At 36.5% G+C, this 72089-nt stretch overlaps 5 protein-coding genes and 2 long non-coding RNA genes across 7 annotated transcripts in view; 4 read left to right on the top strand and 3 right to left on the bottom strand.

Annotated features, from left to right (window-relative positions):
- The window catches only part of LOC145610677 (germin-like protein 8-2), a 12256-nt gene extending 4514 nt beyond the window's left edge, over positions 1-7742 (top strand). Inside the window, exon 4 of the mRNA XM_081665979.1 lies at positions 7258-7742. Within this exon, the coding sequence (XP_081522105.1) occupies positions 7258-7742 (485 nt within the window). The remainder of the gene's footprint in view (positions 1-7257) is intronic.
- A 5209-nt stretch (positions 7743-12951) lies between these two features.
- On the top strand, positions 12952-14764 carry LOC145610669 (uncharacterized). Its single transcript, XR_014106303.1, has 2 exons — positions 12952-13567; positions 14576-14764. It is a non-coding gene; the product is annotated as an uncharacterized LOC145610669 (long non-coding RNA).
- Positions 14765-31186: 16422 nt separating this feature from the next.
- Positions 31187-31978, top strand: LOC145610662 (putative germin-like protein 2-1). The gene is made up of 2 exons (XM_081665967.1): positions 31187-31310; positions 31428-31978. Exons 1-2 carry the CDS (start codon positions 31187-31189, stop codon positions 31976-31978), a joined length of 675 nt encoding a protein of 224 aa, XP_081522093.1.
- Positions 31979-42438: 10460 nt separating this feature from the next.
- Positions 42439-46097, top strand: LOC145623730 (uncharacterized). The gene is made up of 3 exons (XM_081676590.1): positions 42439-43318; positions 43918-44025; positions 44455-46097. The coding sequence occupies exons 1-3, from the start codon at positions 42800-42802 to the stop codon at positions 45808-45810; spliced, it is 1983 nt and encodes a 660-aa protein (XP_081532716.1). The 5' UTR covers positions 42439-42799; the 3' UTR covers positions 45811-46097.
- Positions 46098-46924: 827 nt separating this feature from the next.
- LOC145610654 (uncharacterized) lies at positions 46925-47444 on the bottom strand. Its single transcript, XR_014106301.1, has 2 exons — positions 47384-47444; positions 46925-47342 (listed from the first exon to the last, which is right to left on the bottom strand). It is a non-coding gene; the product is annotated as an uncharacterized LOC145610654 (long non-coding RNA).
- Positions 47445-49137: 1693 nt separating this feature from the next.
- LOC145610647 (IAA-amino acid hydrolase ILR1-like) lies at positions 49138-53753 on the bottom strand. The gene is made up of 5 exons (XM_081665955.1): positions 53177-53753; positions 51211-51336; positions 50808-51122; positions 49789-49917; positions 49138-49707 (listed from the first exon to the last, which is right to left on the bottom strand). Exons 1-5 carry the CDS (start codon positions 53675-53677, stop codon positions 49324-49326), a joined length of 1455 nt encoding a protein of 484 aa, XP_081522081.1. The 5' UTR covers positions 53678-53753; the 3' UTR covers positions 49138-49323.
- A 2577-nt stretch (positions 53754-56330) lies between these two features.
- LOC145610645 (IAA-amino acid hydrolase ILR1-like) lies at positions 56331-62463 on the bottom strand. The gene is made up of 5 exons (XM_081665951.1): positions 61947-62463; positions 59127-59252; positions 58720-59034; positions 56994-57122; positions 56331-56903 (listed from the first exon to the last, which is right to left on the bottom strand). Exons 1-5 carry the CDS (start codon positions 62289-62291, stop codon positions 56520-56522), a joined length of 1299 nt encoding a protein of 432 aa, XP_081522077.1. The 5' UTR covers positions 62292-62463; the 3' UTR covers positions 56331-56519.
- Between the last annotated feature and the right edge of the window lie 9626 nt (positions 62464-72089).

The following is a 72089-nucleotide window of genomic DNA, read 5'->3' as shown; positions in this document are numbered from 1 at the left end:
ATTGACGAGAAAAATGTCTATTAGTGAGGTAGAGACAGTAGCTTTCACTGCAGAGTGTAGTGCCGTACTTCAAAATAAGTCTCCACCTAAGTTAAAAGATCCGGGTAGTTTTTCTATCCCCTGTCATATTGGTAATCTCTTGATTGATAATGCATTATGTGATTTGGGTGCTACTGTTAGCGTCATGCCATTATCTGTGTGTTCTAAGTTGAATATGGGTAAGTTAAAAGCTACCAATATAACTCTGCAAATGGCCGACCGTTCTTTCAAATACCCCCTAGGTGTTTTAGAGGATGTCCCCGTTAGAGTAGGTAAATTTTATATACCTGTAGATTTTGTTGTTCTTGATATGGCTGAAGATAGGCAAACCCCAATTATTTTGGGTAGACCATTCCTTAACACCGCAGGAGCAGTCATAGATGTAAGAAGTGGTAAGCTAACACTATCAGTAGGGGACGATAAAGTGGTTTTTAATCTGAATAATGCCCCCAAAAGCTCCATGACTGAGGAGAAATGTTTCAGTGTCAATGTGGTTGTAAATTATTCTAACAAGCCCCAAGCTCTTGAAAAAGATCCCTTGGAGGCGGTATCTTGTGTTGCATCCTTTTCAGATGAGATAGAAAGATGGCAAAAGGAAGTTGATGCAATACAAAGAGCACTCTACAATGTTGGTCTTGGTTTCGAGGATGAACAAGTGGAACCGATCGAGCAAGTTGTGCGAATCGAGCCTACAGTATGTGTTCCGCCAGATCGAGTTGCAAGTGTTGAACGCAATGACAATTTGAAGCAACATTCGATCGAAGAAGGGTTTTTAGTGCGTAGCATTGAAGATCCCCCATTCCAAGTCAAGGAGGATCCACCAGATAAGGCAACTTGGCGTCCCACAGGTTATGTCAGGAAGCCGCATCGCAGCCTAAACATCGCTAGACCGGGTGAGAAACCACCCGATCAAGCGTTAGGCCAAGGGTCCTAGGAATTGTACTTGGTAAGAAGGTCGTGCGGGACCTAGATAAACCAGCGCTTTGCGGGAGGCAACCCGTATTTTTAATGCTTTTTAGACTAGTTTTTCTTTTCGTTTTCTTATGTGAGGAGAGATGAGGGAATTTAATGAGTTTTATGAGTATTTGTACAGGTTCGAAGGAAAAGAGTTAGACAACTTTTTGAGAACAGAAGGAAATTAGCATTCCCCGATTTAGTCTCGGGCCCGACCGGGCGAAGATCGCCCGATCGGGCGCGAGAGCAGGGTTCCAAAAATAAGAAATTTCGCACGACCGGGCGCGAATTTTGACGTTTACGGACTAATTTATCCGCCCGATCGGGCAAGCCTCGCCCGACCGGGCGCGAGAAGTGAAGAAATTCTGGGCGAAATTTCGCCCGATCGGGCGAATGGCGCCCGACCGGGCGCGAGAACAAGGTAGAAAATCATGGTAAGATCGCCCGACCGGGCGCGAACACGAGACAAATTAGATCGCCCGATCGGGCGAAGCCCGCCCGACCGGGCGCGAGAATCAGCCCAACATTTCTCCAGATCGCCCGACCGGGCGACCCACCGCCCGACCGGGCGCGAGCAAGGTTCCGCGTCTTTATTCCGTCTTTTCTTCTTCTTTTTTCATTTCTTCTTTCCTCTATACTTTCTCTCTCTAAAAACTCAAATTTTTTTTTAACTTCTCTCTAAGATTTCTCCTCCATTACCAATCCAAATTCAAAACTTTTTATATATTTGTGATCCTCTCTTCATTCTCTTCACTCTCATACAAAAATTTTTCAGTTTTAATTCAAAATATTTTTGACCCATTTCGTCTACATGGCTTCAAAGAGGGCAAGATCCATTTTTGGTAGGAGCTCCAGCTCGAGGGAGGAGTACGACCCAGACTTGCAGCTCCCGTATTGGCCGACGATCCGGATCGTGAGCCGGGAACAGAAAGAACGATTGGAGCATTTGGTCGGTCGTGAGGTAATCCCTTCTCGGTGGTTACACCGCCCTACCCTAGAATCATATGGTTTGTTTGATTATGTTAAACGATTTTTGAATGATATTGGCATGAGAAAATTTGTTGACATGCATTATCCTACATACCGAGAACTTACCTTTGAATTTTTGTCCACTTTTCATGTTGTTAGTAGTAGGAATGGGCCTAATTTTTTTTTCAGGTTAAATAATAGAAATATTAGTTTAACTTTTGTTGAATTTTGTAAAATTTTTGAACTAAATTCTGAATTATCTCACCAGTGGCATGCAGATTATAAAATGGGTGATTTATATTATTCTTTGACTGGTTTACCTGCCCCCGACCCCTAACATGCTAGTACCAAACCCATTCACCACCCCGTCCCGAAAATCTGGCAAAGATTTGCAGGATTGTGTTTTTTGGGTAGGGCTGAGCCTCATAATGCTCAAACCAACGAACTAGCTATCATTGGACACTATGTATACGGGTTCGGGAAATTGAACATAGGCAGGTTTATAGTTCCCCACCTGAGTCGGCATGCCACAACCAGCACCACTTCCAAGTCCCCTATCCGTTTAGGTGGCCTTATCACTCGATTAGCGGTGAAAAAGGTCGGTTTTGTAGTAGACGGACCCCACCAGCTGACTAACTGTGGACCAGATACCTACATGACTGCTAGGTATTTTGAGGATGTGGGGTGGGTTAGGCCGGATAGCGAGCAGACACCCTTTTGGTGTATTCGGACTGGGAACGAGCAACCTTTGCCCATTTTTCCCCTTCCCAGTCCAGACTTGACCGCCTTTCCCCCAGGGCAACTTTCTTACACCTATGATGCTTTAGTTGCCAACGCTAGGGGACAGGCACCACCACCACCAGTTCCACCACCCCAGCCTCAGCCCGAGGTGGATTTCTCTCCACCTCGTATGTCCCATTCCGTCCCTCATGTTGACTCTGACCCAGTTTGGGATTTTCAGAGTATAGGTCAGGCCCTAGGACGTATTGAGCATTCTCAGACTGACCTTAGGAGGATGGTAGGCTCTATTGACCAGAGGTTAGGGTACCTGGAGAGGAACTAGGGTAGAGCTCTCTACCCTATGTACGATGATTATGCTCGTCGGGGCAACATTCCCGACGACGCTATTCACCCTGACTGGTTTCACCCTCCACCCCAGGGATACGATAGGGATCCCACTGCCCGTGGTATTTACTCTGACTATTCTTCCTTTTTCGGGTACGGGCAGGACATTCCTTTCGGGGGACCGGCGGGGGGGAGTTTTCACGCTGACTATTTTGGTGGTAGCTCTTCTGGTGCAGGTGGTGCAGGTGGCAGTGGAGGTGCGGGCTTCGGCTCGATGGACGAGGATGATGAGGACTAGCTATGCTGGGCTAGTTTCCGAGCCAATGAGGACATTGTCTGATTCTGGCTTGGGGGAGATTTTGGTTTGGTATTTCTATTTTCTCTTTTCTTTTATTTTTGGTGTGTTTTCTTAGGTTAGATTTTTTCGCTTTCTAGGTTAGTTTTATTGCTTTATTTATATATAAAAAAAAATCCAAAAAAATTGAAAAATAAAAAAAAATCCAAAAATACGTTCCAATGAATTATAAATTATGCTTCCCTGTGCCCCTTACTTGAAAAATCTGTTTTTGATTCTTGGTATTTGATGATAGGCATTGTGGATTAGTTGATCATGATTTGATGTTTGATTGCCTTGAAACCTTAACATGCGTCAATTTTGTCCAACTACTTGTGAATATAGTGCTTGACTAGTTGATTTGGTTAGGAAATGTGTGATAGTTCCATAATTCCTGGTATGTCAATGAATTTGAGTATTGGTTTGCAACTACTAGTAATGTTTATATGATTCATTATTATGCACATTGTGGAGGACGAAGACATTTGTTCTTTTAGGTAGCCTCCAGATATTGTAGATACATTTGTTCCCTTCTTGCTACCCATGTTGTTGCCTTGACTTTTTGTTGTTTATTAGCCATATTACAAGCCTATTTTGCCCCATTGGTTACTAGTCCCAAGATTGGCTTGGGGGAGCTATTAGTGAGTGAGGTGAGGGAGTTTGTAGTGTGCTTATTATTTGCACAATTTGGGTGGGGTTTGAGAAGTTGTTTTGTTGTTATTCATGTTTATTTTTGATGAGTTTGAGAGTTATATTTTCTTGAAAAAAATAAAGTATGATATTATGAAAAAAAAAAAAGAGAAGTTCAAAGAAAAAAAATGTGAAAAAATAAGTGAACTTCAAGAGAAAAAAAATGTTCAAATGTTCTAGTTGGAGGGTGATCAAAAGAAAAATAATTTTGAGCCTCAATGAAATATTCAAGTTTGGAAAATAAAGTTTGTTTATTCACTCTACTTCTTCATTATTATATCTTATGAGTGAAATTGTAAGAGTTGGGATTATTTATTATGATTGGAGTATATTTGGTTGATGTTAGAGTCGGTTATGTAGGAGATGTTGATCTTTATTTATTTTTATCATGGGCTTTATTAGGATTTGCTCCCTTAAGCATAGCTTTACTCTCACTTGTTCCCAAAAGATTCCTACCCTTTACCCTAGCCTTACATTACAAGCTTTAAAGACCTTCCGACCTTTGTGCATAGAATTGTATGAATGTGAAAGTGTTGTTTATCAATGCAAGTTATGATTTGACATATTTCGAGTCGACTAGTAGGTTGGGCGTTCATTGTTTTAAACACACGAGAGTGTGAGTTGGGAGGGCATTGTTCACATAAAGGGGTTGGATGGAGAGCGATCGAGTACATCTTTTACTCGCCACAAAAATGAGAGTTGAGTGCGTGAGCACTAGTCTTGAATTCTATATGCTCTTGTGGTTTGCTTTGTTTGACAATTGTTAGGGAAGATTGGTAGTTAGAGGGATTTGATTGGTTGACTCTGAAGCATGTTTATTTGATTTACCCTGGATCGTTTGTGCTTGATTTTTACTTTTTGGGGTGAAGTGTATTTATTGATTCATTGATGAGATCTTTGCTTAGGGACAAGCAAAGGTTTGGCTTGGGGGAGTTTGATGTGTCCGTTTTATATAGTATTTTACCCCCGTCCCTTGGTCATAATTAGTAGTGTTTTTGGCTCTTTAGAGCCACTTTTATTACTAATTGGTGTTTTCCAGTGTTTTCGTAGATTTGGTTGACTTTAGCAGGGATTTATGCTTTTGGAGTATTTTCCCGAGTTATTTTGGAGCAATCACGAGCATTGGAGAAGCACGACCAGAGTTTATAGCCCAGGGCCGGTTAGAGACATCGAACCGATGATTAAGGGCTCGGTATAAGTGATACCGGGGCATTTGGACCGAGTATTCAAGACCCAAAGAGGAAACCCAGATTGGCCCGAAGAATTGGAGCCCAATCGAAGTCCAAATAGTGGCCCAAATGATCTGCCCGGCCAAAAAGGCTGGCGCCCGGAGGCGCGCCCGGCTGGGCGGGAGAAGCGCCCGGTGACGCGCCCGGCCGGGCGCGAGATTGTTATTAGAGATAAAAAGGCGCGCCCGATCGGGCGGTGCCTCGCCCGATCGGGCGCGTGTATTTTTAGGGGACGATTAGCGTCGTTTTAATTTGTTTTAGTTTAGGATTTTTGTACGGAGTATAAATACTCCTCCGTAATACGTTTTTAGGTCGTCTCTTCTCTGGGACCACTTCTTCTTCTCTCAATCTTCTCTCTTAGACTTTCTCTCTCTACTTAGACTTCTCTCTCTAAACCTTTATTCTTAATTATTTATTTAATTCCAGATTTATTTTGGTAACGATTTCTCTTCCCTTAATCTTAGTTATCTATTTTATTCCTCTCACCATGATTTATTTTATTACTTTGATTAGTTTAGTTTTTAATATGTGTGAGTAGTTTAATTTCTAGGGTTTATGGGGATCTAATAAATAATATGAAGGGGTAAATTATTGTTGTTGATTATCAATGCTAGATTAATTTCCTATTGATTGATTTAATGCTCTGTGACTAGATTAGGCCTATCTTTTATGCATGAGTTTGACAATATTGATTCAAGAATCGAGAGATGAGAATTGATGTTTAGGTCTAGTTTCAATAGGCAAGTTAATTTATAAATTGTTAAGTCAAGATTCGAGAGATGAGATTTAATACCGGTAAATTAATTGTGTGATTGTAATAAGTAGCGAGAGCCCTTTACAATCTGGTTAATTGATGCATTGATGATCGATTATTATTGATTATTGGTATTGCATGATAATTTCTTATTGGATTGTTTTAATGTTTTACAATTGCGGCTTGTAAAAGTATAGCAATATTAAATTGATGAATCGAGCAGATGTTAATTTGATATTAAAGGCTATTTTCAATGAGGAATTAGATCTAGTAAATTGCGAGAGCCTGTTAGATCTATGTTGATTAATAAATTGCGAGAGCCTGTTAATCATGTTATTTATGCAATGTCAATGATTGATTACTATGTTTTACCCTGGAGTATTATTTATTGGTGAACCTATACTCTAGATCCCTTTATATATTGTTTTCTCCCTACTCTTATTCTTTGTAGTTTAGTCTCATACTTAATTATAAATATTGGTTACTTAAATAATTTACATTATAATAATTAATTGGAAGTAAAAAGACTTGTTTCCCTGTGGAGATCGACCCTACTTCCCTATCTACCTTAGTTAGTGATTTAGGTATTTTTTTTTTATTAGGGGATACGACTTTACCCTGTCATTCTCCTTGTGCCGTGAGACAAGGTTTGTGACTTGATTCGAGCATGATTTTGCTCCTTTGGATATGAGCGTGGTTTACTCTGAAAAACCAATAAGAAATTTGAGTGTGGTTTACTCTGACAAACCAATATTTGATTGGAGCTCGGTTTTGCTCTGGAAAAACCAAAATTATTATATTTGCAGGTTCGAAAAGAATGACGTTACTGTTTGATTGATTGATGACTGATGAGTTCAAAAAGATGAACGTTCTCATCGTTGAAAAAGAAGAAAAAAAAAATTGAAGGCGACATCACAACAGTGTGCATCTCGGCTTCAACAATTTGAAGTATTTCCAATCGTAACATTCGTGTTATTGCCGTTACGATTGCGGGAGGGTGTTAGAGATAATATCGGAAAATATATGTGTGATACATTTTCTGTATTGATCTTATTAGGAGAATAATATATTTAGGTTATAAGATATTATTAAAGTATATCTTTTAGGAGATTGTTTCCTATCTTATGTTCTTAGGTTTTGTATAAATACTCTACCCATTGATAATAATAATAATAAAGCCATTCTATTCTCTTCTCCCTAATTTGTCAATTTCTTTTTGGAAGGGCTAGACAAGCCAGGAAACACTAACAACATGTTAGGTTTCAGTTTTACACCGGCCTCCGTGTTACAACTTCCAGGGCTCAACACCCTCGGCATAACTTTGGTTAGGTTTGACTACGCGCCCTATGGCCTAAACCCCCCTCACACTAATCCTCGTGCAAGTGAAATCCTTACCGTTTTGGAAGGGACCCTCTACGTTGGTTTCGTAACCTCCAACCTTCCAAATGGCGATAACAAATTGTTCGCGAAGGTGCTTAACAAAGGTGATGTTTTTGTTTTTCCACAAGGTCTCATTCATATTCAATTCAATGCTGGAAAAAAACCTGTTGTTGCTATTGCCGTGTTAAGCAGCCAAAACCCTGACAAGGTCACTATTGCTAACGCCGTGTTCGGGGCTGAGCCACCTATCTCTGTGGATGTTCTAAGCAAGGCCTTCCAGCTAGATGAATACATTGTGAAGAAGCTCCAATCAAAGTTTAGCTCCTAATTCTTCCACGACTTTGGACTATTTGTACAAATTGCTTAATTATGTGGTGTTTCGATTCATACGTAGACACTAGTATATTTATTATTATTATTTGCTTATCTTTTAATTTTTGAATAAAATAACTAAGGCCCTGTTTGGGAGAAAGCTGAAAGCTGAAAGCTGAAGCTGATTGAGTTAGCTGATTTTGACTAGCTGATTTTATTAACTGATTTGACTAACTTATTGTATTAACTGATTATATAAAAGTGTTTGGTAAATAGCTGATAGCTTAAAGGTGAATGAGTATGTAAAATGACCAATAAGCTAATTGTGGGGTAGGTAGTTTAGATAGGATTTTAAATTAAATGAGGTTATAAGTGTAATTTCACAATAATTAATGAATAAGTTAATTGAAAAAGCTCCTAAAATGAGCTTTTTCAAAAAGAGCTTATTTAGTGGAATAAGCTCTTTCAATAAGCTTAGTACCAAACACTTGTATTAGCTTGTTTGACTAGTCAATCAGCTAAAGTTAGTCAAATAAGCTAATATACCCCCAATAAGCTAACTACCAAACAGGGCCTAAGTGTTCGATATGGCCTTGGTTTGTCAACGTGCTTCATAATGTTATAAATATATCCTACTATGCATGGGATATTAATTTAAGAAAATTGTAAAAAAAAGGACCTTTTAAGTGTCCGACTTTTTGAAAAAGGACCTTTTAAGTGAAAACTTGTGAAAAATGACCTTTTAAATTGTATTTTGTTTGTATGGGGTATTTGAGTGAGCTTGCGTGATGGTTAACGCCGGGACTATCACATGTTAGTCACGTGACTTATTTTTTTATAAAAAATTCCCCAAATTTCCCTCATTTCCTGACTTAACCCAAATTGAAGACAGAGCATTCAATGAAAGGGTTCGGTCGAGAAAGGAGGGAAATTTGGGGAAATTTTTTATTTTTAAATAAGTCTTATGACTAACACGTAATAGTCAACCCTAAAACTCCGGTGTTGACCACCACTGACTACCATGCAAGCTCATCTAAGTACTCCATACAAACAAAATACAACTTAAAAGGTCCTTTTTCAAAAAATCAACCGCTTAAAAGGTCTTTTTTCACACTTTTCTCTATTAATTTCCATATTTACTTGTTACAAAATTGAATTATTATATGGAAAAGTATTACTACAATTACTGCGTACTTTGGTCCTAAAATGTGTGATGAATGTATATATGTCAAGATAATCTCAAAGTCTTGTTCTTCTCATTCATCATCAATTAAATATTTATACACATCTCTTAGAAACCTAATCAAAGTAGGAATCTAATTCATATTTATCTTAGGAAATATTTAGTAAATATTATCCTACCTAAATATAACACAATATAAATACAAATATATCAAATATATTCCCTAAGATATTCTTCCTTATCTTAACATCCCTCCTCAAGTTGGAGCATGGAGGTCACGAATGCCCAACTTGGAAAGTAGTGTCTCGAACTGAGCCTTCCCCAAGGCTTTGGTAAAAATGTCTGCTAGCTGCTCCTTCGTAGGTACATACGAAGGTGAAATCAGTCCCTCCTGAATTGCATCTCTTACAAAATGCAAATCAATTTCAATATGTTTCGTCCTTTCATGAAATACTGGATTTTTAGCAATGTACAAAGCTGACTGGCTATCACAAAATAATTTCATACCCTGCGGATGTTGTACACCCAAAGCTTTTAGTAGTTGTTTCAACCACTTTAGTTCACATGTTGTAGCCGCCATTGACCTGTATTCCGCATCCGCAGATGATGTAGCAACTGTGGGTTGTTTCTTGGTCCGCCATGATATTGGGGAAAAACCAAGCAACACAAACCAACCCGTCAAAGACCTCCTAGACAAAGGACAACTAGCCCAATCAAAATCACACCAACCTTCAAGTTGCAATTCACTATCCGAGCAAAGAAGTATTCCTTGCCCTGGATGTTTCTTCAAATAACGCACCACTCTAAGTGCGGCCTCCCAATGTGCTTCCTTTGGATTCTGCATAAACTGAGATAATATGAACAAAATATGCTAGATCCGGCCTAGTTACACATAAATAAATCAGACGACCAACAAGCCGTCTATATTTCTCCACATCCTCCAAAACTCTGCCTTCCGCAAGAGCTAATTTATTATTTTGTTCCATCAGGAAATCTGCAGGCTTAGCTCCCAACAAACCAGTTTCAGAAATAATGTCTAATGCTTATTTCCGTTGACAAATATAGATTCCCTGCTTACTTCTCGCAACCTTAAGTCCTAGGAAGTATTTTAATACTCCCAAGTCCTTCATCTTAAAACAATCTCCTAAGTATGCCTTAAATTTTGACAAAGCTTCTTTATTGTTCCCTGCAACAATCAAGTCATCAACATATATCAACACATTCAACTGCAATTTTCCTTTGGTAAATGTGAACAAAGAATAATCTGAGTAGGATTGCTTACATCCGTACTTCTTCAAAGCTGCAATTAATTTTGCAAACCAACATCTGGGAGCCTGTTTCAAACCATACAATGAATTTTTCATCCTGCACACATAATCAGAGTTATTTTTATTGAAACCTAGAGGAATTTTCATGTAAATTTCCTCCTCCAAATCTCCATGTAAAAAGGCATTGTGCACATCCATCTGATGTACTTCCCAATTCTTCACTGCTGCTACTACTAGGAATGTTCGAACTGTAGTCATCTTTGCAACTGGCGCAAATGTCTCATTGTAATCAAGACCTTCCACTTGATGATTGCCTAATATCACCAATCGTGCTTTCAATCTTAACAAGTTCCAATGCTCATCACGTTTCTCTGTATACACCCACTTACTTCCCAAGGCTTTCTTCCCTGGTGGAAGTTTCTGAAGTACCCAAGTGCCTTGCTCTTCTAGAGCTCTTATCTCTGCAGCCATTGCATCTCGCCAACCTGCATGTTTCATTACCTCTTTGAAAGAACTAGGCTCATTCCCTGCTGTTATAGCTGCAATATACTTTTTATGTTTCTTAGAAAAACGCGAGCAATCAACAAAATATGTGAGAGGATAAGGAGTAACTGAGGAAGATGATATAGGAGTCGATGTACTTGAAGATGAACTGTATTTCCGTATTGTGTGAGTGACAAAATCTTGATATTTAGTGTTTGGTATCTTCAGTCGTTTACCTTTCCCCAAGGCCTCAACATTCCCCTCCACACGCTGCTGCAGAGGCTCGGCATCCCCTTCGACACCCTGCTGCTCACCCCTTGGTTGCTGCCCCGCAAGCGCACACCCCCTGCCAGCGTCCGCTGGGTTTGCTGCGGGCTGGACAGGGAATGTTCGGGGCTGTGCAGCGTCTTCAGCACCACCTGGCTGCTGCTGGGCTACGGGTTGTTGTTGGTGCTGCATCCCGGGCTCCTCATATGCAACACCCCACCCCTCATCATCACTATAAGCTTCATCTACCACCCCCAACCGAGGCTGCTCATGTACCCCCGTATTTGCCTTCACCGATTCTTCAATAAATGGGAAAGTACTCTCAAAAAATCGCACATCACGGGACACAAATAACTCCCCGGTCTCTAAATCAAGAACTCTCCAACCCTTTTTCCCAAACTGATATCCCAAAAAAACACACCTTCTGCTACGACTTGCAAATTTATCCCCCTTGCTCCTTTGATTGTGAGCATAGCACAAACAACCAAACACTCTAATATACTCATAAGACGGTGGTTTATTGAATAATATTTCAAAAGGAGTTTTGTTGTCAAGTAAAGGAGTTGGAGTTCTATTAATGAAATGACATGCTCCTAAAACACACTCACCCTAAAATTTTAATGGCAAAGTCCATTAAAATCTCAAAGCCCGGGCTACATTTAAAATATGTTGATGTTTTCTCTCTACTCTCCCATTTTGTTGAGGGGTTCCCACACATGATGTTTCAAAAATCATGCCATTAGAATGAAAATATTCCTTCAAATTATTAAATTCTATGCCATTGTCACTCCTAACAATTTTAATAACATGATCAAATTGTCTTTTCACCATTGCAACAAAATTCAAAAACATTAATTCAACCACTGTTTTATTTTTCAATAAATAAATCCACACTCCTCTAGAAAAATCATCAACTATTGTTAAAAAATAACGGGCACCACATGAAGAAGGGGTTTTATATGAACCCCATAGATCTATATGCACAAGTTCAAATATACGACTTGCTTTATTCTCACTAATTGGAAAACTACTTCTAGAATGTTTTGCACGAGGACAAACATCACAAACTTTATTATTTTTCCTAAAAGAACTACTCACATTCGGAATCATTCGCAACACTGACTCTGAGGGATGTCCCATCCGTTGATGCCATAATTCAAACGAAGAATCTCCTTCCACTGCTAGAACCTTCACTTGAGGAACACCACGGAATATATACAGTCCATCCTCGCGTTCACCCACACCAATCACCTTCCTCGTCTGTGAGTCCTGCATAACACATATTTTGTTAGTAAATTGCATCATACACTTGGATTCATCATTTAATTGAGTCGCAGAAATTAAATTGCAAGTTAATTGAGGAACATAAAGCACATTCTCGAGTTTTAAACCGCCCGGCAATATTACTGTCCCTAATACATCCGCATTCGCCGACTTTCCGTCTGGAAAACCTACGGGACAATTTTGTATTTTCTTCACGTTTTCAAGCAACGCCAAATCACATGTAACATGATTTGAGGCACTTGTATCCACAATCCAAGGTATATTATTTATCTTACCATGCAACTGCTTATTTTTCAAGATGTCCAAAATTTGTTGGACTTGAGTGACACTCACGCTAACCAAATTAGTTGATGCATTGTCAGTCGAGGAAGCTTGTGATTGTTGCTGTGAGGAGCCGCCAACTTTGTTTGCTCGCACGGGCTGCTGTTGGGACGAGGGTGCTGCTGAGTTGCTGCCATGGGTGCGAGCTCCTCCACGGCCAACCCCTCATCCTCCTCCACCGCGACCCCTGCCTCTTCCGCCACACTAGTAGAAAAATGCTCATTTACGTCGCCTTATTTGCGTCATTCATAGAAACAAATGACGCAAATAAGATATTTTGGCTTCGTTATAAGTAATTTGCGTCGCACATTTGTTATAGAGCGAAACAAAAGTTTGACATATTACAACTTACTTATATTTGCGTCGATTTTATATATAGGAATGACGCATATAATAATGGTATTTGCGTCGCTCGTTCATTGAGAATTGATGCAAATAACTTTGTGAGTCAATTGCGTCATTTCTTTCTTTACTGAGTGACGCAAATGACCATTACAATTTATAATAAATCTCGCTGCCTTCTGCCATTCAAACTTCAAAACTCCAAACCCTAGCAAATTTAACCCCAAAATTCCCAGAAATTCAACATCAAAACCCCAAAAATTCGATCAATAAAACCCCAAAATTCCCCTTTGCTGTTGTTCGACCACCAAAATATCAACGAATTAATAGCAATACCGCCAGAAATTCGACCACTGCTCGAAAATCCAAGATAATGTGAGGAAAAATCCCCTATATTCGAGCAAATCCAAGGCGAAATTCAATATTTTCGAGCAAAAAATCGACCCAAAACCCTCACAAAATACAACTGCAGAATATTGAGCAAAATTACCCTAAATTCCCGAGCATAATTGTGAGAAAATTTAAGTTTGAGTTTCGAATTTAGGGTTCATTTTTTGTTCTACGATTGCAGATTTTACACACAGATCTAAGCAAGAAGGTTAGATTTTCGTTCAAATTAGTGGCAATTTGTTATGATTCATATGGAATTTTTGCTCTATTGTTGGTGAAGTTGCAAAATTGATTTCAAGCAAGGTAAGACCTCTTCATCTCTTTTCTTATTTTTCAACACTTCAATCCACATAGATATTTACTTTGGAGTTAAATTTTAAATTAACTTAGTTTAATCTACTATTTAGTTGCTATTATTTGCACAAATTTTAAATTTACAAGCAAATGTCTAAATAACGGTTTTTTGGGGTTCATATTCGAATTTAGGGTTCATCAGTTGCAATATATATTGCGCACAAATCAAAGAAATCTATAATATATACTCGATTCTACGGAATTTTGATTCTGTTTTGGTAAATTTATGTAGTCAATTTCAACTAAGGTAAGATCTGTTCTGTGTTCTTACTGTTTTCATACTAGATGGAATTTAGAGTTCAATTTTGGATGAACTTAGTTTAATTTCACTATTTTGTTGTATTTTTTGCACGAATTTTAGATTTGCGGATGAATTTTTGGGTTTCATTAAGTTTTGATTTTACTATTTTATTGATTTTTCTTCAATTGACTGTATTTTTTTTTTTTTTTTTTTTTTTTTTTATGTTTTGCTGCTCATTTTACTGTTTTTTAAAGGGGTGAAAATTATTTCTAGTGAACATTGAATATATAAGAGGATGGTCATGTATGCAATTTTTGTAGCTCTTTGTTCCCCTGCTACTACTAAGCCCCTGCTTCTACTAAGAGAAGCTCTTTCCCATCTTTTTTGTAGCTCAAAAATGTTCCATGATATACTTAGTTGTGAATAGATAAACTATGATATAGTGTTTGTATTCAAATAATTTTACCATGTCGTTTTGTTAAAATTAAATGTATATATTTTGTGGTTTTTGTATCGAGAGATTTTGCAAAAGATACCCTTTAATTGAGATGAAGATGAAGACTTAGTTTAATTAGGGGAACAACTATTAGTATTTTTCTTGGAAAGGTAATGTAGTTGTTTAAATAATTGTAGAATTTTATTTTTTTTGCACCTTTGATGCTTAATTCTCATCTCTGATTGTTTATTGTTTATTGATCCATTATATTTGATTTCAGGAGCTGGTGACTTTAAACTGTTTATTTGCAAGAGAAAAATGAATTGGACTTCCATTATGGACTTGTTCGTGTTAGAGAAAATGAAAATTTTGTCCCTAAATTGATTTCTGCTGGCTTCAAATTCCATTTATTTATTGGATTATTTTGTTTTAGTTTCTAGGCTTGAAATGAACGCATTTGGTTTATCAACATTTGGGTTGGTCTGGCTTGTGTTGTTGATGATGAAAATGTCAAAATTGTCGAGTTGTAAACTTATTTGACAGGTTGCTAATACAAGGTGCCATCATTCCCAAATTAATGGGCAGACCAAAATACAAAGGAAATTCTGTCGAAATTAGTACTTGAACTTATTATTTTTATTATGATATTTGTATATTTGTATTATATGAAGAGATACAATTCAAAAAATATAATGTTTTTTTTTAATGTGTGGATTTAAAAAAATATTGTCATTTAAATCACTCTTTAAGAAGCAACGCAAATAGCTCATTTCCTTCCTCAAACCAGTCATTTGCGTCACTCGTTTATTAAAGAAGTGACACAAATAACAGAATATACTTTATGAAAAAAGTCATTTGCGTCACTCATTTAACAAACGAGTGTAGGGAATAATTTCAAGCCTTAATCCCACTAGCTTGAACCCCACTGTGATCATACACTAAAGTACGGTGGCGTCCAAAAGGGAAGAAGATAGAGCAAAAGAGTCGCCAACAAGTTTTTTAGAAACTTGTAAACCGTTCACGAGGTGAAGGTTACACCCCTTAACGATCCAAGAGATCGTCAACTCCATAAGGTCTTGAACCAAATAAGGGTTCGGGGATAAAGGTACAAATCCAACCTAAAAGAGATTGAACCTGCCCTAATAATAGGCCTACCCATAATCATCATAAATTATAACAATTATAACCATAATCATTTTCATGTTAATATTAAAGCATAATAAAAATAGTAAAATCCTAGGCATGATACTAACAAGATTAATAGCAAACCCTAGCATGTCACTAAGCAATAAAAATCAAATATTTAACCCTAACATGATACTAACATGAATAAATATTAGGAAGAACATAGGAAGCATCATACTTTTAATCGTACTTGATATTAAAGTTATCCTAGACATGATACTAGGGAGATCAAAACACCCTAACATAACATTAGGAACCATAATAACAACCTAAGCATGATTTCTACATAATAACATCAATAAAAACCATTAAAGTACTTACTTTGATGCCTCGTACCTCTTTCTAATAACAAAATACACATGTTAGTAACTTCAAGGAAAATAATAAACAAACAATTAAATTAAATAATTGAAATAGAGATTTGGGACCAAACCCTCAGAAATTAAACCTTTCACGTCTAGGGCGAAGGCAACTTCGAATATGGCTAGGTGTTTCTAAGTCTTGCAAATGCGGAATTTTGTATGTGAGAAAAGGCTAGTTTAGAAAAAGAGAGAGAGGGAGAATAATCAAGAAAATCTTGACGAGAGTTGGTGAATTGAAATAAGAATTGATGAAATCTGGTTGTAGGTGAATATTCGTGAGAATTGGTGAATGAAAACGGAGTTTTTAATACGATATTTATAGAGAAAATCAGCCAAAAAGATAAAATAAACAAAACAGAGTCTGACGCACAGAAAACAGAGCTGGCGCCACCCTTGGCTAACTGGCGCCAGGCACCAACACTAGCGCCAGGCGCCAATGGCTAGCGCCAGGCGCCAATGGCTAGCGCTAGGCGCCAGGCCTGGTTCCAGGCGCCAAGGTCTGGGGTTAGGCGCCAAGCCTGATTTTAACGCGTTTTCGAAAATCAGATAAATTTGCCGTAATGGAGGATAAAATCATATGATTTCCTCGAAAATGCTATTTGATTTTGATTAAAACTCTGAAAAGTCAAAAGTCAATTTATCAATGCTAATTGAATTAGGAATGAAAATAACCTTCTAGAAGATTCTAGAAGACCAAAACCATTCCTAATTGCATTAGGAATGATAAATCATATTAGGCCCTCCCCTAGATCATTGGGCCGTATATAAAGCTCATACCGGGCCCAGTTTAGTAAATTGGCCATAACTTCCTCAATATTCATCGGAATTGAGCTTATAATATATCGTTGGGAAGGTCTTTGCAAGCCCCATCCAACTACGCTACTATTGGACCCATATCATGGACCAACCAAATTGGATTGGCTATTTTCTTAAAATAAGTTTTCAAAAACAGAGAGAAGAGAAAAGAATTAAAACTTTCCGCAACACTAGACTTTCCACACTTTCGCTTCATTCGATTATGGTTCGACGTGAAAGGTACTCATCACTGGGTTTGGTTTTGGGGAGACACAAATGGGTGTCTACAGAAGCCCCCACTTTGACTGAGTTTGGAGAAACGTAAGTTTCGAAAACGAAAGTCAAAGTAGCGATAGGGACGGAGAATGATTCAGAACGTTCTGCGATCCTAAATCAATCTTGTAACTCCGATACCTGCAAACTAACGTTAGTTAAACAGATAAAAGAGTTAAGAAACGCGTATCTTGCACCGTCGAGCACACGTCTCTGAAAGTAACCGATTTGCTGCCGGTTTACTGTTTTGATGACCTTCTGCAAGCTAGAGAACGCCATCCCGCTTGAAAACCGCTACGCCTGTAACTGCTTCCAATTTGGAAAATTGCTTCGCCTGAAACGACCCTCCTCCGCATTGACAATATTCCACGTCCAAGGGAATATCATCGAAGATTGCTTCTCTTGAAACAAATCCTCATCTGTATTGATAATATTCCACGTCCAAGGGAATACTATCGAAGATTATTTCTCTTGAAACAATCCTCATCTGCATTGGTAATATTCCACGTCCAAGGGAATACTATCGAAGATTGCTTCTCTTGAAACAATCCTCAGTTGCTTTTTGACAACTTTCCACAATCTATGGAATGCCATCTTGCTGCTTGTTTTAACGATCTTCCGCAATCTAGGGAACGCTGTCGATCAATGTTGCTACATCTTGAGCCTTTTCTTGAGTCATAGTGACAACCTTTCCAATCATAGCAAAAGTCATCGAAGACCGCCTCATCATGAACCGCTCTTCTCATATCAACCTCCACAATCTTATTGAACGCCGTCGAAGACCGCCCATCTCGTGCTATCTTCTCAAATCTTGGGTGACAACCCTCCACAATCTTAGCGAATGCCGTCGAAGACCGCCCATCTCGTGCTATCTCCTCAAATCTTGGGTGACAACTTCCACAATCTTAGCGAACGCTATCGAAGACCGCCCATCTCGTGCTATCTTCTCAAATCTTTAGTGACAACTTCCACAATCTTAGCGAATGTCGTCGAAGACCACCCATCTCGTGCTATCTTCTCAAATCTTTAGTGACAACTTCCACAATCTTAGCGAATGTCGTCGAAAATAACTTTACTTGAAGTCATCCTCAGTTGTTGCGATAATATTCCGAAGAAAATTACAGAAGACCAACACTTGTCGATCTTTAAAGCTCGCTTTGCTTCTGCTAAAACCAGTATGTCGGTGTCGTGATGAGCCAATTCTTAGGCGCTTTAAGCTAAGTGAGACGATCTTTCATCAGGTCGACCACTTATTGTGATTGTAATCAAACTGACTACTTAATCATGTCAAAATTGCTTATAGGGGCTAACTGGCGTACCAAGGAACCCGAAATTGCTGTATGAGGTCGAAATCACCTTTTTGAGAGGCTTCGAGCTCTGTCGCTGCTGGAATATCTCTGGCGCCAAGAATTGACTCTGTCGCCGAACGCTGTGATAGGGTCTTCCCTATTCTGCTGCACCTGTATTTATTTTGACTATAGAACTTTGCCAATCCCTTTAATTATCTTAGGGTTGACCTAAGGTTTAGCATTTCTTGACTCATTGACTTGACACGACTCAAGGCATAAACTTGACTCAATATGATTGACTGACTCGAGGTTGACTCGTCTCAAACTGTTTGACACATGTGTTAGACTCAAATCAAAGTGAAATGACACGTGTGACTCATGACCCGTGTGTGCATAGTGTTGACTCAAAAAAGCAAAAATTTTCCGTTATTTTTGTGGAGGGTACCGACTTTCTCCCGAAAAAGAAAGACGCGAAAAGAAGAATTGAAGTGTGAAGGTGCATGTTGAATGAGCTTAGTCAAATTTTATTTGATACTATCTCTCAAGGTGCAAGGATTAACCCATCCTAGGCTATCTCAATGGTTGACTCAATGATGAAAGCATTTAGGTAACTTAGGCACGGAGGCTAAGCACTTCATACTTTGTGATGCAATGATGATTATGATTGATGAGTGATGTTGATAAGGCATGCTTCAGCGTTGTGTTAAGATTTCATGACAAAGGGTTCCTAAAGGGAAAGTATATGGTCATGTATCTGTGCGGTGTGTGATAGTGACACTAAAGTTAGGCCGCAAGAGCTAAGTGTGTGGAGAAAATGTTAAAAAGAGTCAAATGATGGTGACTCTTAGGCTAGGTAAGCTAATGATGTAGGGATCAAGCCCCCAAGTCTAGCTCTAAGTGAATAGGGATGAGCATTGGAGATCCCTTGATATGATCATGGTGTAAGTGTGTGAATATGAATGCATTTTTATTACGGCCGCACCTCAATGTGAGGTTGCCTACGTATCCGCTAGGAATCAGGCCGAACGTAGCTCTAGCCGAATCTCGCACAAGTGTGTGTATATCTCAATAAGGTATTTTAAGGGTTGTAACGTGGTTAGGCTAAAGGTTTAAAGAAGAAGGGGATAAAGGCTCAAGACCCTCGATAAGCCTCCAAGGTGTGCAACCTTGCTATTGAATATTTGTATTTTCATGCTTGAGGTTTTCCACTCTTTTTTAGCTCTTTCTTTTGCTTTAGCATTTATTTTATTTTAATAAGTGTGGGCAATCCCGATCATGCGGTCTATCACTCACTTGGCATTCATGTTTCTCAGGCACGGTACCGAGCACTCGATAAGAGCCGCAATGTAAGACGTGTTCTTATCAAAGATATTTTCACATCAAAGACATTGGAACACTTGCCCTTTTGTACACTTTTATTATTTTTTGCTTATTTTAATATTTTGAATTCACTCAAGCCTTCTTTAGAATTGCAAAAGTTGCACACCATCCAATCCCAAGGTTAGGTAAATGTAGGTTGAAAAAAGAAAGGTCTATCGTTAGACGAGGCTCAAAGTGGTTTATGAAGAAAGGATGTATAATTGAAGGGTGAAAGGAGAATGATGTAGCTACAAGGGTTGCCTCAAATCATTGGTATACCTTGTGCTTAGTTTGACATGGATTTTTTTTTTTTAATGCAATATAATGAAATGATCATATATAAGGAAATAAATGCTCATTTTTATTAAAGGAAAAGAAAGAATCTACAAAAATTAATCTATGGGAAAAGAAAAGGTGCCTATGCTATACTTATTGGGGAAAGAGTAAATAAAAAAAAAATAGAAAAAAGAGGTCACGAAATCTTGTCGTTGAAGCTCGCCTCTTGTCTTGTGTTGTTTCCTTTATCATCACTCGCTCTTCTTGTTAACTGGAGGCATTGGAAGCTTGTTATCATCAATCAAATGTTGGATAACTGACAGGGTAAAGTCGTATCCCCTAATAAAAAATAATTACCTAAATCACTAACTACAGTAGATAGGGAAGTAGGGTCGATCTCCACAGGGAAACATGTCTTTTTAATTCTAATTAATTATTATAATCTAAATTATTTAAGTAACCAATATTTATAATTAAGTAAGAAACTAAACTACTAAGGTTGAGAATAGGAAGAAAACAATATATGAAAGGATCTAGGGCATAGGTTCACCAATAAATAATACTCCAGGGTAAAACATAGTAACCAATCATTGACATTGCATAAATAACATGATTAACAGGCTCTCGCAATTTATTGATCAACATAGATCTAACAGGCTCTCGCAATTTACTAGATCTAAGTTCTTATTGAAAATAGCCTTTAATATCAAATTAACATCTGCTCGATTCATCAATTTAATATTGCTATACTTTTACAAGCCGCAATTGTAAAACATTAAAACAATCCAATAAGAAATTATCATGCAATACCAATAATCAATAATAGTCAATCATCAATGCATCAATTAACCAGATTGTAAAGGGCTCTCGCTACGTATTACAATCACACAATTAATTTACCGGTATTAAATCTCATCTCTCGAATCTTGACTTAACCATTTATAAATTAACTTGCCTATTGAAACTAGACCTAAACATTAATTCTCATCTCTCGATTCTTAAATCAATATTGTCAAACTCATGCATAAAAGATAGGCCTAATCTAGTCACAGAGCATTAAATCAATCAATAGGAAATTAATCTAACATTGATAATCAACAACAATAATTTACCCCTTCATATTATTTATTAGATCCCCATAAACCTAGAAATTAAACTACTCACACATATTAAAAATTAAACAAATCAAATCAATAAAATAAGACATGATTAAAGGAATAGAATAAATAACTAAGATTAAGAGAAGTGGAATCGTTACCAAAATAAATCCGGAATTAAAGGAAGAATTAAGAACAAAAGTTTAGAGAGAATTTAGGAGAGAGAAAAATACTAAGTAGAGAGAGAAAGTCTAAGAAAGAAGGTCCCCTAAAAATTCCGTACATAATCGTATTTAAACCTTTTCTAAAACAAGAATTAAAACTAAACTTAATCAGGTCCTAAGAAAACACGCGCCCGATCGGGCGAAGGGCCGCCCGATCGGGCCCGCCTTTTTGTCTTGCCCGCTACTGATGTGTCGCGCCCGATCGAGCCTACGCTCACCCGATCGGGCCCGGTCTTCTTCTTCGAGGCTTGGACTTCGATTGGGCTAGATTTCTCGGCCCAATCCGGATTTCCTCTCGGGTCTCGAATACTTGGTCCAAATGCCTCGTGATCCCAATTACCGAGCCCTTAATCACCGGCTCTCACCGATCCTGGGCTCCAAAAGTGGTCGTGTCCTTCTAGCTTCCGTAGTCGATCCAATAAAGCCCGGGAAAATGCTCCAAGAGTGCAATTTCCTGTAAAATACAACTAAAACTACGAAAACACTAGAACACACAAATTAGTAATAAAAGTGGCCCGAAAGAGCCAAAAACACTACTAATAACGACCAAGGGACGGGGGTAAAACATTATATAAAATGGACATATCAATAACCTCCTTTAGCTTCCAACAACTCTCAGTAGTATGACCCCTACCTTGATGGTACTTGCAGTGTTTGTCTGGATTCCAACTAGGCAATCTCTTTTCAGGTGCGGGATCTTGAATAGGTCCAATGGGAGTAATGAGTCCTTTGGCATGGAGTCGATCGAAGGCAGTATCGTAGCTCATCCCAATGGGGGTGAAGTCTTTCCTTAGTTGCTTCTTAGATCCTTGGTTATCTATGGCTAAAACTTCACTGAGATCAAAGGTACTAACATTGTTACTAGAGTGGGCGTTTTCGGAAGAAGAAGGATTGTCGTTCTTCTTTCCTTTCCAGCCACCGTGGTTACTATTGTTAGTAGCTTTTTGCTTTGCGAGGTCGTCTTCGATTTCAATTCCGATGTCATAAACGGCCTTGAAAGTATTCAGATTGTGTTGATATTTTAAATGCTTCGAATACTTCTCTTGAAGATTCTTGATAAACATCCTCACAGACTCCTTTTCGGTGGGGACCTCAATCATCTTGGCGGAAGTTTCCCTCCATTTATTAAAGAAACAAGTAAAGCCTTCATTCTCTTTTTGTCTTAGAATCTCAAGTTGTCTATGGTCGGTTTCAACTTGAATATTGCACTTGTACCTATCAACGAAAGCGTTTACTATCGATTCCCAGGTAGAGGTTTTCTTCTTGTCAAGGGAGAAGTACCATTGTTGGCAAACGGTTTCAAGAGATAGTGAGAACAGAGAGGGGAAAACCTTCTTATCGATACCCTTAATGTTCATTATAGTTTCGAAAGCTCTTAGATGAAAATAAGGATTATCTGTTGCCTTGAATTTAGGGATTTCAGTGGCGTTGAACTTATGTGGAAGAAGTTTCTTGTCCAGCGAGACCCCTTGTGAACTCATGCCCTGAAATTTATAGTCACTAGATAGCTTCCTCAAACTTTCTTGCATGAGGTTCATTTGTTGTTGCTTCACCGGATCATCGACCTTGAGGGTGAGGAGCTTCAGTGTTTCAGTCATGGTAACTAGTTGGTTCCTAAGCTCATTGACTTCTTCTTGAGTTGCCATTATCCTTTTAGCCTTCCTCTTTTGACAAATCGGTTTATCGAAAAGTGAGACTTGAATAAAGAGGTTGTCCTTGATTAATCGCCCTTCTCTCCTCGACCAAGTATTATGGAAAAGGAAATTGGGGATATTTATTGTTAATTATTTGACTCAAACTTTATTCAACATGCAATGGATGGAGGAAGTGAAGAAATATTAGAATAGAATGTGAAAAAAGAAAAAGATAATGGAGGTGGAGGGATATGAAGAATTAGGAATAGAATGTACCCCCCAACTCAAATGACGGAAAAAGAACCGACTCATGCATGAACCTAAGACATGGTCATGGTGATGTGTACTCAAAGTGTGTGCTAAGACTAGTGAGTGTAGATGGTGCGTTAAGACTCGTGTCATGACCATGTGACTAGACTCGATTAAAGACTAAGTTAAGACCTCGCGTATATGCATTAAACTGGACAGACTGTGGTATTTTAGTCATAACTTTTGATCTGCGACTCTGATTGGGATGAAACCAACGCCAAATTAAAGAAAAAACTCGGGGCTACAGATCCACAGGTTGTAAGATTCGTAACTCTTCCTAGAACTCCGGCTATGACCAAAACAAGTTGACGCTTGTGCAGTATACGGGAATAAAAATCCGAGTTGACTTAAAGGAACTATGACTCGATTTTATGTTTATTTATTAGCTCAAATTAATTAATTAATTAATTAAACAAAGTCCTTTAGTCATTAATTAGTTTATTTAGTCTTAACACAAGTCAAACAAACGGTTAGGAAAAATTACATAGAGTATGCACAACAAATAATGCACAATTAGTCAAGTAGGCACAATATGATGCAATGAGTTTGCAACCTAACCATGGCTCTAGTTCTCTAAAGTTCGGGATATGGTTTAGTCAATAGAGGGTCCATGGTTAATTGTCCGGATGCACCGCGCGGAAGCCTAACCGTGAAGGGTTGGCGCGAGTGGATGGGACACCGCGAGCTTTAGAAAAAAACTCGCTTCCATGGTTTGGTGAATTCAACATTCTCGGATGTACCCTTTGTTGCACAGAGCGTTCAATCGGGTAGATGGAGCATGAATTCCCAGAGGGTTATGTCCATATGTAGAACACATATGGGTTTCAGAAAAGTGAGAAAAAATTCAATCAGGAAGTAGGATCGAGCAAACAATACGAAAAACCGGTCAAAATTAGAACGCATATTTCTAGCTCGGTATTGGGGGAAATTGGCGCCAGCAAACAGAAACTGGCGCCAGCTTTTAATTGTAGCGCCTGGCGCCAATACTGGCGTCTGGCACTACGACTATGGCTAGGAAAATAATAAACAAACAATTAAATTAAATAATTGAAATAGAGATTTGGGACCAAACCCTCAGAAATTAAACCTTTCACGTCTAGGGCGAAGGCAACTTCGAATATGGCTAGGTGTTTCTAAGTCTTGCGAATGTGGAATTTTGTATGTGAGAAAAGGCTAGTTTAGAAAAAGAGAGAGAGGGAGAATAATCAAGAAAATCTTGATGAGAGTTGGTGAATTGAAATAAGAATTGATGAAATCTGGTTGTAGGTGAATATTCGTGAGAATTGGTGAATGAAAACGGAGTTTTTAATACGATATTTATAGAGAAAATCAGCCAAACAGATAAAATAAACAAAACAGAGTCTGACGCACAGAAAACAGAGTTGGCGCCACCCTTGGCTAACTGGCGCCAGGCACCAACACTAGCGCCAGGCGCCAATGGCTAGCGCCAGGCGCCAAGGTCTAGGGTTAGGCGCTAAGCCTGATTTTAACGCGTTTTCGAAAATCAGATAAATTTGCCGTACTGGAGGATAAAATCATATAATTTCCTCGAAAATGCTATTTGATTTTGATTAAAACTCTGAAAAGTCAAAAGTCAATTTATCAATGCTAATTGAATTAGGAATGAAAAGAACCTTCTAGAAGATTCTAGAAGACCAAAACCATTCCTAATTGCATTAGGAATGATAAATCATATTAGGCCCTCCCCTAGATCATTGGGCCGTATATAAAGCTCAAACCGGGCCCAGTTTAGTAAATTGGCCATAACTTCCTCAATATTCATCGGAATTGGGCTTATAATATATCGTTGGAAAGGTCTTTGCAAGCCCCATCCAACTACACTACTATTGGACCCATATCATGGACCAACCAAATTGGATTGGCTATTTTCTTAAAATAAGTTTTCAAAAACAGAGAGAAGAGAAAAGAATTAAAACTTTCCGCAACACTAGACTTTCCACACTTTCGCTTCATTCGATTATGGTTCGACGTGAAAGTTACTCATCACCGGGTTTGGTTTTGGGGAAACACAAATGGGTGTCTACAACGAGTGACACAAATGACTATTATTTGCGTCGCTCCTATGAGCGACGCAAATGACTCAAAAGTTATTTGCGTCGCGAGCAGTTGCGTCGCTCATAGAAGCGACGCAAATACACCCTAAATGAGCGACACAAATGAATGTTTTTTTACTAGTGCCACAACCACGTTCCCCCCACCACTCGGGGTAACCAATGAGCTGAAAACACCCACTCTCGTCATGGCCTACACGATTACAATGGTTGCAAAACTTGTCACTATTATCCTCATACTTCGGTTTTGCCTTTGAATGCACCTTAAATGCTACTGCATTCTCCACCTTCATACTACCTTCCCGCAATCTCTCGGCCATTGCTATATTTTGGTAAGCAACGTCCACACTCGGCAAGGGTAATTGCGCAAGAAGTTGAGTTCGAATCGCTGCATAGTGAGCATCCAAGCCAATTAAAAAATAATGCAGGTAGTCTTCTTCTCTAATACTCTCTACTTGTGTAACAATATTACACTCACACTTCCCACAACCACACTTAGGAACCCGAACATAATTCAAGAGCTCCTTCCATATCTTCGATAATCTGCCAAAATAATCCGCCACGGACTCCGTAGAAGCTTGTTGGCACGCTCCCAAAGCAGTCTTCAATTGACATACTCTTGTGCCACTGACCACACAAAATCTGTTTTTAAGATTAAGCCATAAGACACTAGCATTATCATAATCATCAATGGTCGATCGAACCTTTGGGTCAAGCGTATTTGTGATCCATGAAACTAACATGGATTGTACAACACTATAAGAAAACAGGTAAATAGTGACGGACTAGTTGGGACGGACACTTTATATATTCCGTCGGAAAAGTTAAAATTTCCGACGGATTTTTATTCCCTCAGATATTTCCGACGAAGTCAATAATTCCGTCGGAAATCTGTCGGAAATTTCCGACGGAATATAAATCCATCGAAATATTTGTGCTTTCTGACGGATATTTCCGTCGGAACTTACATTTTCGACGGATAATTATTCCGTTGGAAATTTCCGACGGAATATAATAATTTTTTTATTTAAAAAAAAAACCCTTAAGAAAACCCTAAAATCCTACTCTTCCGCCTAGGGGTGTTCAAAAAAACCCGACCTGGTTGTCCCGACCCAATTTTCCGACGACTCGGAAAATATCCGGTGGGAATTTTTGGCAAAAAGTTGTTTTTTCGGGTCGGGTACCCGTCCTGGGAAAATGGACTTCTATCCGGGTCGGGACATGGGGCGGATTTTATTATTATCGGGTACCCGAATACCCGATAATAAATAAATAAAAAAAAATTCGCCCCCATTCCCTCAAAGGCCCAGCCCATACTGATTCCACATTTCCACTCTACCATTTCAGTAGTTGGATTAGGGCTAAAAAAAACATTCGTCTCTCTCTCTCTCTCTCTCTCCGCCGCTCTCTCTTCCCTTCTCTCTCTCTCTTAGATCTGCTTTCCTTCTTCTCCTGTTCACTCGAGTTCACGGAGTTTAAGCCTTCAATCTCAGGTAATTTCTATTCTCATGCAAGTTTAATTTCGTTGTAATTTGTGGTAATCCAATTGATAGTGTATTTCGTGCTAATTGTGCTAATTGTGGAAACAATTTGTCGTGGTATTGCGTTTGTACAAAATTTGTAGTGTATTTCGTGCTCAAATTCATGGTATTGCGTTTGTTCATGGAAAATTGACTGTTGAATGTTGATTTGTGTCTTGAATTTGCTATGTGCGTGAGGATTTGTCACCACTCACCAGGTTATATGTGCGTGAGGATTTGTCTTGAATCTTTATTAAAATGTATGGCTTGAGGATTTGTCTCACTGTCTTTATTTGCTTCTCTTATAATCTTTCTATATGGAGTATATTCCTTGTATATTAACATGTATGGACTGGTAGTATAATCTGTAAGTTTTTTATGTATATCAGCATGTAATGTATGGACTGATTTGTCTCACAGTATATGTCTTGAATTGATGTATATATGTTTGTTTTTTTACCAGAAAATGTAAGTTTTTTTGTTTTTTGATGTATATTTTTTTGCATTAGTTGGTTTTATAGGAATTAAAGACTTGGTTTTGGAGCAACCAACAATTATTATTGATGAGACAATTGAAGTTTCGGATCTCACAAGTGAATGAAACGCGACCTCCAATCCCATTTTAATTTGCATTGTGGCTTTGTTATATTATTGTACTTTGTAATTTGTATGTTTTTAATTATGTAACTAAAGAATTCCCCTAAACTTTAGCTTTTACTAGTACTTTAATATGTTAAAACATGTAGTTTAATATGTTAAAACAGGTTATAAACAACAGGTTTTTACTAAAATATAGCAGGTACTCAAGGGCTACATTTTACAGAATAGTATTTCTGGAAATACTTGAAATAGGTTTTACACTTCACAAGATTTCTAGCAGAACAAGGTTTTTTTTTTTTTTTTTTTTTTTGTAAATATATAGTAAGACAGTCAGTCACTATAAATCTGGAAATCTGGAATTTTTACAAAAAAAAAAATGCAGCAGGTTTTTTTATTAAAATAAATCAAATTACAGCAGGTATTAATACGTAAAATTAAGTAAAAGTTAATAAAAAAAAAAAAAAACCAAAAAAAGATCCGGGTACCCATGTCCCGACCCGAATAATCCGGGTATTGTTCCGGGTGCCCGGATTATTCGGGTCGGGACATGGGACAACTTATAAAGTACCCGAAAACCCGGGTACCCGAATTTGAACACCCCTACTTCCGCCCCTTCTCCCTTTGTATTTCCTCTTTACCCTTCTCTCTCCTCTCTCCTGTCCCCTCTCCCCTCTCCTTCTCTATCCGTTCTCTGCTCTCTCCTCTTCTTTCTTCTTCTCTTTCCTTCTCTTTCGTCTTCGTTCTCCTTCGCCTCTTCGTTCTCCTTCCCCCTTCTTTATCCTATTCTTTCCCCTCTTTATCTCCCACCACCGCCGCCAACTCTAACCAACGTCGCACCACCAGCACCGACATCAACAACAACACCAACATCAACAATAACACCAACATAGACTATGAATCAACAACAATTTCCTCCAATTTCGCCCTTTCTCTCTCCTCATGAAGAAAACAAAGGTTTTCAGGCCAAATTCGACCATGAAAACTCTAGATCTAGAGTTTTTGTGGTCGAATTTGGCCTCCTAAACCCAATTTCAAGGTTTTATTATGTCGAATTAAGGTATGTGTAATTTTTTTTGATTTTTTTTGTTGATTTATCAGATTATTTTTGAATTTTGGTGTTCGAATTTTGGGGGTTGGGTCGGGATTCTATTTTTTTTTTTTAATTTTTGGGTTGTGGTTGGCTTGTTTCGGTGGCGGTAGTGGTGGTTTTAGGTGGGTGGTTGATTGTAGTTCGACGGAAGTGGTGGTTTTAGGTGGGTTTCGGCGGCAGTGGTAGTTTAGGTTGGTGGTGGTTAGGGTTGTAGATCTGGGTTTATTTGGGTGGTAAATTTGTATTTGGGTGGGTTAGGGTTAGGTGGGTAGGGGTTATGGTATAGGTTTTGGTGGTTGGATGGTGGGTGGTGGGTGGTGGTGCAGGCTGGTGGTGCGATTTAGGTGGGTGGTGGTGCAGGTTGGTGGTGCGATTTAGGTGGGTGGTGGGGGGGGTGGAAGGCGTTTTTTTTTTTGTTTTTTTTAAAAGCATTTTCCGACGGAATTTCCGTCGAAGATTTCCGGCGGAATAGTTCGTCGGAAATTTCCGGCGAAATACAGTTCGTCGGAAATTTCCGACGGACTTTCCCGAACCTGGAATTCACTTCCGGCGGACAGAGTTCCATCGGAATTTCCGTCAGAAAACACGTTTCCGACAGAAATTCCGTCGGAAAAGGCCCTTTTTCCGATAACATGTATTGCGACAACCGGTTCCGACGGAATTCCGTCGGAAACCAGTTTTCCAACGGAAAACAAGGTGTTTCCGACGGGAATTTCCCGTCGTAATTCGCCTGTTTTCTAGTAGTGCAGCAATCCAATCCTCCATCTTCTTTGCATCCGTCTTCGGTATGGCAATAGTGCCATCTACAAAGCCAAACTTACGCTTAGTCATTAAAGACCTTCGCATAGCTTGAGCCCATTCATAATAATTTTCACCACGCAATTGTATAGACGTAATGATATTACCCGGACCATCACTCGATCCTAGATAATACGTCAAGTCTACAGTTTTTTCACCCATCTTCTTTCTTCTTAATATGTGTTTTAATTATTTTGTGTTTGTGTTTAAATTTTCAGATTTTTCTCACGGCAAAAAAAATTGAATCTTGCCTTTGGCTCATGATACCATGTCAAGATAATCTCAAAGTCTTGTTCTTCTCATTCATCATCAATTAAATATTTATACACATCTCTTAGAAACCTAATCAACGTAGGAATCTAATTCATATCTATCTTAGGGAAATATTTAGTATCCCTAAGATATTCTTCCTTATCTTAACAATATAAGATGTATATAATTTAGAGTTTTAGTTATATGGAATAGTAAACAATAGTGTATGGAGTGTAAAAAATAAATAAATAAATAAATAAATAAATTGTAGCTTAACATTGTAGGGGAGATATGGAGCTTATAAAAATAAAATGAGAAGAGTCAATGTTCAACACTTATACTAACGTTATAATTTTGTGAAATATGTTAGTGACTCGTACAGTTTTTGACAGAGTAAAACATATTTTTGGACATCAACCATCATCTTAAGCTTTTGGTTGAGTTGGTCCTCTAATATGGTATCACATTTTTAGGTTATAATCTAGCTTCCGCAAATTTTTTATTTTTTCTTTTTGCCCGCATCTCTGTCTTCTTTGCTTCCCTTTATTTTTCCACAGCAATTTCTGTTTGGTGCTCCTGTCGTTTATGTATTCACTCCATTAATTGATTTGTTTATCAATTAATTCTTTGTTCTCAATTCTTTTTTTGATTATGTATTAAATCCGATCTAGTTATAATATGAAATACAAAATACATTAACAACGTAACCCATTTGGTAGCATGTAAAAAATGACAAATAAAGTCGAATAAAATTTTCAACCATCACAAATGAAGTATACTCCGTATAACTTGAAATTACTGCCACCTCCCGGCTAATACATTAATTTTGCAAGTAAAAACTACTAATAACTTGTGATTTAAACTTTCGATAATGAAGTATACTCCGTATAACTTGTTTGGGGTTATTGCCCCTGCCCCCTAATGGCTAATACATTAATTTTCCATCCAAGATTTGTTAGAAATAATTGGTTTTGCTCCTAATTCCTACTTGTATTGTTTCAGCTTTTTTATGAAATTGAATATAGATAGGTTAGTAGGATAAACTCTTATTGTTTTAGCTTTTTTCTGAAATGAAATATTGATACGTAAGTAGGATAAACTCGCAACTTTATTGGGGATTATAACTTTTTCATATAATTAGAAAATTCACCTATGAAAAGTCTATTGCATTAAAACGTCATTTTTAACCTAATTGGAAATAGTTATTTAATTATGTATCTATGATAAACAGGTTTGGGTCACACCCGACACAACTGTCCACTTTATACAATCAAAGAGGTTCCACCTCAAAACCACATGACAATTAGGAGAGTAGCCCTTTAGCCTTATAAAGTGGACACAACTTTCTTATTCCTTCAATGTGAGATACACTTTAATTTCTACACTTTTCAATGTGGGACAATACATCACTCACAAGTGGGTTTTCTCATGGACTCAAGTGCTCAACATCCTACATTCCTACTTGACTGTGTCAAGAAAGACAAAGTCATGACCTATTAAGTGAAATTAAAAGTTCATTACATTAATTAACTACTCTAGTTTCATGATTAACAACCAATTCTACGTATTTACGTACGTCTTTGAAACATATTCTAGCTTCCCTGGGGCCTAGCCCCTCGCGTGCACCAAAAAAAAATATATCTAGCTTTCCTAACCTCAACTGTATAAAGGGATCATTTAGCATGCAAAGATCACAACTTGAATTTGAATTATATATCGAGTGTAATATACAAATTTCATAAGAAAAAAAAAAAAGATGGAAGCTCCTCATTTTCTTGCTTGCCTTATTTTCTTTGCCATGTCTTCCTATATGGCCTACGCGACAGATCCTACACAATTACAAGATTTCTGTGTTGCGGTTAATAATCCATACAAAGAATGTATGCTTTTTTTTCCCCCCTTTTGTCACAATAGATCCAAATGATTTGAATATTTTTTTTTAATCGATCAGTACTTTATTTTTCAAATTGATGTTAACTGTTTTAACTAATTTGCAGTGTTTGTGAATGGATTTTTCTGTAAGAATCCAATGAATGTCAAACCCGAGGATTTCTTTTTTGAAGGGCTAGACAAGCCAGGAAACACTAACAACATGTTAGGTTTCAATGTTACACCAGTCTCCACGTTACAACTTCCAGGGCTCAACACCCTCGGCATAACTTTGGTTAGGATTGACTACGCGCCCTATGGCCTAAACCCCCCTCACACTCATCCTCGTGCAAGTGAAATCCTTACCGTTTTGGAAGGAACCCTCTACGTTGGTTTCGTAACCTCCAACCTCCCAAATGGCGATAACAAATTGTTCGCGAAGGTGCTTAACAAAGGTGATGTTTTTGTTTTTCCACAAGGTCTCATTCATTTTCAATTCAATGCTGGAAAAAAACCTATTGTTGCTATTGCCGGGTTTAGCAGCCAAAACCCTGACAAGGTGACTATTGCTAAAGCCGTGTTCGGGGCTGAGCCACCTATCTCCGTCGATGTTCTAAGCAAGGCCTTCCAGCTAGATGAACACATTGTGAAGAAGCTCCAATCACTGTTTAGCTCCTAATTCTCCACAAATTCGGAATAATTATACAAATTGCTTATTATGTGGTGTTTTATATGTAGACATTTCTATATTGAGTATTATTTGCTTACCTTTTAATTTTTGAATAAAGGAAAATTTGTCTAGAAGGGACTTATATGTTCACTATTTTGTCTGGAAGGACCTTATATGTTCAAAGTGGTCTAAAAGGACCTTATAAGTTTGTTTTCTTGACTCATATAGTATGAAGTGATTTGATTTGATTTATTGTACATAAGAAATTGAATCACATAAACACTACTAGAAAAAGAGCGTTTTCCGATGGAAATTTTTCGTTGGAAACACCCTGTTTTCCGTCGGAATACTTGTTTCCGTCGGAAGCTGTCGTCGGAAAAGCGGTTGTAGGATCCAAAAATGACATTTTCCGACGAAAATTCCGTCTGAAACACTTTTCCGACGGATTTTTTCCTCGAAAAATGCTTTCCGGCACCGTCAAAATCCGTTGGAAACTTCCGACAGGAACAAAATCCGTCAAAATTTTACGACGGAAATTCCGTCGAAAACCGCTGCCAAAAAAAGTAAAAAAGGCACCCCACCACCCACAACTGCTATCATCCCCCATCCACCAATTTTGCCACCACCACCACCACCACACCACTATCATCCCCCACCACTTCCTTAACCCACCAGCCCCTAACTAACCCCCCCACCACCAGCCCCCTAACCCGTATCAACAGTCCCGAACCACCCCACCACCCACAACCACCAGAACCTCTACCCACCTAACCAAAACCCACACAAACGCCACCACCACCACACCGCTATCATCCCCCACCACTTCCTTAACCCACCACCCTAAATCTACCACAAAACCCACACAAACCACCCCACGAGCCACCTTAAACCACCACCGCCATCGCCGAAACAACCATCACTACCTAAAAATTAACAAAAAAAAAACTTAAAATCCCAACACTCTAAACCCGAACTCCAACAGCCACCATAACCACATATATTTGATCTAGTTAACTTAAAACCCGAAAAAAAAAAATACAGAACAAAAAAAGTTGAAATTCAGAACAAAAAACTTACCACAACGATTCAACCATGGTTAGTCTTGAAATTGGTCTAAAAATTGGTTATATAAGGCCAAATTCGACCATGAAAACGCTAGATCTAGCATTTCCATGGTCGAACTTGACCTTAAAACCATAACACGCCGGGAATGTGGTCGGGAATATGGTCGGAAAAGCTTCGTGGGCTAGCATCGGTAATCAACAGCAAATTAAAGGAGATCGAGAGAGGAGAAATAAAGAGTAGAGAAGGAGTAGCAAAGGAGATCGAGAGAGGAGAGATAAAGAATGAAGAGAAAGAGGGAGTGCGGCGATGAGGGAAAGAGGAGAAAGAGGGAGAAAGGGGAACTGAAATGGGGGGTTGGTTTTAGGGTTAGCTATTTATACGAAATTTTCTACCTTTTAAAATAAATATGGTCAGATGTCTTTTCGACGGAAAATTCCGTCGGAAATTATTTTATTTCTGACGGATTTTTCCGTCGGAACATACTTTCCTACGAAATTTCCGTCGGAACTGTTTGAAATCCGTCGGAAAGTTCCGACGGAATAAAATTCTGTCGGAAATTTTCGACGGAATTTTTTTCCGTCGGAAATTTTGTGATTTGCGACGGATTTTCGTGTCTGTCGGAACATTTCCGTCAGAATTCGGCCTATTTCTAGTAGTGAAACAATTATTTATCAAAACAATTGGAACTAGTAAACTAACAGTTAAATTCTTTTAGTTTATACTAAATTCTAATATGGTCTTTTTAATCACACGCGGTAAGTAATAATAATTCCTAAAATGTGTGATGGCCACATATAATTTAAATTTTAAAACGAAATAGTATTGAGTAAAAAATAAAATTTAAAAAAAAAATAAAAAAAAAAAAAGCTATTTTAACATAGTAGAAGAGATATGGAGCATTTTTTAAAAAAAAAATAGTAGGAGAGATATGGAGCATTTTTTTTTAAAAAAAATAGTAGGAGAGATATGGAGCATTTAAAAATAAAATGAGAAGAGTCAATGTTCAACACTTCAACTAACAATACAACGTACATTTGTGGATTTGGGTTAGTAATTAGGGGTGTTTATAAATCAGTATGGACCGAAAAAATGGACCGAACCACCTCGGACCGACCCCGGAATCGGTCTGGTCTTTGGGTCTAGAAATTAATTTTTTGGTCTCCGGTCCGGTCTAAAACCCTATAAAAACCGGTCTTGGACCGGACCGATTTTTTGTATTAAAAATATGCGTGAAACCTTAAATAATGGTTAAGATTATTCTCAATAAGCTTAGAAACTTTAAATTTATAGGCTTTTTTGTACTAAATATACAAAAAAAAAAACGTTAAAGTGTAGATTTTCCTTTACTTTTTTCGAGTTATTCATAAAATTAGTAAAAAATTAGAATTCTTTTTAAAAAAAATTCTTAAATCAGTCCATAGCGATCCGGTCCGGGTCTTGAACCGATTCTTTCAGTCCGGTCCGGGTCTTGAACCGATTCTTTCAGTCCGGTCCGGGTTTAGTCCTAACTTAATCGGTCCAGTTTTTGGTTCATAAAATTCTAATTTTCGATCCGGTCCGGTCTTGGACCGATAAACAGCCCTAAAGTAATAACTAAAAAAATCATGGTGAATTTACAAATGATAAAGCATAATTTTCTAATTGAGTAACAAATACAATCAAAGTCCTAACATCTGTGATTGGGCGTCAATGTTGAGTTGGAGATTTTGTGGAAGACTTTCTGCCGACACCCTCTTTTTTTTTTTTTTTTTTTTTTTTTTTTTTTTTTTTTTTTTTGCAAAACATTCTTTTCACTTGTTGACTTCTTGTTCCTGATGTTACTTATTTAGATACGTACTTCGTATTTAACATGGGGGAAGCCTGCCCTTTATTATTATTATTATTATTATTATTATTATTATTATTATTTATTTATTTATTTTTTTTACTACAACATGAACCATTGAGGGATTTTAAAGGAAGAAATGTTAGGCATGTAAAAATGCAAAATAAGGGGTATTCATGTAATTATAAACATGTACAAACGAATGCATATTCTGGTATCATTGGATGATCAAATGGTACCAACTGAATATATAGTGATACTATATATGCACATAATGGTATTATATATGCATTCAGTTGTACAAAATTTATGAATAAATAGTACCACTGAGGATTCAATGGTTCCATATAAACTTTCAGTGGAACAATCAGCATGTGGTCTCCTATCACGTGATATAATCTGGCCAAAAAATAGGTGGAGTCCTCCTACAAAACTCTCTCTTCCTATCTCCCTCCTGTTTTCTCTCTCTACCATGTGTTTTTAAACTATTTTAAGCAATATTATGTATTTACAAATGCATAACATTCCTCTATTTCCACTGCCTCCCATTAGATTAGGAGTAGTAGAACGTAGGAGCAGTAAATGAAAAAATGCGAGAACTATTGGCTATTACGGAGTACAAATCATAGTGAAGTTTTCCCAAAAAAAAACCAAAAATAAACAAATTATAGTGATGTCCAAAGGAGTTGGCTTTAAATGGAATGAATTTAGTTTCAATTGAGTTTGCCATCAATCCACCGTTTATTATTGGTGAGGATTTTTTTTTTAATAAAGAAAAAAAAAACAAAAATACTTAAATTTCCTTTATCTAATTGGCTTTTTTTATAACTAGGGTATCCTACGCGCGCGATGCGCGCGAAAGAGTTAGCTGTTGCATAGAAGTTGTATTTGCGCGTAGTTACACCTTTGGTTTGGGTGGTAGATCTGGTAGTTTTAATACGTACTTGCTAAATTATTTATGAGAGAGAATAGCTTAAATTGTATTGATGATCTTGGCTATTATTTATAACCTACAAAAGATAACCTACACAATATAAACTCTATCATATAAACTTCCATAAATCTATCTTAGAATATCACTAAGATATATTATTATACTAAATATAATATTATAAGATCTATATGGAAAATATATCACAATAATATATTTTTCTATATTCCTAACACCCTCCCGCAATCGTAACGACAGTAACATGAACGTTACGATTGGAAATTCGCACTTTGTTGAAGTCGATCGAGTTGCACTTACTCTGTTGATGTCGCCTTCAATTTTTATTTATTTATTTTTTATTTAAAAAAAACGAACTTTTGCTACCACGGCCCTTTGCTGGTGTCCATGGTCTTCTGTCACGGCCCTTTGCTGGTGTCCGTGGTCTTTTGTCACGGCCCTTTGCTGGTGTCCGTGGTCTTCTTTGCCACGGCCCTTTGCTGGTGTCCGTAATCTTCTTTGCCAGGCCCTTCGCTGGTGTCCGTGGTCTTTTGCAATTTTTTTTTTTTTTTTGAATAAAAAAACGCCAAACGTGGCTTTTCTTCATCTCCATGGAGATGCAAAAATGGAGGAAGCACACTCAAACACTTCAACCTAACCAAATCACATATGATCATTCATATTGATCACATACACCAATAATAACCCACGTATCACATGGTTATTCCATAAAAAAAAAATATTAAATAAAAAAATTGAAATTTCAAAGAGCACTACTATTGCATAGCGGAAGCAAATTTATGAATCCCACCGGTGGGTTTAATATTCTAACCCACCGACAGGGAGGGAAATTTTGTGAACACTCCCAAGATCTAACCTGCTCTTGATACCATGCTAAATTATTTATGAGAGAGAATAGCTTAAATTGTATTGATGATCTTGGCTATTATTTATAGCCTACAAAAGATAACCTACACAATATAAACTCTATCATATAAACTTCCATAAATCTATCTTAGAATATCACTAAGATATATTATTATCCTAAATATAATATTATAAGATCTATATGGAAAATATATCACAATAATATATTTTCCTATATTCCTAACTATTTGGTTTATGTCCCTATATAGTGGTTTTGTAGAAATATAAAAAAACCACCAAAATCTTTAATGATAATTATTTTTTAAAACCCTCAAAAGTTTGACAGTGTTATTTCAAAATTATTATTAAATAATATTTTGGGAAATTCTACATAATACCCCTGAGGTATTGACTATTCCACGTTGTGCCCCTACCTTTGAAAAGTTCCACACTATAACCTCAAGGTCCCAAAAGTGATTAAGTTGTACCCCTGCCGTTATCCCTCTGTTACATGTTGTCGTTAGTGGGGCCCACTTTACAACTATTTATTTATTTTTTTTCTCGATTTACGTGCTAAAAATGTCCCATTAAAGATTTTAGGGGTAATTTTAGCCTTAAAGGGTCCAAATTGAGCTCGGATTTTGCAAAAAAGTAACGTAAAAGCCCCGATTTATGAATTCTAAATTTAACTATGAGAATTCAAATTCACAAAACGAGGCTTTTACTTTTTTTTTTTTTTGCAAAATCCAAACTCAATTTGGAATCTTTAGGAATAAAATGACCCCTAAAACCTTAAAAGGAACATTTTTTTAGCACGAAAATCGAGAAAAAAATTAAATAGGTGTAAAGTGGGCCCCAGTAACGGCAACATGTAACAGAAGGATAACGGTAGGGGTACAGCTTAATCACTTTTGGAACCTTGAGGTTACAGCGTGGAACTTTTCAAAGGGAGGGGCACAACGTGGAATAGTCAATATCTCAGGGGTATTATGTAGAATTTAATTGATTTGCATCCCTTCATATCTTAAGCTAGTTTAGAACTCTTAATTGATTTCATGATTCAATAATACTTAACGTATTTTTCTTCAAACGAATTTTTTGTGAGCTTTGTCATACAGAGTAATAATATGTGAAATGTTCGTTGTAGCTAAAAACTTAATAATGTAAGTTCAATGTTCTACGACCATCTAATATCTATATCTGTATCTAATACTAAAGCAGTAATCACTTACTTATATTTTTCTTCTTAAATTCGCTCCATAATTAAATACATTTTTTCATCTATCATCGATTTCCTTCGATTTTAGGATTTTAAAGTTATTTATACCTCTTGATAACATCTGCTCAAATATCATTATTTAATATGAATGTCATTTAAATTCCACATTGTTTATGTGCGTGCCATCAAATAATGTACAATTAAAAAGCTAATAAACCTTAACAATATTTGTAATAATTAAAGGACAACAAAATTGTAAATAAGAAGAGCAACCGCGAATGAGTAAAAAATAAATCATCTTGTGGTAATAAACAAAGTCTTCGTACATACAATTTTTTTTCCTTCTTAAATAACAATAATAACATATGAAGTACAAAACATTATAATTTTTTTATTTAAAAAAAAAAAAAGATATTACAAGTTTTTGTTAAAAAAAAATTGTATTAATTGATGGTATGTTTAATGAAAAAAAACCCAATTAAATATATTAATGAGAGTAAACATATTAATGAGGGTAAAAAAGTAAATATACATTTTTGTACACAATTTTGTACATATTTTTGAGGGTATAGTTGGTAGCACATTATTCCTAAGAGTTATTTTCTACTTTTTATAAGGTAGGGATAACATTTAAGACACCCATTTAATATTTTGATAATACTAGAGTGGCATCGCGCGCGCCACAGCTAGCCATGTTTAAAGATCCTTTTTTGTTGTTGGTAACATTTTTTGGGGTATAAATTTGTTTGTTTAGATGAACTACTACAAGAGGGGGTGAATTGTAGTAGGTTCCAATAAGGTCAATTTTTTGCAGAATTTAAAAATAAAACATAAAAGGAACTTAAAGAACACATCAAGCTTTTACGAGGAAACTTTTCAGGGCCCAACTAGAAGTAAAACCTCGACCCTTCTCGGGATTTTCACTACACAAATTCCACTATAATAGGGCAACTCTTAGTTACAACCTATTAACAAAGACATTTCTCGCAAGTTCCTCAGTAGACTACTTGCTACCGAATAGGACTCTATCCTACCCAACCTAAGTCCCACTTAGATTCACTCAGCACTCCCGGAGTGCCTACACTCGGCTTCACAGTAGAAGCTTACTCACTATTTCCTCACAGCTACCACACGAAATTTAGAGACTTTCAAACTCCTAGACTTATACGAATTTTAGAGAATACAAACTCCTAAACTCAAATGTGAATTATCAAGAATTCACAAACATCCCAAAACCAATTACAGCACAAAGACTCACTCTCATACATAAATGGAAAGCTACACATGAAACCCGAAATCAAAATGATAAAGCTTAAACCTTTGGCAAACTTACTCTTAAGCACTAAGTGATTTTCACGCTTAAAACTCTCACTTTGATTCGAAGTACTTATGAATCCCCAACCAACCATGGACATTTTCTTTTAGTACGTAGCCCGCTTCCCATTACTCATCAATAGACCAATTTCTCCCACATAATTAAGGGAGCCATTGAAAGGTGACAAAAGCACCAGAAACGGCGACTGCCCGAGCTAATGATAGAGGCAAGAAAACTTTCCGGCCAAGTCCCATTAATTGATCATAATGATATCGTGGAAATCTTCTTTATTTATAGAAGTTTTGCGCGCAGCTCGCAAAGTAGGTTTTTTACTAAACTGATAAGCCAAATAGAAATTCGGACTTATCATTTCAAAACCGAAACTAAAATAAACTTAATTTCATTTTTAGGAAAACCTTTTCAGTCAAATTCGTTTTATCAAAAGATATAATTTTATATGAAAAAGATAAATCAAGTAAATCAGATTTTAAAAAATAAAATAAAAAAAAAAAAAAAACTTTTTCATAAATTCAAGAATATCTTTTACAAATAAAGTAGCTTGCCAAGCTTTATCCGATTTCTAATAAATCTCATGCATATCTTCCAATTATATATTTACATCAACCTAGAAAACAAACTTATCTTTAATAAAACCTAAGTTATGAAGTTCATCTTTTTCAGTTGATATCTCGAACTCTGCACTAGTCCTTGATTGTTGAGGTTGTGTTCCAGCATTACATTGGAATCAGGTCGTTATAACCCGTTGATATATATGTTCCTATCAAGGAACACCTTAAAGTTCCATCCAGCAATGTTTTGAGAACTGAACTCTTCTTCTAACTTCACTTGTCATCCTGGATCTTCTAAGGTTCCTTTGTTTCAATCCTTACTTCAACTCCCAGAGTTTACTTATCCTACAAACATCACAACACTAGAAAATTCTTATTAGATAGAAGTTTGCTCAATCATTACCATTAAGGGTCAACAAAATGTTTGCACATTGTTCTTAACAGTTTAATAATAAAAAATAAAAAATAAAAAACATTTTACATTAATGTGGGAAAATAAAAGTAAATAAACACGGTAGAAGGTAAAATTGTCTAAATAATATCCATAAAAGTCAAATCATTTAAACATTTTTAGAGGTATAAATGTCTACACTTTTTTTTTTAATGTCTACAAATTGTTCTTAACAGTATAAAAAAAAAAAAAAAAAAAAAAAAAAAAAAAAAAAAAAAAAAAAGCAATTTACATTAATGTGGGCAAATAAAAGTAAATAAACACTGTATAAGGTAAAGTTGTATTGTCCAAACAATATCCATAAAAGTTAAATCGTTTAATCAAAAAAAAAAAACTTAGGGCATGTTCACATTTACTAAACTTAACTTAACTGATTGGAGCTAAACTGAACTCAATTGATTAGAGCTGAACTGAACTGAACTAAATTGAACTAAGCTGAAATGAATATTTTATGAGAGAGGAAGATTAGGAGCTGAACTAAATTGAACTGATTGGAGCTGAACTGAACTGAACTGATTGGAGCTGAACTGAACTGAACTGAACTGAAATTAAGTAAATGTGAACATGCCCTTAGATGCAACTAACATCATTTCAATAGGAGCATATATAAACAAACATTTTAAGGATATAATTTTCCTCACAATAAATCTGACAAGATTACAAATATAATTTAAGTAGTTGTATGCGGTCTTAATTTGAATATGTTCTACCTAAGCTAGGTCGTGCTGGTCTTATAATCAAGGTTATTATGATCGAAATATCACGTTTGATTGGTGGTCAGGAGAAGGATCGAATTGGTAAATTGGATTCTAAGATCCTAAAATATTGAGAAACGAGTAATAAAAATGATACACATCTACGCAATAAAAATGCAAAACTTCATGTGTAATAAATAATGTAGTTGAGTTGTCATTTATTAGGCTTAGGGAAAGATTAGTTGTTTTCAGGCTCATTTTATTAATGAGCAGTAAGTTTGATTGTACAATCCTATTTGATCCTACATTATTCCGTACTATCCCATCTAATCTTGAATAATTTATACGATCCTAAATATTCTACTCCCTCCGTGTTTTTTTAAGTGATACATTTTGACCGGCACATAGTTTTAGGCAATTTAATTGACTTAAATAAAATAAGAGGTAAGTGGGGTAATAGAGTATTAAAAAATTGTTAAAGAAAGATAGTGGGGTTAATAGTTTATTGAAAAGTAATGAATGTGAGAGGAAAGATATAATAAAAAAAAGTAGTAGTCGGTTTGGGTGGGGATATGAGAGGAGAGAGATATAATATTTTAATGTATTTTTTGCCAAAAAATGAAATGTAACACTTAAAAAAACACGGTCGGAAATGGAAAGTGTATCACTTAAAAAAACACGGAGGGAGTAACAATGATCCAACTGTAAAATCAAGATCGCAATTGTAAGATCATACATGATTTTATAGGATCAAACACAATTATGTACAATCTTGACCGATCTTACAATTATCCTATCTTCAATGTGATTTCGCTTCTGACCCAAATCATTTGACTAATAAAATTAAATCAATGTACTATCCGGATCGCAATTGGTTATAAAAGCTTATTAACTAGTAAATGTTATTTGTCTAAACATTAGTATAAGATAAAATTAGGTGTTGAAATAGTTTAATTAAAAAAACTATATAAAAAAAAACCCTTCGAAAGTTTTTTTTTTTTTTTTTTCCTCTAGCTTTTCCAAAACATAACCTCAACTAGTAGTAATTATCCTAGAAAATTTCACTAAACACCACATTTTTTTCAAAATTTCAACCTAGTTTCTTTAAAAAACACTGAAAAATGCCTAGTTCAGAAAGTAATTAGACAATACCAGTACATTAACTATAGCATGACCGACCTACAACTTATAACAATCGTTCATGGAAGATGATGATTGAACCTAAGGTCAAATCCAAAAGGGGGGCTTGGGACCCTTGGTGGCTTGTCTTTTAGGTGGGTCTTGAGGTAGTCCACAACAAGTCCAACTAATGGATGGGGTTGTAACAAACTACCACCTCTACTAATACAATACTACCAAAAGCTGTCCAAAACAAACACAATTTAGCATAGCCCTATTCATTCTCAAGCTACACAAGGAATGTGCCAAAATAATTCAAAAATAAAGAAAAAAAAGTTAAAGTCTTTAAGTCCAAAAAAGGGAATTTTGACTTTTCATTCTAGCCATACACAAATTTACATGTCATCTTTCTCACATGACATTATACACTCAACCTCCCACCACCATCATATGCTCTTTTTTCTTTCTTTTTCTCTTTCCTTCTTCATTACGCCCTCTTAATCGCCAGCTCTAATCACGTTTTCCCCCTTATTATCTTCATTTTGTGATACCCATTATCTTTTTCTCATCATTTCCTCAACCTCCCCCAATTAAAAAGATCAGATTTTGATCCAAAAATTCCTGTCTTTTTTAACTAAATTTCACATTCCCAAAAAACCCACTTCCCAAATCTCCCAAAAACCAGTAAAATTACTAAACTTTACTCCAATTTAAGTTCAAAAATGGCTTAAATTAACCAATTTAAGCTCATAATTTTCCTGGGTAAGTTGCATTAAAATGGATGGGTTAATGGGGGATGTTACTAAGATCAGGAAAAGGGGTTGTTCACCATCTTCCTCAACATCATCTGTGATCCAGAATTACAAATTCAAAAGGGCAATTTTGGTAAGAAAAAAAGGAAGTGGCGGTAGTGGCGGCGGTAGAAGCGGCGGCGGAGGCGGCGGAGGTGGCGGCGGATCCACTACGCCAGTACCAAGTTGGAGAATGGTGGGGTCAAGGTCACCATCAGTCGTTTTAAGAGTAGCCGCCGCATCGCCGCGGTATCCGCCGAGCCTCTCCGGCAGGTCAAGGTCAGGGCAGGGGCATGGGCAAGGTCATGGGAATCCGCCGGTATCGGCACGGAAATTGGCAGCCACATTGTGGGAGATGAATGAGGTACCATCTCCAAGTTTGAGGGAGGATGGAAGTTGTAAAGAAAAGAGAGTTGGGAGGAGGGATAAATTGAGGAGGTCTTTGAATAATTCAGGTTCTCTTCCTCCTCACTTGTCTGATCCTTCTCATAGTCCTGTTTCTGAGGTGGGTTCTTTTTTTTTTTTCATCTTATTTTGTATATATAATTTGGTGATTTGGTTTTCTTTGTTATGCATTGTACATGAATTGGGTTAAATTTGTATTGGTTATAGATTGATTTGGAAATTCATATTCAAAGTTTGTGTGTCATGCATTATGTCAATGAACAGCTTGGTTTGGGTTTTTCTTGAATTGATAGTGAGTCAGATTGGCTGTTAATGTGAGTTTGGCTTGGTCAAAGCTCGGTTCGAGCTCAGGAATTTGGTTTTGTTTATAATCAGAAGAAAATTGATTGTTGAGTTCTTAGGTAGTATGTTGTCTGCTTGCTAAAATTGTTTTTTTGCTATTTTTTTTTTTGATAAAAATGTTTGCTTCTTCAGGCAGAAGTCATGTTTCTTGTCAATCCATGTATATACTTCCTCCGGTCCAAATTACTCGCAACTTTGGGGTATTATTGTGAGATATAAAAAGTTACGAGTAATTTGGACCGGAGGTAGTATGTGAATTGTTTCCCTGAGGCTGTTCCTATAATGTAGTCCATTTTGAGTTGATATTTTAGAAGTTTTAGTGATGCTTGTGTCTGACATTATGAATTGGTCTTATAGAGAACGGAGCGGCCTGGAAGTGGTAATCACCGGAGAAGAGAGTCGTCTATCACTAGGAGGCTAAAGATTGAGCATTTTGATTCCGTTAGTAACGCCAGCTTTATGGAGGTATAATGTGGTTTCCTTTCATTTTCACAAATGTGGATGTCCATTTGAATTCATAGCTCTGATGCCTGTTTGAGATGACACATTGTCTGCTTATTATCATAACTTGTCTGCCTGTTATGTGTATTGGATAAGCTATCTGAATGTATAACTGACAGCATGTGGAAGTCTGTGGATATCAAGATTAAATGTTTTATTGTACATGATGCAGTTCATTGCTGCTCAATATTAGTGTAAAAATATCCAGTCCAAGATTGTCGGACAGTGAAATATTGCGTTTATAGACTGAAATGTCATGTATCTATATATGGTGATGCACCACACTGGAGCACGATAAATTATTATTTATATTTCAAAGCAGGGTTTGTCATAAAAGGTGGAAGGTTTTCTGAAGTTCGTCTTCTTTTTTTGTCTACCCCTCTTACTATGTAGATAGAGACTAGATCTCGATGCCAGACCCCTTCTGGATCAACAGCGGGGGGAAGACCCCGTTTAAAGGATGTGAGTAATGCTTTGACCACTTCGAAGGAGCTGCTGAAAATCATAAGTCGCATGAGGGGTCATGAAGATCAACCTTCATCGAGTATGTCCCTTATCTCTGCCTTACATGCTGAGCTTGAGAGGGCGCGCTTGCAGGTCAATCAGATGATACAGGAAGATCGGTCTGATAGCAAAGAGATCAATTACCTTCTGAAGCGCTTTGCTGAAGAAAAAGAAGCATGGAAGAACAAAGAGCAGGAAGCAGTTGAGGCTGCAGTTGAATCCATAGCAGGAGAGCTTGAGGTGGAACGGAAACTTAGGAGGCGACTTGAGAGCCTGAATAAAAAGCTTGGTAAAGAGCTTTCTGAGACTAAGTTGTCATTGCTGAAGTCAGTGAAGGAACTTCAGAGTGAGAAGAGAGCTAGAGGAATTATTGAGCAGGTCTGTGATGAGCTAGCTGGGAATATCGGCGAAGATAAAGCTCAAGTAGCAGAGATTAAAAGAGAAACATTGAGAATGCAAGAAGAAATTCAAAAGGAAAGAGAAATGCTTCAAATAGCAGAGGCATTGCGTGAGGAGAGAGCTCAAATGAAACTCTCAGATGCTAAACTTCAGTATGAGGAAAAAAATGCAGCGGTTGATAAGCTGAGAATTGAGCTTGAATCATTCCTTAGAACCAATAGTAAAGAAAATGGATGTGGGTCTGTGTATCAGAGAAGAGATGTAGATTTGGCCTTTTGTCGAAGTGAAGCTAAGGAGAGTGATGAGGGGGAAGTCGAAAATACAACTGACGACGATGGTGAAAACTCTGGTGAAAGTGATCTTCATTCCATAGATTTGAATGTAGCCGATCCTTACAAGAACAACTACAAGTTGACTAGTTCACCCATGATACCTAAAACTTCCAAAAGACACTCAGTTGATGAGCAACTCAAAGGAAGGAAATCAATATTTAATCAAGTAGCTAGAAGAAGCACTTCTTTACTTCGAAGTGTATCTAACATTGTTGAGTGGGGTAATGGCTCAAGTCATGAAATTGATAAGCAAACTCCTAGAAAAAGTTGTGGTGATGAGATACAGAAGCATAAATCAGGAAGAGGTTTACGGGACCATGGTTTGCCTAATTCTAGGCTGGGGTTGGAAAGAGAATGTGCAAGTCCATCCAGCCTACGAGGTCCACCATGGCCTTCTCGGGAGCCATGCAATGTCGCAATGCAGAGACCAATGACGATGGAAGGAAGTGGAACTAGGGGAAGGCTTGAAGAAGGCAGAGTTGAAGGGCACAACTCAAGGAGATCAAGAAGATAATTCTTAGATTTGAATTTTAGGGCAACTGTCTTGTTGCCTGTGGTGGTAAACCTTAATTAATATATTTGTCGTGGTTGCCAATGCTACCACACTTTCACCATTTTTATCTTAGCCCTTTGTGACAATGTGGGTTTTTGTAAAGTAGGAAGCATGTTTAATATTTTTTCTTGGAACATCTCCTCTGTTTTCGGAGGAAGACTTGATTAGTGTAGGGGGGCGTTTGAAATTTGCCAAAATTGTCAGATTTACCCATGTACATTATAAAAGAGGATGGCCTTCCCTGTTCAGATTGGTATGTGTTCAGCATTTTATGCGTTAAATTATCTAAGATGGCAGCAATCGATGTTGTCTTCTTTCTTGTTGCTTGTTTAATATCCTATATTTGTAACCATCTTCAGAGAGTTTGCCTGATAGATTCCATTTTGTTAGAAAATATAATGCTCAACTGTTACAGACAACTTATAACAATGAGCGTTTATGTAATCAGATTTCTACACCAGAAGCCTGTCATACTAGTGCACTTCTAAGTATGCCTTAACTGCAATAATGCAATTGAAATTTCTGTTTGTTGGTTGTGGAAGATAAAAGTGACTTCTTGGTTAATACGTAGGGGCAACCCGTGCCCCTATGAGGCTACGATACATCTGGTTCTTCCCAGCCAATCAACGAAGGCACTCATCTAAAGTGAAGCCGAATGCCATGATAGCAGCAGTAGTTAGACATTCAAGAATTTTGCCATGTGGGAGTTGTTACTCTATAATCTCTCTATAAATAAAGTTTTGATGAATTATTTTTCTCCCTAAAAGTGAGACTAAAATGATTAAGAGTTCCTGATTGAAATGATGAGTTTTGAGCTGAAAGTTTAAAGGGCTTGATTACTATTCCGGCTTACTGTTGTGTTCAATTGAAATTTGCCACTTGAGGCGACTTGCTAACATGAGGAATCCCAGGTTCATATTTCTTACAAACGTTTTGCTATTGAGCATCGTACAAATATATATATCCATGATCTAAGGGCCTGTTTTGATTTACTAAACTGAACTGAAAATAAGCCGAAGAAAACAGGTCCTAATTCAAGCCGAACTCAAGTTAATCTCAAAATCATCAGCAACAATGCCTAAATAAATATAATTTTCTCATAACATTACCAAATTCAGAAAGAAACTCACCATTAAGTTATTACACAACTCAGCTAGATAAATTGAAAAACATAAAGTGATTAATCATACAATAACACTGCCTTGATTAAATAAAATAAAAAAGCATAGAATAAAAAGATAGATGGTGTAGAATTAATAATCAATCGTCTAAGAATTTGCGAAGACGTTGTCTGACGAATTCGCTACGAGCTTGAGTGCGGGCTTGTTGAGGGGCGATGTTGGCGAAGGAGAGATAAGCTCCGACTGCAATCATAGTTACTCCGATGCCAACTCCCGCCGCTGTCGCCGCCATCTGCCGCCGTGTAGGAGGATACGCCCACAACATTTGCCCTTCTTTTTTCTATTTTCTCCGATTTTTAATTTTTTTAAAACCTTATTATTATTTCGTCAAAAAAAAAAAAAAAAAAAAAAACCTTATTATTGTCTATTGAGTTAAGTTGGGTCATGGCACAATTGATATAGTGGGTGGATTAGGGTAGGGGGGTCGTACTAAAACCCAAGTCCAATTGGGTCAATTTTGGCTAATCTCATTTGCAATAAACACTAAATTATTAAAATGGCTATTTAATTAAGGTTTTTATTTTTATTTTTTTTATTTTATTAAAGGTAAGAAAAATAAACATAAGGTTTTTATTTTTATTTTTTTTATTTTATTAAAGGTAAGAAAAATAAACATTAAGAAGTTCTCTTCCTGAGGGTAATTCCTAATGGATCAGAAGAAAGAATAGACATTAGCCATACTAACATCAATATCCATACCATTAGTATTAGATACTAAATAAACCACATTAGCTATCCAATCTGTTGCCCGATTCGTCTTTCGGTAGACGTGCTGGATACTCTGATTGCCAAAGCGAAAAAGGAGAGAACGAGTGTCTTCGATAATATGCTCAATCTGCCAAGGTAATGCCCAAATGCCTTCTATTGAGTTAACTCTTCGATAATATGCTCGATTTGCTAAGGTACTGCCCAAATGCCTTTTAATAAATTAGCTGATAAAAGGTTACCCAAGTTTATTTTAACAATTAAAATACTATGTATGTTCTAATAACGTCTAACAAGTTCAAAAAAATCAATTGAATAGATTTTTTTTTTTTTTTTTTTTTTGGGGACGAGAATGCAACCGTAATTAAATTATATACAAGTAAGAACTTGTCTCAAAAAAAAAAAAAAAAAAAAAAAAAAAAAAAAGAAATTGTACAATCTATGTTTAAGACATTAAGGGGAAAAATCAGTATATTTTCTCTTTTAGTTAGAATCACTAATTCACATTAGGAATGTCATAAGAGTATATCCTCTTCATGTGCTTTTTACTCATTCAAACTTATTTTCTTTGGACTTTCATTTAATTGAAATTCCTTTTAACTTATATGCATAAACCTTTTATAGTTATGAATTTAGATTAAGTAGCTTAGTTTTTGCATTAATTTTTATTTCAAAACATATTTTCACAAAATTAAGCTAATTTTATTTGAAAACTTTAGGAAATAAGTAGGAAAGTGTAGCACACACCCAATCACCAATGAACATAACATTGAAACTTCGAAAGTGTAATACACACCCATAAACATTACAATCTTGTTTATTTTTTTGGTAAATTTTTGTAGTTTGGTTTAGCGTTATTGAACTGTCAGTATGTGAGCAATTTCTCACAATAATGCTAGAATAAAAATAAATTCCCTTTATGCATTGATTTGGAAACTAATTCCCTAGATACCGTCCATGTAGAATCGGTGTTGGGTGTGATTTTTTTTCAACTTAAAACCGCTAATGACTATAGCGGTTATAGCTTTAAAACCGATACTGTCATTAGCGGTTTCAGAAAAGAGACCGCCTATTTCAATAAACAGGTCTCTTTTCTTTCTTTTACTTTTTTTAAAAAAAAGTAAGGAGGCAAAGAGACCTAACAATAAAAAGGAGGTCTCTTTTCTGAAACCATGTCTTAGCCAATACTTATTACTGTTAAGTTCAAAGAGACCTAATTTCATTAATAATGGGTCTCTTTGATTTTTTAAAAAAAAACCAAAACCGCTAATATGGCTAGCGGTTTTATCCAAACCAAATACCAATCCTACATGGACGGTATTTTGGGAATTTGTTTTTAAATGGGTGTATAGTGGGAATTTGTTTTTGTTTTAACATTATTGAGGGAAATCACTCGTCAGTATGTAGTTGGACATATGCAGTAGATTAATTTTATATTATTGGATTTAATTGTGCGGCAAATTAATCATTACACGCTCATTTGTTCATTATTCATACAAAAATCAGATTTAATTTGCTGTACAACACAGATCAAGGACATTTCTCAACTACACAGTCTACGATCTACAGGCTCTCATTGTGCTTACTCTTAGACACACTCACTAGAACCACCATGCTTCTCCAAGTAAGAAATCGCGAATGCAGCATGGAAAGCAGCCCCAACAGAAAAAGCTTCCTCATCAACAAAGAAGTATGGGGAGTGCACTGGCTTATCCGATTTCAGGGTCTCATTCTTTATTCCGAGAACAAATATAGCAGCTGGCATTTTTGAGGAAAAGAAGCTGAAATCCTCTGATCCCATGGTCAAGTGAAAGACTTCCAACTTGGACCTGCCAATCAGCGCCTCCACAACCTGTGTCCCGTGCTCATGGAGTACCTGATCATTAATCATCACAGGCCAAGGCATAGGCGTGTCTTCCAAGAAGTCTACCTCACCATGGCACTGATGTACAGAAGATTGCATCTCCACAATCTGCAATTATGTATTATTAATTTCATTTCTAACTCTATCTTGTTGACAATATTAGGAAATACTGGACGCACAGAGTGTTACCTCCTTAATCCTGTCTCTCAAGTAGGTGAGACCTTCAGAGGTCAAGCTTCTAAATGTTCCTCCGAATTCTACCTTCTCAGGGATCACATTTCCTGCTTGGCCTCCTTTAAAGTAACCAACAGTCACCACCTGTATGATCCATGAAACAAACAAATTAGGCAAAGTCAGCACGTATCTTCTGAAACAAGAAGCAAATGCCACAATATTCAGATTAAAGGAATTTAATATGCATCTCTAATCTCTATGACTATTACCTCCTAACTTTTGTTGAAATTTATTCTCTAGTTAATATTGGAAAGTTTTAATTATTATTTTCAGACAATCAAAATAGAAATGTGGCCTTTGATTTAAAGACACAGTATTATATATGTCTCCCTGAGGTTGCAATTAATTGTCAGGTAATGGTAATCATCAAACTATGTCATAAAGAGCTGTTTTCTGGATCAAGACATCCTCAAATTAGGGCTACTAATCTATCAATAGCTCCTCCGTAGGTAAACAGTCCTATTCAGTGTTAAAAAATCAGTAATTTAATATTATTGTAGATGCAGAGATTCATTATGATCTAAAAAGCACGAGGACACGACCTTGAGGCCTGAGTTATGAATTTTGAAGGTCTGATCAAGGACTTCACTCTTTCTTCAATCAATCAATCAAAGCCTTAATCCCATAAGTGGGGTCGGCTACATGAACCAAATTTGATTATTTCGTGTAATCATCGACAAAGATCCTCCTCCTCCATCCCTTACGATACAATGCCTCATCCTCATGAAAATCCCAAAACTTCATATCCTTCCTAACTCCTTCCAACCAAGACATTTTCAGTCTCCCTCTCCCTCGTTTAACCCCTCCATGGTCCAAAAATTTCACCCTTTCTTCAGCTCAGTAAAAAATATTTCTAGAAGGATAGAGTAACAATGATGATTTGACAAATTAGGACAGAGGCAATGAGCATGCAATGACTCCCATTGTGCTTATTCTGAAAGTTAATACGCACAGAAGTAAAAAATGAGACTTACCCCTGACTCAATAGGATTTATTTCTCTAGAAATGATATGCTGGAGTGCAATAATAGTTGATGAAGCAGCAACGATGGGGTCTTTACTGAGATGGGGATGTGCTCCATGTCCACCATTTCCTGTAATTGTTGCCTTAAACAGCCCAATACCAGCAAGAACTGGGCCTGCCTTAGAACCAATACTACCTGTGGGCATTGTTGGCAGGACATGTAGGCTGATGATGGCATCGACATCATCTAGAGCACCTTCTTTGATCATATGGTATGCACCCGCATGACCTTCTTCACCGGGTTGGAAAACCAACTTGACTGTACCCTTTTTTGTATTTACAATGAAAAAAATCAGCCTGCGGAAGCATAATCAGCTACTATTGTGAAAATTTAGCTAAAATTTTACAACTGACCTTTAGCTGATCTTTCCTGCCTTGGAGTAGCTTGGCTGCCCCGAGTAGCATTGCCACATGAGTATCATGGCCACAAGCGTGCATCTTCCCATCATTTTTGCTTTTAAACTCCCAATCAACCAGTTCCTTCAAATTCCAAGTTAAACTTTAAATGCCAATTTCAAATTCAGAAATCAGAAACAAAGAGTTATTAAGTACTAAGAACTTGGTACTACATATAAGAGTCCTACAGCCCCCAAAAACCTCAAAACAGGATGCACAAAATTCCAGCACTTGGATTGCCGGTGCATGACAGTTCTTTTGCAAGCAATTGTGCTACTGAAAGTGGCTGCAGCCCCTACATGCTTACAGTCGGGATTAGACATAAAAATAGTTTGATTCCGTAAAGCTTCTAGATGTTGCTAATCACCGAATTTTGTCTGGCTCTGCATGTGTTAAGGATTGCCCATCTATACAGAAAAATTAGGGGGATACAGCAGTTTTTTATTTCTATCATGGGCCAATGAGGCAATGATTTCTTAATCTTTCTGCACCTTTCCTAGCCTTCTCCTTCTCAATGAGAATATATATGGAGATTGGAATGTTCTTTTTACTTGGCAAGATGAAGTCTAGTAGATAAAAGCACTATCCAAAAACTAAGGTATTCAAACTAAGCCCAAGCCTCAAATGGCTAATTTTGAAGATGTTATAAACAGTATTCAGTTGGTTTCACCCTAGGAATCAGCAAATTTATGAAAAGTTTCTTTAGTAGTTGTAACTATCACTATCCTACCAACTACCGGTGTACTTTGATGTAGGGCCTGTTCTGATTTACAGAACTAAACTGAATAGAGCTGAAATGAATTGTTTATGAGAGAAAGAAATTAAGAGCTGAACTAAAAAGAATTGAAATTAAGTTAAAGAGAACAAGCCCGTAGTCTAAGCTGGGTGCCACTTTGTACCTAAAACTTCCACGGGAAAGTCATTTTTATGAGTGTGTAGCAACTCAAGAAAAGTATTCTTCTCTTATACTTTGTACATAATCAGATTTGGCAAAATGAAACCTTATTTTTCCAAGAAAAGAGAAACAAAAGCGTCTGGTACTGCACACAAGCATAATCATCACAAGCAACTGTCGTAAACAATAGCAGCAAAACAAAAACACAATTAAATTGCTAGAAAACTTATGGAAAATAATACACAATGAGACTGATTTGCCTAAGGTGTAATAGATGAAAATTCTAACTAGCTGGAGTAGAATAAACTGAAGTAGTAAGATATCTGAAACATCATATCATGTCAAACTTTGTAAAAATAAAAGTTGGACTATGTTTGCACTCAAGTACATATAGAGACAGAGCACTGAATGCAATTTGTTATGCTCATTAAATTTTCCATTTAAGATTTTATGTTGAGCAATAAAAATATCAAATTAGCTTCTATGTACACACCCAGCCATTCAGGCGCGTATAAGGTTTTCTACAGTACCACTGTACGAGTAGTATTATTTAGGGGCGAAGGCTGCGAAGCTAAAGCTAGAGGAGGATAGCAGATTTTTGTACTAGAATATAGACGAAGAGATTGCGGCAATTATATGTTAATTAGTGGCGTGGGAGTCCGGGTTTCTTGAAAAACATGTGATTGTGTCATTGTGTGTTATCAAGGACATCTTAAATACTCTTCGGTGTACTTTTTTCTTTTCATTTGATGATTAAATGAAAAATAATCGTTAAAATGAAAACGAAATAATTATAAGTGTATTGATAGAGTGTATAACATATTCCTGAATCTTAACCATCAGCTTTTGGTTGAGATGGTCCTCTAACATGATATCAGAGCTAACGTGACATAGAGGTCACGGGTTCGAATCTCATCCACCCCTCTGTTAAAGTGGAATTAATTCGCGCCAGGTATGGGATGGCCTGTGCTAGATATAATTTCAAAATCGTATCAAATTGGAAAAAAAAATAAAAAAACAAAACAAAACCTGCATAGCAAGAGCATCCATGTCAGCCCTGAGAGCAAAAACGGGCTTCTGACCCGACCCGATAGAAGCGATGATACCAGTCTTGGCTACAGGCCATGCATACTGAATTCCCAGCGAGTCAAGCTCGGACCGAATGAGTCGACTCGTCTCGTGTTCTTCGAACCCCAATTCTGGGTTCTGATGAATCGTCCTCCGAATCCGGTTCATCCATTCGAACAATTCCGGTTGTCTCGCCGCTTCCAAGAGCTCCCGACTCAGCGATTCCATGTCCGAGTTCGCCCATTTGGTGTGGGTCGAGATTACAAGAACAGCCGTCAGTAGCAGTTTCAGTAACATTTTTACCACAATTTGAGGATTTGTAAGCAGCTTTTTGAATCGTTTGATACTTGATAGTGCAAAAGGACAGTTAAATAGGTGGGTGTAATTTTGTGATTTTCGTTCATTCCGTTTATAAGGAAATAAAATAGCGTTACGTCTTCGGCAGTAGTTGGCTAGTTGCATTATGGGATGGTGATGGTCTTACACTCTCACTCACCGGCGCATCCAAAATAACTTTATTAAAAAGTTGTAAAAAAATACATGTAAAAAAATACATGTGGAATTGTGGAGTATAAGAGACCTGTTATTTATATAATGATATATTTGAACAAAAGTACTAATCTGCAACTTTTAAAATAGGCGGCCTCTTTGAATTTAATACAAAATTAACAAAAACGCGGGCTAATTTGTTATGTTTGTAAACTACTACCTCCGTTTTTTTTATTAGTTAACACGTTTGATTATTCACTATTCATGCACCTCCCTTCAATCATGTTTTGTGATTTATACGTAAGAAAAAATAGAGTCAAGTGGAATCTTATTAGATTCGTCACAATGTATATTTTCAAAATAATTTTTACTTATCAATAATTAAAGATATTAATAATTTAATTTGTATATTGGCAAACGTGACTAAAAAAACATGTCAACTAAAATAAACGGAAGAAGTACATAACAGTACCTAAGATACCGGAACAGCTTAGATCCGACAATAGTGATGGTGAATTGGTGATGCAATAATATTATTGTAGCCCTGAAAATCCATATGTGCTAGTTACCTTTATCAAAACTTATGCGGTTTTTAATATTACTATATACCTGAATCATATACATGTCATATGACATTAGGTTGGAGGAAATACAAGTCAATCAGGCTGATTTACAGTTTGTGTAAATCAGGGGTCAATTTCGTCTTTTCAGTCATTTCGTCTTTTCAGTCATATTAGTAAGGGTAGTTTGGTCAGCTTGTGCAAACGTTGATATTCATTGTCGTTACCACAAATCCACCTCACTCTCTCTCTCTCACTCTTACTCCCTGCAAATCCACCCCACTCCCTTCAAATCCACCTCCTCCTCCTTCCATTAAAATCAATCAACAAGCACTCCAACAAAAACCCAAAAAATTAAATAAAAATGCGAATGGGAGTAATCGGTCACTCAAAACCCAAAATTTCAGCTTCCAATCCTAACAAGTAACAACCACCATGAAAGCTTGATTAACCTCATCATCATCATCATCTTCATTCTCACTCCCTCAATTACCACAATTACCACTCAATTCAACCCCCAATTTCTCTCAACCTCCATTTCTATGGAACTCAAGCTCCAAAACCCATCACCCAATTATGAAATTCCGCAAAAACCCACCTTATATGGCAGTTTAAAATGTCACCGCAAATGAAATGCTTTCCCTAAAGGGTTGATATGGCCCTAATTTACACTCTATTCAAGTAGGGTGTCTTTTGGTTTCGCCGCGAAGCTGCCATTGTTGGGAAGAAAAGGACGACGGGAAGAATTGAAGAAGAGGACGAAGATCTCAGGCTTTCTGGGTTCGTTCGGCGGAAGGCGTAAAGATGGTGGTGGCTGTGATGGGTTTCGGATGGTGGTCGGAGTGATGGTGACTATGACGGTGTTGGGGTGGAAGATTGGAGAAGATGTTAATAAATTATTTTTTTTAAAAAAAAAACAGACGTTAGAGTTACTAACGTCTTCAAAACCGAATAGTAGTATAAAATTAATTTATTTGGCAAGAGGGGCCCACAAAAAGCAACTGATTGACAAAATTCATCAATTAGGCTGATTGCCTGGGTTTGCCTCATTAGGTTGGACATAGTATCAAATTTTAACATACCTTTATTATTCTTACTGACTAGTATATTAAAACTTTAACTAAAAAAAATAGCCTCTTAAGGGAACAATCGTCGGTATGATAAGGCGTGTGGCTCAAATCGTTGTTAAGCCTAAAGCATCACCATTCACCCAAGAAATTTTGGAGTAACCAATGGAAAAAATTAAAATACCGTCATGCAAATATGATGGAAAAGACGGCCCGAAGAGATATGTAGCATCATTCGAAGGGCACATGTTATACACCAATTCAGATGTCGTTTGGTGTAAGGCCTTCCCAACAACCCTTCTGAAGCACCATTGATAGTTTTGAGAAACTGGTGCAGGTGTTTGCTGGCCAGTATTTAAACAATAGTGCCTGTAAGATAGTGTAATTCTCCTTGGTTGGAGTATTCTCATTCAACAATATATATAGTTGTTTACAAACCTAATTATGAGAAACCTAATTACACAAGATATATCTTTACAGAATATTAACAAGATAATATAAACCTATTATCTATCAGTGCCAGTATGTAAGCAATAGTGCTATGCATGCAGTGAACGTTTAGGAGAATTGAAGGCAGTGGTGCAAAGGAAAGATGAGTCTCCAACAGTCTAAGGGACTACGTCAATAGATTTAACAATGAAGAAAATACTATTCGAAAGTTCAGCAAGAAATAGTCGTTATGGCACTAATGAATGGATTGAATGACTGAATTCAAAAGATATTTAACTCGGAAAAGTTTCCCAAATCTGGAGGCTGTGTTCGGCAAAGCGCACCTGTGTTTTAAGGGTGGGTAACTCTTAAAAACGAGCAGCAGAGTGGCTCCAATAGAAGTAAGTCGACGTTAGTCTGATAAAATCGTACATGAGAACAGTAAACACAGTAAGCAAACTCAGCTGATAGGAAGTGAGAGCCGACAAGAGAATAAATCCAGTAAAGGACTGGGCGATACAGCAATTATACTTTAATTTGGGTTTAGATTTATTGAACTATATGCAGTAGATTAATTTTATATTACCCGAGTTAATTGTGCAGTTAATCATTACACATTTCACATTTGTTTGTTATTCATACGAGTATCAGATTTGCTGTACAACATCAAACACTTGCAAGGACATTCTCTGAGAGCCAACATGCACACATCAAGGACATTTGACAACTACAGTCTACATGATCTCATCATGCTTGCTCTTACACACTCTCGATAGAACCACCAAGCTTCTCCAAGTAAGAAATAGCAAGTGCAGCATGGAAAGCAGCCCCAACAGGAAAAGCTTCCTCATCAACGAAGAAGTATGGGGAGTGCAATGGCTTATCCGATTTCAGGGTCTCATTCTTTATTCCGAGAACAAATATAGCAGCTGGCATTTTTGAGGAAAAGAAACTAAAGTCCTCTGATCCCATGGTCAAGTGAAAGACTTCCAACTTGGACCTGCCAATCAACGCCTCCACAACCTGTGTCCCGTGCTCATGGAGTGCCTGATCGTTAATCATCACAGGACACGGCATAGGCATGTCTTCAAAGAAGTCTACCTCACCATGGCACTGATGCACTGAAGATTGCATCTCCACAATCTGCAATTATGTAATATTAATTTTATTTCTAATTCTATCTTTGTTGACAATATTAGGACATACTGGAGTACTGGACGCACAAAGCGTTACCTCCTTAATCCTGTCTCTTAAGTAGGTGAGACCTTCAGAAGTCAAGCTTCTAAATGTTCCTCCGAATTCTACCTGCTCAGGGATCACATTTCTTGCCTGGCCTCCTTTTAAGTACCCAACAGTCACCACCTGTATGATCCATGAAACAGACAAATTAGGAAAAATCAGCATGTATTTTCTGAAACAAGAAGCAATTTCTAGATTAGAAGAATTTAATATGCATCTCTATGACTATTACCTCCCTACTTTTATAGAAATTTATTCCATCTAGTTAATATTGGAAAGTTGTAACTTATTATTTTCGGACAGTATAAATAGAAATGTGGCCTTTGGTTTAGGGACACAATATTATATATGTCTCCCTATGAGCTGTTAAACGGAGACCCGATGGTGCATTGGTACGAAGAGTGGAAGAGTGAGACCATGGAGAGGTTAAACGAGGGAAAGAGACACTACAAGAAAATAACCTTTTCGTAGCGATTATTTTAACCTTTAGTATCGATTGTAATTGCAACAAAAGGCTTTCCCAACGAATAACCATTCGATACAATATCCCCCGTTGCCTTAGCCTATAGTAGTGGTTTTCAATATCGCTGGGGTTGGCCTCAATAATCAATACGAAAAACTACATCCAATTGTGGTGATTATTGTAGCGATTACAATCGCTATAAATGTTTAACTCATTTTCTTCAAAAAACCAAAAAAAAAAAAAAAAAAAAAAAAAAAAAAAACATGCGTATGATCTTTACAAGATTCGAACATGCAACCTCAAACTCTTATATTAAATGTTTCACCAATAAGCTATGACATATTTTATGTATTCTTTGTCAAACAACATATATAATTAAATTTAGTGTTGAAAAGGCTTTTCGTATCGATTTTTCGGATTTAGTGGCGATTGTAAATGATACGATTTCTCAAAATGATATAAATGTGTAAAAATAGTGTGGATATGTATTATTATGTTTTCCGTATCGATTTTACATGGGAAAACCATGACGATTGTAAAAATGATACGACATTCTTAATTATTTCACAAACATACTTGCATATTGTAGCGAATGTACAATCGCTACGAAATAATCGCTACGAAAAGAGATTTTTCATGTAGTGAGAGACAAAAAATGACTTGGTTGAAAGGAGTTATTAGGAAGGATATAAAGTATATGGATTTGCATGAGCATGAGGCATTTGATCGTAAGGGGTGGAGGAGGAAGATTTTTGTGGATGACCATATGGAATAATCATTTTTGGTTCATGTAGCCGACCCCTTATGGGATAAGGCTTTGATTGATCGATTGATTAATTGTGAGTTGTAAAGAACTATGCAGGTTTCAATTATTATCATGTAATGGTAATAATCAAACTATGTCATAGCTTTTTTTGGATCAAGACATCCTCAAATTAGGGCTACTAATCTATCAATAGCTCCTCTGCAGGTAAACAGTCCTATTCAGTGTTGAAAAATCAGTAATTTAATATTACTGTAGATGCAGAAATTCCATATGATCTAAAAAACATGAGGCCACGACCTTGAGGCTTGACTTATGCATCTTAAAGGTCTGATTGAGGACTTCCCACTTTCTTCAGCTCATTAGAAACGATATTTATAAGGATAGAGTAGCAATAATGATTGATAGACCAGGACAGAGAAAATGAGCATGCAATGACTCTCATTGTGCTTATTCTGAAAGTTAACATGCACAGAAGTAAAAATGAGACTTACCCCTGACTCAATAGGATCTGTTTCTCTAGAAATGATATGCTGGAGTGCTACAATAGCTGATGAAGCTGCAACGATGGGGTCTCTACTCAGATGGGGCTGTGCTCCATGTGCACCTTCTCCTCTAATTGTTGCTGTAAACAGCCCGGTACCAGCAAGAACTGGGCCTGCCTTGGAACCAATACTACCAGTGGGCACTGTTGGCAGGACATGTAGGCTGATTATGGCATCGACATCATCTACAGCACCCTCTTTGATCATATGGTGTGCACCAGCATAACCTTCTTCACCGGGTTGAAAAACCAACTTGACTGTGCCCTTTTTTGTATTTGCAATGAAAAAAATCAGCCTACGGAAGCATAATCAGCTAATAAATATTGTGTAAATTTAGTTAAAATTTCACAATTGACCTTTAGCTGATCTTTCCTGCCCTGGAGTAACTTGGCTGCCCCAAGTAGCATTGCCACATGAGTATCATGACCACAAGCATGCATCTTCCCATCTTTTTTGCTTTTAAACTCCCAATTAACCAGTTCCTTCAAATTCCAAGTTAAATTTCAAATACCAATTTTGAATTCAGAAACATCAAAAGTCATTAAGTAATTAGAACTTATTCATTAAAAATAAAATGTAATCCTATCCCCAAAAAATCCTCAAGCTGGATGCACAATATTCCAGCACTTGGATTGGTGGTGCATGACAGTTTTTTGCAACCTATTGTGCTACAGAAAGTGGCTGCAACCCCTACATGCTAACAGTTGGGATTACATATTTCTTTTTTTTTTTTTTAATTTATTTTTAAAAAAGGTTGATCCCGTAAAAGCTTATATTTATTGCTAGTCATCATTTATTGTCTAGCTCTACTAGTATTAAGGATTGCCTTACAAGAATTAGGGGAATTCAGGCTTGCTTGTTTCTTTTCGTTGCTCGGGCCAATGACTCCTGAATCTTTCTGCTTCTTTCTTAGCCTGCTCATTCTCAATGAGAATATGGAAAGTTCTCTTTACTAGGCAGCAAGTGAATTGGTAGTTTTAACCTTGGCAAAATGAAGTCTACTAGATGAAAGCACTATCTAATGCTATGTTTGGATAACAAATTAGAAGGAAAATGGAAGGGAGGGAAATGGAAGGGAGGGAAAGGAAGGGAAAATGGAGGAAATGATGAGCTTCATTTTCCCTCCAAATCTCTCCAATTTTGAAGGGATGGTCTTTATTAAAGGAGGAGGGAAAATGGATCCCTCCCTCCCCCTCCCCTTCCCTTCCCCAACATATTATCCAAACAAGGAAGTTTGTCTCCCTCCCTTTCCCTTCTCTTCCTTTCCTTCCATATTTTGTTATCCAAACATAGCCTAAAAGTCATACCTGTCGCAATTTAAATAGTTCACTATGCAACTGATCTCTCTCTCTAAGGTGTAGTAGAATAAACTAAGTTAACATCTGAAACTCCATAACAGACACTTTGCTGATTTGTAAATTGCGACAGGTATGACTTTTTAATCATTTTGTAAATAGTTTCTTACAAGGGTATCATAAATGAAGGTTTAGTGCAACACATTGCACGCACACAAAAAAAAAAAAAAAAAAATTAGTACTTTTTTTTTTTAATTTTTTGCTTTGAGGATCATAGCACACCCAGTTTTTTAAATCTTAATAATAACTATTTTGTCATGAATTAAGTTCATATTCCTTTTGGTTTCCTCACTTAGACACCAAATGTTCATAATGTTTAAAAATAAAGTTTTAACTGCATTTTAAGAAAATATCTTACATATATACCCGAGTACACACAAGAGGCCGCTAAGCAGGTGCACTAGAGACATTTGTTTTTACTACGTAGCTCATTTGATTTTATTATTTGTCCATTTAAAGATTTTTAAACTTTTAGTGTGCAATAAAAATATCAAATTAGCTTTTACGGAAATTTCACCAAATTTCCATGAGTTATTTTTTTATTCACCAAATACCCGTCAAAACTTTCAAATTCACCAAATATTCCTGAGTTAAAGAAAAATGTCACCAAATACCCTTAATGACTAACGGCGGTTAACACGTGGCAGCCTCGAATTGGTTGTAGTAATATTAGTTAATTACTTATTAAAAAAAATTAAAAAATTAAAAACTTTTTAAAATTAAAAAAAAAATTAAAAAAAAATACCCAAACCACCCCAGACCCACCCCTACCCCAAACGGCCGACCGCAATCCCACCCCTCCCCCTGCGCCGCTGGTCCCTTTTCACTGATGAGGGCAGCCCCCCCCCCCCACCCTCCGACACCCCCTCCCCTACCCCCAGCCCCTTCTCCCTCCGTTTCCCCTCCCCTTAAACCTCCTGCCCAACCTCGAAAACACCCCCCTTCCTTCTCCCCGGCGCCAGAGAACCACTTTTGCCCCACCCCCCGCCATCCCCACCCCCTTTCCCCCCTAAACCACCACCCAAAAAACCGAAAAACCCTTTAATCGAAAAAACCCCAAATCAAAATCTAGAGTTTTGATTTGGGGGTTTTTTCGATTTTTAGGGTGGTGGTTTAAGGGGGAAAGGGGGTGGGGCGAAAGTGGTTCGCCGGCGCCGGGGAGGAGGTTTGGGCGCCGGCAGCGAAGGAAAGGGGGTGTTTTCGGGGTTTAAGGGGAGGGGAAACGGAGGGAGAAGGAGCTCGGGGTAGGGGAGGGGGTGTCGGAGGGTGGGGGGCTGCCCTCGCCGGCGAAAAGGGACCACCGGCGCAGGGGGAGGGGTGGGATCTGGGTGGTGGTGGGGCGTTGGGGTGGGGTGGGTCTTGGGGTGGGTTTTTTTTTTTTTTTTTTAAAGTTTTTTTTAATAATTAATTAACAAATATTACAACAACCAATTAGAGGCTGTCACGTGACATATTAGTCATTAATGACTAGTCATTAAGGGCATTTGGTGACATTTTTCTTAAAATCGGGAGTATTTAGCAAATTCAAAAGTTTTGATGGATATTTGGTGAATAAAAAAATAACTCAGGGGCATTTGATGAAATTTTCGTAGCTTTTATGTATACTAGGTGCTTATTAAATTTTTAGTATTTTTGTACTCCTTAAGAAAAATTATGCCAATAATATTTTTATAAGTGGTGTGCGAGCCAAGTTTATCACCTTGAAACAATTATTAGCGGCTTTACCGCAAACTTGAAAAACAACCCCTGATTATGTTGTATTTTCTGATGAAGTTGCTAATTCCATAAAATTGGCCAAAAATAGAAAGAAAAGAAGAAAACCTGCAAAGCAAGAGCATCCATATCAGCCCTGAGAGCAAAAACGGGCTTTTGACCCGACCCGATTAAAGCGATGACCCCAGTGTTGGCAACAGGCCATACATACTGAATTCCCAGCGAGTCAAGCTCGGACCGAATGATTCGACTCGTTTCGTACTCTTCGAATCCCAATTCTGGGTTCTGATGAATCGTCCTCCGAATCCGGTTCATCCATTGGACCAATTCCGGTTGTCTCGCCGCTTCCAAGAGCTCCCGACTCAGCGATTGCAAGTCAGAGTTCGCCCATTTGGTGTGGGTTGAGATTACAAGAACAGCCGTCAGTAGCAGTTTCAGTAACATTTTCACCATTATTTGAGGATTTGTAAGCACCGTTTATTTTGAATGGTTTGATAGTGCAAAATTAAAGGACAATTGTCAATTATGTAGGTGAGTGTAATTTTGTGATTTTCATTCATTCCGTTTTTAAGGAAACAAAAATAATACTAGCGTTACGTCTTCGCCAGTAGTTGTATTTGTGAGTTGTGATGCATTTGCATTATTAGTAATGTACGGAGTAGTATGTAGTTGATTTAAAACATGGCTATTACATTAGCGAATTATTAGGACGAATTCACATTATTTAACGCACCATTTTAACAGTTTTTAGGGTCTATTCTCTTCGCCTTATTTTCAGTTGAGTTCAGTTTTAATAAGTTTAGTTTAGTTTGGTTTAGTTCAGTTCAGTTCTTATCTTAATTTCTTTCTCTCAAGAAATTCAGTTTAGTTCACTTCAGCTTTAATAAGTTCACTTCAGCTCAGTTCACTTCAGCTCAGCTCACTTAAGTCAATCAGAACATGCCCTTAGTTTTAACTATTTATTGGGTTTTTTTTATACTTTAAAAAACTTAAAAAGTACACATTGAGACCGTTTTAACAACCATTTACCCAGGGCACCACCGAATCTATAAGCTTATTATTGTTATTGAAGACAAGAGTAATAATTGGCGAGAAATTTTAATTTATCCAAGCTGACATGACCTAAAACAACTCTTTTAGTCGATAATTAGTGTTTAACCCAGGCGATACCCCAGAATACGGATCAATACTTTTAATGTTATTATTGTATTATAGTTTTAATGTATTATATTTGGCCAATTGACCAAAAATTAACATCCTTGTGACACATTGGTATAAAAGTTAACACTGGCGACAAATTATGAAAATAGTATAGTGTACCCGGATTTTTACTTCACCGGCCCCGTTCTTAAGAGCTCTGCTCTGCTGAAATCTGCTTTGCTCTACTCTGCTTTGCTGAAATCTGCCCTGCTGTGCTCTACTTAAAATTAATACTTAATATTGAATTATTATAATAATAATATTTAATATTTAATAAAAATTATAAATAATTAATTTTTAATATTTAATAATAATTAATATTTAATAAGAATAATAAATAATTAATATTTAATAATAATAAATAATTAATATTTAATAATAATAAATAATTAATATTTAATAATAATTAATACTTAATAATAACAATAATTTATTATTGATATTTAATAGAAATAATAATAATATTTAATTATTAATATTTAATAATAATAATAATAAATTATTAATAATTAATAATAATAATATTATTAATAATAATAATAATAATTAATATTTAATAATAATAGTAATTGTACTAATAGTAATAATAATACTTATAACTAATAATATTAATCATAATAACAATAATTGATTATTATAATAAAAATTAATATTAAGATAATAACTAATATTTAAAGATAGTACTAATTATTAATTTTTAATAATAATAATAATTAAATAATATTTAATAATAATTATTATTATAATTAATATAATAATAATAATAATTAATATTTAACTTTAAAAATTTAATGATTATAATAATAATGCGATAATATTAGTAGTAGTAGTAGTAGTAGTAATAATAATAATAATAATAATAATAATAATAATAATAATAATAATAATAATAATAATAATAGTAATAATAATAATAATAATAATAGTAATAATAGTAATAATAATAATAATAATAATAATAATAATAATGAGTATAATAATAATACGATAATATTAGTAGTAATAATAGTAATAATAATAATAATAATAATAATAATAATAATAATAATAATAATAATAATAATAATAATATCTGCTCTGCTCTGCTCTGCTCAGCTCGGCTCTGCTCAGCTCGGCTCTGCTTTGCTCTACTAAAATCTGCTCTGCTATGCTCTGCTGAAATCTGCTCTGCTATGCTCTGCTGAAATCTGCTCTGCTCTGCCCAAAAGCTCAAAAGAACAAAACCTCCCTCAACTCTTACTAAAAAAAGAGAAAATATATAAGTAGTATCTATTAACTATTACTAAATGTAGAAACCCAAATGTGTCTCTCCAAAACCAAACCCGATGATGAGTACCTTTTACGTCGAATCATAATCGAATGAAGTGAAAGTGTGGAAAGTCTAGTGTTGCGGAAAGTTTTTATTTTCTTTTCTCTTCTCTCTGTTTTTGAAAACTTATTTTAAGAAAACAGTCAATCCAGTTTGGTTGGTCCATGATATGGGTCCAATAGTAGTGTAGTTGGATGGGGCTTGCAAAGACCTTTCCAACGATATATTATGAGCCCAATTCCGATGAATATTGAGGAAGTTATGGCCAATTTACTAAACTGGGCTCGGTTTAAGCTTTATGTACGGCCTAATGATCTAGGGGAGGACCTAATATGATTTATCATTCCTAATGCAATTAGAAATGGTTTTAGTCTTCTAGATTCTTCTAGAAGGTTCTTTTCATTCCTAATTCAATTAGCATTGATAAATTGACTTTTGTTGACTTTTCAGAGTTTTAATCAAAATCAAATAGCATTTTCGAGGAAATTATATGATTTTATCCTCCAGTACGGCAAACTTATCGGATTTTTGAAAACGCGTTAAAATTAGTCTTGGCGCCTGACCCCAGGCCTTGGCGCCTAGAACCAAGCCTGGCGCCAGCTAGCCAGGGTTGGCGCCAGCTCTGTTTTTTGCGTGCGACAAGTGCTCTGTTTTGATATTCTATCTTTTTGGCTGATTTTCTCTATAAATATCGTAGTAAAAACTCCGTTTTCATTAACCAATTCTCACCAACTCTCATCAAGATTTTCTTGATTATTCTCTCTCTCTCTCTCTTAATTCAAACTTTGTTTTCATATACAAAATTCCGCATTCACAAGATCTAGAAACACCTATCCATATTCGAAGTTGCCTTCACCCTAGACGTGAAAGGTTTAATTTCTGAGGGTTTGGTCCCAAATCTCTATTTCAATTATTTAAATTAATTGTTTGATTATTACTTTCCTTGAAGTTACTAACGTGTGTATTTTGTTATTAGAAAGAGGTACGAGGCATCAAAGTAAGTGCTTTAATGGTTTTGATTGATATTATGATGTAGAAATCATGTTTATATTGTTCTCATGATATTCCTAGTATCATGTCTAGGGTAACTTTAATATTAAATATGATTGTTACGATGCTTCCTACGTTCTTCCTAATATTTATGATTGTTAGTATCATGTTAGGGTTAAAGATTTGATTTTTATTGCTTAGTGACATGCTAGGGTTTGTTATTAATCTTGTTAGTATCATGCCTAGGATCTTGCTATTATTATTATGCTTTAATATTAACATGAACATGATTATGATTATAATATTCATAATTGTTGTTGTGATGATCATTATTATTATTGATATTATGATTATTATGATTGTTTTAATTATAATTTATTATTATTATTATGATTATTATAATGATTGATTATTATTATGTTGCTCGATGATATTTATTGTTTGATCACACCTTTATTGCATGTTTAAAGGGAATTTGGTACTTGTAATCACGCTTAATAAGATAATTAATAATCTTGTTTAGGGTTAATGTGATTATAATTTCAAGTGATCACCAATAATAGTTTATTTGTGCATTATATTCAACCAACATAGATTAAACAGGTTTAGGGTTAATTATATTAATTGCATGTTAATTAAAAAGCGCACATGAATACGATCAGAATAAAGTAGAGGTCTATTATTAGGGCAGGTTCAATCTCTTTTAGGTTGGATTTGTACCTTCATCCCCGAACCCTTATTTGGTTCTAGACCTTATGGAGTTGATGATCTCTTGGATCGTTAAGGGGTGTAACCTTCACCCTGTGAACGGTTTACAAGTTCCTAAAACTTGTTGGCGACTCTTTTGCTCTATCTTCTTCCCTTTTGGATGCCACCGTACTTTAGTGTATGATCACAGTGGGGTTCAAGCTAGTGGGATTAAAGCTTGAAATTATTCCCTACACTAAAACAAAATATTGATGATGTCATCAATTTCTTAAAGTACTTACGTGTCAAACTCTCATAAAAAAATTTCCCTCCAAATTTTACATATGATGTCATCAATTTTTTTTTTTTTTTTTTTTTTTTTTTTTTTTTTTTTTTTTTTTTTTGCTAGAAACTAGGACCAATTAGGTGTGAAACTTGAATTTGACATAAATATTGTTGTATATACTCCACACTACTTTTGGATATTCATAATAGACATAGATATTGGTAGCTAATTATACATTTTTTTTTAACAAATCAATAATACACATTTTTTTTTAAAAATAAATAATAGTAAACACACATTTATTTAGCTTCCACTCTAAACGTATAAGCTTAATAAATTATACATTTATACAACATTAATATATTTAATCTAACCATCATTTTAGTATATTTTTAATAACATAGTAAATATTACATTATGATACAGTATTAAATAATAACCATTTTTATGTACATGTTTTTTTTAAATATTTATTTAACAAATTTTTTTAAAAAAAATAACGAGTCAAATCATATTAGAAAATTATCAACAACAAAAGATAAAAAAATATACTCCGTAGAAAAATTACTAAAACCACCGTGCAACGCACGGGTACTAATCTAATATTATATAATTCTAATTCTAATTTATATTCAAAAGTCGTTCTTTTTTTTTTTAATAGAAAAGTCGTTCTTTTTTTTTAACAAGCATGATATAATTCTTTTTTTTTTTTTTTTGAAAATATAAAATAATTTTATTAGGTATATTATTTCCATAACCGAAATTCTAATGTTGGCCTTTATGGTGCAATGAATAATATCGTGTAGCTGCTAGTCTACCCAAATGTGAATGAGGTTGTATGCATTAAATTTGAAATATACTAGGTTATTTCCCGTGCCATGCACGGTAATCTTCAATAATCATTATTAAACTATCATTATATGAGATTTTTTATAAACAAAAAAATCTAAAAATTTAGTTGAAAATTTTTGATATAAAAAAAGTATTGCGAAAGACATGTTACATATAAAATAAAGTAGAAAATGACAAAGTTATGTTAAGAATGTTTTTTTTAAAAAAATAGCTATTTAAATATCTGTGTTAAAAATATGTCAATTTTTTTTATTTTAAGTAATAATATCATTAGGGAATTATTTTTGAATAACATTTGTTTCTTTAATAAAATTTTATTTAGAAAAAAAATAAAAATAAAAAAATCTGATGACACACCAGGAGATGACACGTGTCATTGCTGGTGTGTCTTTTAGTATATAGTTATTGATTGATTGTTCAAGCGGATACAATTGGTCATCCCTCTCTAAAATAGCATTAAAAATATCAGGTGCGAGAAGGACTAATATATGTAACCAAATTCAAGGACATAATTAGTATTGTGGGATATATTTTGAGAGTATCATAGGATTATTAGGATATATTTTGGGGGGTTACTAAATGCCACAATAGAATTACTTAGGGTGCGGTATTAAATGACTCATCTACCCTTATAAATTCCATGTTTGACATCATTCAATTTTTCTCACCAACCATACTCCTTCCACCATCATCACCCTAAACACCATCACCACCACCACCCTAAGGTCGCCGGAATCACCATCACCCTAAACACCATCACCACCACCACCTTAAGGTCGCCGAAATCATCCAATTTTCTCACTATCTATCACACCAAATCAACCACTTATCATACCAAATCAACCGAAAAAAGGAAGAGGCTGACGACAATGAAATCGCGGCGTGGGAAGGGGGTTCGTTTGCCAGGAAACGTGGAGAAAACGCCGGCCAATTCGTCGGTTAGTTTGTTTTTTCGCATAGATTCGCATAGTCGCGTGCTATATGCCACTCCACCACGGCATAGTCGCATATAGCATGCGATTACACCGTGGTGGAGTCGCATATAGCGTGCGATTATGCTGTGGTGGAGTCGCATATAGCACGCGACTATGGTTTTTGTTTATTGAATTTTGAATTTGAATTTAAAGTTCGAATTATGGTTGTAATTTGTTTTTTTTTTTTAATTTCGAATTAGCATCAGTAAATTAATTTTGAATCCGTGATTAAATTAGTAATGTAATTTGAATTATGGTAATCTTTTTTTTTTTTTAATTCGAAATTGAATTTAATTTTGTCAAGGTGGAGACGTGGTGTATGATGGTCAAGTTGGAGTCGTGGTGGACCAGTCAAGGTGGAGACGTGATGGTGGACCAGTTAAGGTGAGTGGGTGGCCTGGTATGGTGGTGGAGCTAATGGTCAAGGTGGAGCTAAGGCTTGACTAAGGTCAAGGTAGGACAAAGTTGGTAGTTAATAATGATTGGATTGTTATGTAATTTTCAAAATTATAAGGGGCATGAAAGTCTTTTAATACTATTGAGTAATTTCATTGTGGCAAATAGCAATTCACATATTTTATGCCTAAAATATCTTGTGAGTATATTTTAGGTAATTTCCTAATTCTATCAAATTAGGGAATATCTTGTATTATATAGTTTATGAGAGTAATCAATGGATATCAAGCCTTTACGTTTATTCAATTTATCATGGTATTTGAGCCTAGGTTATTTTAATTTTAAATATTTTTTTTCGATAAACATGGTGGACGAATCAAGTACTCCACCACCATCAATTAGAGTGCAATAGTAGTTGTGGGGTTGCAGTTACATTGACCAATCAAGGTCTTGGTTTGAGTTCTAATTGTCAGTTATTTATACATGATAAATCAAAATATATTACAGGTTTGGTGGGCTATACCACAATTGTCGAGAATCGTGTGAATTACAAATTTGATGATACATCTTGGATTATTGACACCGGAGCTACACACCACGTTACAAGAGAAAAATCTTGTCTTTTTTACACAAAGAGTCTTACATGTGTCTAGTAAGGTTACCAAACGGTGAAATAGTGTTGACTTCTCTTATTGGTTCCGTTCGTTTGTCGGACAAAATTACTCTAATTGGAGTGCTTTATGTTCCTAATATGTGTTGTAATTTACTTTCTGTTTCACATCTTAATGATGAGCTTAATTTTACTATCCAATGTAACTCTTATATGTGTGCTATACAGGATCAAACGAAGGAGTTGATTAGAACGGGTTCTAGGAGGGACAGATTGTACTGCTTTAGCAAATCAGATTCGGTGCATCATGTGGGTGTTATCGACGCAAGGTCTAATTTGGAGCTATGGCATCGTCGTATGGGTCATCCTTCCGAGAAAGTAGTTAAGTTACTTCCTACTGTTAATTGCAAAGATAGTCTAAATGTATGTGTGCTAAACATCCTAGAGATAGACATAGTTTTCCTTTGAGTGATAATAAGGCATCTAGAATATTTGAGAAGGTTCATTGTGATTTATGGGGTCTATATCGTCATGTTTCGTCGTGTGGAGCTCGTTATTTTTTAACTATTGTTGATAACTATTCTAGAGAAGTGTGGATATACTTGTTGATTGATAAAACTGAGGTGTTACGTATGTTTTTTTTTTTTTTATGTTTGTTGCTATGGTAGAAATACAATTTTCCCAAACAATTAAAGTCGTGCAAAGTGACAATGGTGCCGAGTTTAATTGTTTACTTGATATTTTTGCTGCAACCGGAATTATTTTTCAAACCTCTTGTGTGGGTACACCGCAACAAAACGGGAGGGCTGAGAGGAAACATAAACACATTTTGGAAGTAGGGAGAGCTTTGAGATTTCAAGCTAAGCTGTCAATTTATTTTTGGGGTGAGTGTGTTCTTGCTGCAGCTCATTCAATTAGCTGAAACCCTACTCCTTTGCTTTACAACAAAACCCCCTTTGAAATACTTTTTGATAAACCAACTTTATTTGATGCTATTTGTACTTTTGGGTGTTTATGTTTTGCTCATAATCAGAAAACAAATGGAGACAAATTTGCAAGTGGGAGTCAAAAGTGTGTTTTTGTGGGTTATCCGCTTGGTAAGAAAGGGTGGAGATTGTATGATCTTGATTCTAAGGCTTTCTTTGTGTCAAGGGATGTTAAGTTTGTGGAAGATGTGTTTTCGTTTGATACTCCGGAAGATGTTAATATTGGGTCATCAGTCACCTTATTATATTCATGATAATTTTTTTTTAGTATGATTTGTGGGATAATAGTGATGGCAATGATGATTCTTTATTGGGCAATAATACGGGGGAATATAATGAAAATGTGCAAGCCACCCCTACTCACACAGAGCCCACGCATCAGGTCCCTGCTCAACAGCCCACCAGTGGGGACCCTGCGGGCGCTGGCCCTGCAAGGCAGTAGCACAACCACGCCACTGGTCAGCCCGATGGAAAACCAATGGGCGCTGGCGTGCCTAGCAGCCCAGCAGGAGCGGCTAGCTAGGACTGCCGAGACTAGCAGCCCAGCAGCAGTTGGCTGGGACTGCCAAGGCTAGCAGTCCGGCACAGCAGCAGCAAGCCACGGTCCAACCGCCCTTGGGTCATGGTCTTCGTGATAAAATTTCGTCGGTCAAGCTTCGGGATTATGTGACTCATTCAATTTTTTTTCTAATAATCCGTCTCCGTCCTCTCCGTCATCCAACACTCCTTTAGGTACTCCTTATCCTTTGGCACACTATATAAATTGTGACATGTTTTATGTGAATTATCGTAAATTCCTTGCAGCGATTGTTCAAGAAAAGGAACCAAAATCCTTTAAAGAGGCCATGAAATCTGAAAGTTGGTGCTGTTATATGAAAGAGGAAATACGAGCATTGGAAGACAATGGGACTTGGACATTAGAGCATCTTTCTCTCGGGAAGAAGGCTCTAGGTAGTCAATGGGTGTACAAGATAAAGTTTTTGTCTAATGGTGATATTGAACGTCTCAAGTCTCGGTTGGTTGTCTTTGGTAATCATCAGCAAGAGGTTACGGTGAGACTTTTGCTCCGGTTGCGGAAATGACTACAGTGCATGCCTTTCTTGCTATTGCTATTTCTAAGAATTGTGAACTTCAGCAAATGGATGTCAATATTGCCTTTTTACATGGTGATTTGGATGATGAGGTATACATGAAATTACCTCCTGGTTTTGAGAGCTCGGATTCGAGCTTGGTTTGTCGTTTGAGAAAGTCTTTGTGTGGGTTGAAACAAGCTCCAAGGTGTTGGTTTGCAAAACTGACTACGACTCTGAAAGGGTATGGTTTTCTACAATTTTACTATGATAACTCTCTTTTTACATACACTAAAGGCAATGTTCAAATTAATGTCTTAGTCTATGTTGATGATCTTATTATTTATGGGAATGATTCCGCTGCATTGACTGTATTCAAGGCTTATCTTGGTGATTGTTTTAAGATAAAGGACCTTGGTCCTTTGAAATATTTTTTGGGCATTAAAGTTTCTCGTAGTAAATCAGGTTTGTTTTTTGTGTCAACGAAAATACACCTTGGATATTATTTCTAGAGCAAGGTTATTAGGTGCGAAACCAAGTGGTTTTCCGATTAAGCAAAACCACAAACTTAGCTTTGCTAATGGTGAGTTACATGCGAATCCTGAGTCTTATCGCAGACTGGTAGGGCGGTTGATTTAATTTATCTCTCGATGACTAGACCAAATTTGGCATATTCGGTTCATATTCTTTCACAGTTTATGCACGTACCTCGGATTGAGCACTGGGAAGCAGCTCTCAGGGTGGTTCGTTATTTAAAGGGTACCCCGGGACAGGGTATTTTGTTGAGTGCAGATAGTGACCTGAGTTTGCAGGGTTGGTGTGATTCAGATTGGGCGGCGTGTCCTCTTACTCGTCGTTCGTTGACAGGTTAGCTTGTGTTTCTTGGTAAAT

The sequence above is a fragment of the Chenopodium album genome, chromosome 3 (genome assembly GCF_948465745.1).
Source record: "Chenopodium album chromosome 3, dcCheAlbu1.1, whole genome shotgun sequence".
In the NCBI taxonomy this organism is placed as follows: domain Eukaryota; kingdom Viridiplantae; phylum Streptophyta; class Magnoliopsida; order Caryophyllales; family Amaranthaceae; genus Chenopodium; species Chenopodium album.
This window is presented reverse-complemented; position numbering and strand designations above follow the sequence as displayed.

Excerpts from the sequence above, each read along its gene's own strand:
- LOC145610662 (XM_081665967.1), top strand. The coding sequence starts at position 31,187 with ATGGAAGCTCCTCATTTTCTTGCTTGCCTTATTTTCTTTGCCATGTCT. Across the intron at positions 31,311-31,427 it reads TAATAATCCATACAAAGAAT|TGTTTGTGAATGGATTTTTC; the intron begins GTATGCTTTTTT and ends ACTAATTTGCAG.
- LOC145623730 (XM_081676590.1), top strand. The coding sequence starts at position 42,800 with ATGGATGGGTTAATGGGGGATGTTACTAAGATCAGGAAAAGGGGTTGT. Across the intron at positions 43,319-43,917 it reads CTCATAGTCCTGTTTCTGAG|AGAACGGAGCGGCCTGGAAG; the intron begins GTGGGTTCTTTT and ends TTGGTCTTATAG. Across the intron at positions 44,026-44,454 it reads GTAACGCCAGCTTTATGGAG|ATAGAGACTAGATCTCGATG; the intron begins GTATAATGTGGT and ends CTTACTATGTAG.
- LOC145610647 (XM_081665955.1), bottom strand. The coding sequence starts at position 53,677 with ATGCAACTAGCCAACTACTGCCGAAGACGTAACGCTATTTTATTTCCT. Across the intron at positions 49,918-50,807 it reads TAAATCCTATTGAGTCAGGG|GTGGTGACTGTTGGTTACTT; the intron begins GTAAGTCTCATT and ends TGGATCATACAG. Across the intron at positions 49,708-49,788 it reads TGAGAGACAGGATTAAGGAG|ATTGTGGAGATGCAATCTTC; the intron begins GTAACACTCTGT and ends ACATAATTGCAG.
- LOC145610645 (XM_081665951.1), bottom strand. The coding sequence starts at position 62,291 with ATGGTGAAAATGTTACTGAAACTGCTACTGACGGCTGTTCTTGTAATC. Across the intron at positions 59,253-61,946 it reads TGGATGCTCTTGCTTTGCAG|GAACTGGTTAATTGGGAGTT; the intron begins GTTTTCTTCTTT and ends TGGAATTTGAAG. Across the intron at positions 59,035-59,126 it reads GCAGGAAAGATCAGCTAAAG|GGCACAGTCAAGTTGGTTTT; the intron begins GTCAATTGTGAA and ends AATACAAAAAAG.